The sequence below is a fragment of the Eubalaena glacialis genome, chromosome 15 (assembly GCF_028564815.1).
Source record: "Eubalaena glacialis isolate mEubGla1 chromosome 15, mEubGla1.1.hap2.+ XY, whole genome shotgun sequence".
Classification (NCBI taxonomy): domain Eukaryota; kingdom Metazoa; phylum Chordata; class Mammalia; order Artiodactyla; family Balaenidae; genus Eubalaena; species Eubalaena glacialis.
Window position 1 is genome coordinate 43,046,297 of NC_083730.1, and position 72,089 is coordinate 43,118,385.

Here is a 72,089-nt window from a genome sequence, read left to right on the forward strand (position 1 = left end):
GTGGGATAGGGAGGGTGGGAGGGAGATGCAAGAAGGAGGAGATATGGGGATATATGTATATGTATAGCTGATTCAATTTGTTATAAAGTATAAACTAACACACCATTGTAAAGCAATTATACTCCAATAAAGATGTTAAAAAAAAAATTCACAGAACAACAAAAATAATATATCCAGCACCTAATAAGGTAAAATCCACAATGTCTCAGAAACAAAGGTCACCAGGTAATGAAAAGAAGCAGGAAACTATAATTCACAATAAGGACAATAATCTATCAATTGAAACCAATCCAGAACAGACTGTTGTTAGAATAAGCAGACAAAGATATTAAGACGATTAAAATTGTTTGTATATATTCAAAAACTTAAATAGAAGTATGAGATATATTGATATTTTTTAAAAGACCTAAATCAAACTTCTAGAATAAAAATTATGAAGTATGAAATGAAAAATTCACTGGATGGTATTAACGGCAGGTTAGATTTGACAGAAGAAAAGAAGAAAAAAAAAGACCCTCAGTGAACAGTGGGGCAATTTCAAGCAACCTAACATATATATTAATGGAGTCTTCACAGCAGAGAAGAGAATGGAAGGTCAAAAAGGCATTTAACTAAATCATGGCTGAAACTTTTTCTAATGTTTTGCAAACTATAAATCCAAAGATCCAAGGAACTCAATGAATCCCAAGCTTTAAAAAAAAAAAAAAAGAAGAAGAAGAAAACTACACAAGTCACAAAATATTAGGAAAAAATAAAAAACAGTGATGAGAAAATCTTAAAGGTAGCTGGGGCAGGAGGTGGGGGGATGTTAATGTACATAGAGACAGAGATAAGAACCACAGAATTCTCATTGGAAACAACATAAGCAAGAAGACATGGAGCAATATCTTTAAAGTACTGAAAGGAGAAACTGTTGACCTTAAATTCTACACCCAATGAAAAAGTATCTTTCAAAAAATGAAGGGAAAATATAAATATTTTTAGACATACAAAAGCTGAAAGAATTCATCATCATCAGACGTGCACTGTAAAAAAATGTTAAAGGACATCCTTCAGGCAGAAGAAAAAATGATGTCAGAGGTAAATCTGGATCTACACAAAGGAATTAAGGCACCAGAAATGGTAACTACATGGGTAATTATATAAGATTTTTTCTTATTATTTAAATTTCTTTAAAAAACAATTGACAGCTTAACAAAAGTAATAACATTGTATTGTGGGGTTTATAACAGATGTATAAAATGAATGACATAAATGCTAGGAAGAGAGAAACATAAGTAAAGTATTGTATGTGAAGTGATATAATATCACTTGAAGATAGATTGTAATAAGTTAAAGATATACAATATAAACCCTAAAGCAACTACTCAGATATTAGAAAAGAAATGATTCATGAATTTGAAGATATACCAGTAGAAACTATCCAATATATATATATAAAACACAGAGAAAAAAGACAAAATAAATGAAGAGAGCATCGGTGAACTGTGGGATAACTTCAAGTGGTCAAATATACACACAACTGGAGTCTCTGAAGAAGAGGGGATAGAGAGGATTGGCAGGGAAAAAAATCTGTAAAAATAATGGCCAAAAACTTTCTAAAAGTGATGAAAATTATAGGCCTACAGAACTAAGAAACTCAATAAAACCCAAGCACACAAAAAAATAAGTTACACCAAGGCACATCATAATTAAATTTCTCAAAATCCATGATAAAGAGAAAATCTTAAAAATAGCTAGCAGCGGGAAGAAGACACATTACATCGAGACAAAGAACGACAGCAGATTTCCCATTGGAAAAAAATCAAGATAGAAAACAATGTAGCAACACTTTCAAGTATTGGGGCGAATCCATCAACCTAAAATTCTTTACTCAACAAAAACACCTTTCAGAAAAGAAGGCAAAATAAAGCCTTTTTCAGACAAACAAAACCTGAAAGAATCTATCACCTCTGATCTGTACTAAAGAAATATTTAAAGAAGTCCTTCAGGCAGAAGGACAAAGATACCAGATGGAAACTGAATTTATTCAAAGGAATGAAGAACATCAGAAACAGTGACTGTATGGGTAAATATAAAAAACTTTTTCATCCTTTAAATCACATTATAAGATAATTGACTGCTTAAGCAAAAATAATAACCATATATTGTGAAGTTTAGAAGTAAAATATATGACAACAATAGCACAAAGGCTGGAGGAAAGATATGGCAGTATATTGTTGTAAGGTTCCTATAACATGTATGAATTAGTATAATATCACCTGATACATTAAAATGTATACTATAAACCCTATAGCAAGCACTAAAATAACATGACAAAGAGTTATACTTAGTAAGGCAACAAACGAGATAAGATGGAATCATAAAAAAAAAAAATCCTCATTCAATCCCAAAGAAGGCAGAATAAGAGGAAAAAGGAACAAAGAACGAATGGGACAAATAGAAAACAAATATCAAGATGAGAGACTTAAACATAACCATACCAATAATCACATAAAATGGAAATGCTCAGATTGTCAGTTTGCATAAAAAAGCAAGACCCAACCATATGCTGCTTATAAGAAATGGAATTATATTAGAAATCAATTAGAGAAAGATCTCGGGAAAACCCCAAATATTTAGAAACTAAATAACACACTCCTAAATGACCCATGAATCAAAAAGAAGTCAAACAGAAAATTAGAAAGTATTTTGAAGAGAATGAAAATGAAAGCATAACATATAATTTGTGGGATGCTGCAATAGGAGTAATTAAAAGCACTCTGTTTCTCTGAGTTTGATTTTTTTAGATTCCACATATAAGTGATACCATCCAGTATTTGTCTTACTCTGTCTGATTTATTTCACTTAGCACAGTGCATTCAAGGTTCATCCAAATTGCCAAAATGGGGCTTCCTTGGTGGCGCAGTGGTTGGGAGTCTGCCTGCCAATGCGGGGGACACGGGTTCGGGCCCTGGTCCGGGAGGATCCCACATGCCGCGGAGCGGCTGGGCCCGTGCGCCACAGCTACTGAGCCCGCGGGCCACAACTGCTGGGGCCCGCGTGCCTGGAGCCTGTGCTCCGCAACGGGAGAGGCCACCGCAGTGAGAAGTCCGTGCACCACGGCGGAGACTAGCCCCCGCTCGCCGCAACTAGAGAGAGCCCACGCCCAGCAACGAAGACCCAACACAGCCAAAAATAAATAAATAAAATAAATAAATTTACAAATTGCCAAAATGGCAGGGTTTTCTTCTTTCTTATAGCTGAAAATATTCCATTGTAACTTTTTTTGGTCACTGCTTAATATAAGACTTTATTTTTCCATCTCCGTGTTTAATATGGGAATAAAAATAAAATCAGATGAAAAAATATCAGTTCATCCATTGATGGACACTTAGGATGCTTCCGTATCTTGGCTATTGTGAATAATGCTGCAATGAACATGGAAGAGCAGATATCTCTACAAGATCTTTATTTCAATTCCTTTGGATATATACCCAAAAGTGGAATTGCTGGATCATATGTGGAAACTCCATACTGTTTTCCATAGTGGCTGCACCAATTTGCATTTTTACTAACAGTGCACCAGGGTTCCCTTTTCTTCACACCTTCTTCTACACTTGTTACCTCTTGTCACCTCTTGTCTTTTTGACAATAGCCATTCTAGGCATGAGGTGATATCTCATTGTGGTTTTTTTAAAAATATTTATTTATTTATTTATTTGGCCACCCCGGGAATTAGTTGCGGCATGTGGGATCTAGTTCCCTGACCAGGGATCAAACCTGGGCACCCTGCATTGGGAGCTCAGAGTCTTAGCCACTGGACCAACAAGGAAGTCCCTAATTGTGGTTTTGATTTGCATTTTCCTGATATTTATCATGCCGAGCACCTAGAGGAATCTTAAAGGAAATAGATAAAAACAAAAAATTCCAAGAGATGCAAATGAAAGAGAATGGACTAGAAAAGTAAGAGTTTAGTCCAGTAGGTCAAATTATAGGATCCTCAAAGCAAGTGCCATTGATGTAATTAAAATATACATAAAAGAACACCATAGTTTTTAAAGATTAATGAATTATGCAAGTATGTACACCAAACATATCAGAGTTGGACTCTGGGTTGGCGGGCAAATGGGAGTGGCACTCAGAGGTGAGGAATACACAGTTAAAGCAAAACAGAGCTCACGTGGACTGATTAAGACAGTATGGGTTTATAAGGAGTATCTCTGACCTTCTGAAGACAGAAAGGGAAAGGTAGGACTAAAAGGAATGTGGTGCTTAAAAAATGAGAAAATAATTCAAAAGGTCAGCCATGTGGAAACAACTTTGAAAAGGAACTTGTTTATTTTCTCTTCCCTCCCTGCTTTACTGTCTCACTCTGGCTCCAGAGGAACAAATCAAAGGGGAAATAAGATTCATTGCAATTGGATTATTTTAAAATGGTAATTTAATGTTTCCTCTCAGGGGAGTAAAAGTATAGTGCAGGCTGAAGCTGGCACTTATCTAAATTTCATTTCACTCACAGTAAAGTAGCGAGAGACAGCATGATTTATACCTATACCAGGGAATTGTGAGAAAGACTTTTAGCAGTATTCTACCAAGAAACAAGGCAAGGATGCCATAAAAACACCTTCAGTATTTCCCATCACCTGTAGGATGAGATCATTCACCATCCTGCTCCTACTGACTATTTCCAGGCTCAACTTCTATCCCAACCCTAGTAATTGTTGCCCAACTTCACCCAAACAGACTGACTCATTGTTCCACCAACAGACCTTAAGATTTCCTGACCACCTGCCTAGGAAACATCCTTTGTCAATGCCTCTTTAGTGGCCTGCTCAATCCTTACCCATCTTCTGTAATCCTGTCATCTTTCTCTTGTCCTAAGTTAATGTCCCATTTATGAACTGCTAGAGCATTTGTTTTCTACACCATCCTTTGGCAGATATTTTTTTTTAGCATTTTGAAGATATCATTCCATTGTCTTCCAGATTCCACTGTTTCTGTTTAGAAGTCAGCTATAAATATATAGTTTAATATCTTTCATCAATTTTTGAAAATTCTCAACTATTAAGTTTTCAAATACTACTCTGTTCCCCTCATCCTCTCCCCTCCTTACGAGACTCCTTTCTGTAACTTCTTTGTCTCTTACCTTCACTTCTCAATACTGTATTCTGGATATTGTCTTCCAAGCCATTAAAAATTCATTACTTCTCTCTTCAGCTCTCTATTCCACTGTTAAACCCATTCACTGACTTACTAATTTGATTGTTGTACCTACAGTTCTAGAATTTCTCTTTTTCTTTTTGAAGATGCTCAGTAAATGTTTATCAAATGAGTTGAATGAAGATAACTACTTAAACTCCACAATGCCTCAGATTAAAAGCGTGTAGAAAAACACCCACAAATGAACATTTACAATGTCTTTTACACATACTTCTTTCACTAATATACTTGATGTTTTGTAACCTTTATATTTGTTTTCATTTATTTTCTAACAGCTTTGGCACTTTTATGGAATAAAATGGATTTCCCAAAACTTTATAAAAGTACACATACAAGGGTATGACCTCTAATGGTTTAACTTGTGATTTTTTTCCTGGGAACCAGTCAGGTCCAAGATCAGAGACCCTGCACATAGAGATGAACCTGGAATACTGGACAACAAAACACTCTCTCTTTTTTTTTTTTTACACTTTATATTTCTCTGTCAAAATACTCAGTTTCACCTTTCATCTCTTAATGAACACAGCAAGCATAATTATTTTCAAGTCTGAGTTTTATAACTTCATTCTCTAGATCTTCTGTGGGTCTCTGGTTTCTGTTGGTTGTTTTGTTCCCTTGTATGCCTGGTTAGTTGGTTTTTGTTTTTGTTTTTGTTTTGTTTTGTTCTTTTCAGGTGAAATTCACATAACAGGGACTTCCCTGGTGGTGCAGTGGTTAAGAATCCGCCTGCCAATGCAGGGAACATGGGTTCGAGCCCTGGTCGGGAAAGATCCCACATGCCGTGGAGCAACTAAGCCCATGTGCCACAACTACTGAGCCTGCGCTCTAGAGCCCGCGAGCCACAACTATGGAAGCCCATGTGCAGCAACGAAGACCCAATGCAGCCATAAATAAATAAATAAATTACCAAAAAAAAAAATTCACATAATATCAAAATAACCACTTTAATGTGTGCAATTCAGTGGCATTTAGTGCATTCACAATGTTGTGCAATCACTTCCTCTATTTAGTTCCAAAATGTTTTCATCACCCCAACAGAAAACCCTGGACCTATTAAGCAGTTGCTTCTCATTTCCCCTCCCCCCCACCCTGGCAACTACCAATTTGCTTTCTGTCTCTATTTATGTCCTTATATTAAATGGATTTCTTATAGGCACCATGCAGTTGGGTCTTGCTATGCTTGGGTCCCTTTCCCGGTACTGTCACCTGAAAATTCTCAAAGCAATAAGCTGGGGCAATCATTTGTTTCCTTTACCTCAGGGATCACTGTCCTCTGTTGCCTGATGTCTAGGCTCTTGAAAACCATTGTTTCATATATTTCATCCATTTTTTTTCTTTTTTCTTTTTCTTTTTTTTTGGTTGTTTCAGGTAGGAGGGTAAACACAGTCTCTGCTACTCCACCTTGGCCAGGAGCAGAATTCTGCTACCTTTTAAAAACATAATTTATGTGCTTTGGTTTAGCAGTTAAATTCATTCTACTCAATTTTAATTTTAATTAATTAATTCAATTTTAATTTTGTTCTTTTGAGGCATGATGTCATTTAATCACATTTTAACCAATCCTGACATTCACCATCCTGAAGTCCTTCCCTGGTAGCTTGTATTGTTATAAAATACGCCCATTTCTTCCAAGTTAACCTCCCTTGCCTGCAACCTGCAAATGCCAGTCTCCACACCCTTTTTTCCCTGGGAGCTGGAACAAACAGCATGGGTTTATGCACTGCTGAAAGTATCCCTAGTCATCAGATACACTCTGACTTTAGCTGGTCTCTCTCCTAAAATTGGGATCATCACCCCCACCAACGCTTGGATGTCCATAAACCCCGTGGGCTCTAGGCAAGCCTCTTAGAGCTCTGGGAAGGTTTGATACTCGTTTTTAAATCCAACATAGTTAACTTTCAGGTGTTGGTAGATTTTTAAAAATAATTTCCATTTACACACAGATTTTTCTGAGTTTTCTTTCTCCTCTTTCCTCATCCTTGAACTTTTCCCCCCATCAGCCTGTAGTGCTTCTAAATAATCCAGATGCTGTCCAATCCCACCCACACTGTCCCTGGGTGGAACTTCATGTCAGAGCCATGGTGCTGTAATATACATGCGATCAGTTGCCATCACGGTCTTGTCAGAGGCAGACCTCCATGAGCGTCCCTACTTACAGGCTGACTAGATAATCACATCGGCTTTAACATGCTCCCACCAAGGAGCATTTAAACAAAAAGCAGGCTCTTTGTCATGCTCAAACCTCGCCCATCATAAAAACACCTTCCCTGCTGTTATTGCCCCATCTCTCCCCGCCCTTTCTTAGCCAAAGTTCTTGAAAGAACTGTCTGAATTTGCTCCTTCCATTTCCTCACGCCTGACCCAGCTGTCATCCACCATCTACACCACACCCCTGCCCTCCCCTGCCTTCCTGAGCGTCTCTCACCAGCTCCTGCAACCACCCTTCAGGTCTCGTCCTGCTTGCACCTGCACACCACACCCTCCTCTTCCCCTGCTGTCTGCCACCCCTCCACTCTTTCTGCCCCTCCCTTCATTCCCTCCCTGTTTTGTTGATGGGCCTGGGGGCTTATTCCCCAACGCTTCTCTCCTTCCTGGAGAATCCATGGGGTCCTGCAGCTTTGATGACCCCACTCCTGGTGGAGGGCTAGGGATGAAGAATAAAGACTTTGTAGACCAGGGGAGTGTGCCAGCCACTGATCTAGGCCCCGGTCAGCTCAGGCTGTGTGTGTGTGTGTGTGTGTGTGTGTGTGTGCGTGTGCGTGTGCGTGTGCGTGCGTGTGTGTGTGTAAGGACCAGAGCTTAATAACTGGATATCACACTGCAGCATTCCAGTCATTCCAAACATCCAAGTCCATTTCTAATCCATTTCTCTTCCCTTGAAGCTGAGCTCATGCCCTGAAGACTTTACCACTCATGATTCTCCTTGTGGCCAACTTCCACTCACCTCACTCTGCAGCAGCTGCAGCACCTGACTGACTGACCTGGTCCTCTTACTGTTGCAGGAAGGGGGGCCGCTTCCAGGGCCTGAGAGTGGGCTCTTGTCTAACACTCGGAAATGAATTGTCCGAGGAGACACACGTGCTGACAAAGCAAGAGACTTTACTGGGAAGGGGCACCCGGGTGGAGAGCAGGAGGGTAAGGGAACCCAGGAGAACTGCTCTGCCACGTGGCTCGCAGTCTCTGGTTTTCTGGTAATGGGGTTAGTTTCCGGGTTGTCTCTGGCCAATCATTCTGACTCAGAGTCCTTCCTGGTGGTGCACGCATCACTCAGCCAAGATGGATTCCAGCGAGGAAGATTCTGGGAGGTTGGTAGGACATATGGACTGGCGTCTCCTTTTGACCTTTCCGGAATTCTCCTGGTTGGTGGTGGCTTGTTAGTTCCATGTTCCTTACCAGGACCTCCTGTTGTAAAATAACTCATGCAGATGGTTACTGTGGTGCCTGGCCAGGGTGGGCGGTTTCAGTCAGTGTTTCCCCTAACATTACCTGTCCCTTGTCAATTCCCTACAATGGATGAACCACCACACTCTGGTTTCTCAGTCCTTCACCATCTCTACAGTCATCCTCTCCTTACACCTCAGCACCCACAGCCTAAGCCCAGATCTTATTTTCACAAGTAGATGCCCCACTTCAGAAGCTTGCTGGGGAGCCTGCTGTCCTGGCACCTCCAGCTCCTGTGGCCCCCACTCTCTACAGATCCCAGCTCCAACACCTGGACCCACGGGGCACGGTCTGCAGTGCCGGTGTCTCCCTTTCTTCCTCATCCGGCCCAGACTACCTGTGGTCCAGCATGTCACCACCTGCCGTCTAATGCCCTTCTTGCAGCCTTTCTCTACACGGGGGTGAAACCCCAGTGCTCGTTAACCTTAATCATCCAGCCATCGGACCCAAGAAGCAGGTATCAAAGGGACAGAGATGTCACAAAGCTCAAATGAGCAGCAGCCCCACCAACCAGGGTCTCTGCACTCCTCGGTCACAGTCACATCCACTCCCTCTGAATAGTCTATTTCACACCCTCCCTTCTCCTCTACCCCCCATCCTATCCAGCTCAGCAGAGATCCCCTGCTTCTGCGAGATGTGAAAAGCCCTCTGCTCGTCTTGGGGCTCAGCATCCTGCACTAGAATAAAGCAGACAGCCACTGTCACTCCTTATGGCCACTCCATTGAACTCCTAACTCTGGTGTGGATTGCCAGCCTAGCCTCTATAAGAAGCAAACGGGCTTCATGGAGATGGGCTCAGACAGCATCATTCATTTCCCCTGAGGTGGGGCTAGTTCTCCCCTGCCCCGAGGAGAACAGCTCCAGCAGCTCTGAAGATTTTTCTGGTAACTTTTGAGTAACCAAAGATCCTCTAGTCACTTCAAGGCTACCAATTAAAGTATGGTGTCAATAATAATAATAATAATAATAATAATAATAATAATAATAATAATAATAAAACTAAATTTCATGTTTGGGCTGGGTTTCCCATCACACCTGCAGCGGAAAAGGTCCTGATACTTTTCTCTTTTCTTGTCAACCTTTATGACTTTTGCCCCACCCTTTGCTGTGGTTTCTGACCCCACCCAGGGTGGAGGTGAAGGTGGGGCAGGGAGTCCTCGTACAACTTGGAATTCCGTGTTGCTCTGGCATCAGCTCTCTCCACGAAGCAAGCACTTTCCTCCCTGAAGTACTTTTGTGGGTTTTTTGAACACCTAGTCTCTGGGGATCTCTTTCCAGGTCTGTCACTTAAGACTCCTTCCTCAGCCTTTAGGTGTCTGATGGAGCCTCTGAACTTACTCTGCTGTGGGGTTCTGCTCATCAGGCAGCCTCCTTGGTTGGGATATAAGTTGACCCCAGGCCAGCTTTCTCATTTGAGTGGCCTGAGCCTGGTCCTTGGGAAACACTCCTGCCTTCCCTCTGTCACTTGGGAAAGCAGCACCTGTCATTCAGCCTGAACTGGGCTGACGCAAGCCCCGCTTCTCAATCCTGCCACGCTTGATTGCACGTGCAATGTGTGAAGAGTTTACTCATGGCTGCTGTTGTTCTAAAGCAGGAAGACAGCAAAATGCCAGGAAACAGAAATGTCTTAAGGGGAATGGACAATCTGACCAGTCTGACACATCAGTGAAGGTTCAGCCTCCCCTCAGGCCCGGAAACACTGTCCCATTGCAGGCTGTGTGAGATTTTGTTCCAGAATAGAAATGAAAACATTTATATACGCCAGGTGGTTTGTCATGGCAACCAATACGGTGTCCTTTGACCCATATTCATATCTAGAAACCAGATTATGAGCAGAGATGGTGATGACTCCTCTGGTTTGTCCTGTGGATGCCACTTGCCTGGAGCTGACTCCCCGGATGGTGAAGCCACTGCAACCAGAACTGAAACCACTCGCTCTTTCGAACAGCGAGGAATTTAGCGCAAAGAGCTGTTGACTGAGGTGTCCCAGGGCTGGGGCGGCATGGGGGTTACCGGAGGAGACAAACAGAGGAGGGAAGCTATGAGGATTGAGCCGCAAAACCCGTGCAGCATGTATGGCGAGTCATATTTGACAAACTCAGAGGAAAGAGCTTGAAGGAGCCTCTTGGAGATCATTCAGTCTGCCCTTGGCAATCCCACCTGAGTGTCACAGATGAAGAAATAATAATAATAGCTACATTTTTTAGCACTTCCTTTTAGTGTAAAGGATTTCCTAGATGCTTAGGAAACACTACCTCATTTATTGTTACCTCATTTACTTCTCAGGACAATCCTATGAGGTAATTGCTCTCATTGGCTTCATTTTACAGGTGAGGAAACTGAGACTCCCAGAGTACCTTCATTTGCCCAAGTACCCTGGCCGGGAAGGTCAGCACCAGGAGGTGGGCCTGTGCATCGTGACCCCTGTGATTTCCATCACACCGTCACACCACACGACAGACAAGCTCACTTGGAACCAGGTTTAGGATCTGAAAGGGCGGTGCAGAACTTTCTCATGTTTCAAGTTCAGAGTCCATAAGCAGTGCTACTGCTTTGGAAATATCAGATTGAAATGTCGAGGATACAGCGTGAACACCTGGCCACAAAAGGAAAAGCAGAGGTGTGAAAAGAGCGTCAGCCATATTCACCGGAGCCCCAGGGGTCCTGAGGGTCAGTCCCTTTCCAGCCCTCCAGAAAGGGATCTGACTGGGCGACAGATGTGAGACCAGGGGGAAGAAGGACAGCAATCCTGGTGTTGGGGAGGAAGGTCCAGGAGAGGAGAAGAGGCCTAGAGACCAGGGAGCAAACCCTCAGATAAGTGGAGAAAGCCTGAAAGAATAAGAGGAAATGGCCCTGGATAAGGAAAGGCCTCTGAGGAAAGGGTGAAGCGCACCTGAAGAAGGTCATGGGGGTGGGGCAGGGCGGGCAGGGGTGGTGTCTGTGTGAAAGTCATGGGCCCTTAAGGGAACAGAGCAGACTGCAAGGGACAGAGAAGGGAGAACAGACCTCAGAAACTGCCCAGTGTTTGCAGGCAGACTGTTGGTTAAGAAACCTTCGCCTCTTTCGTCATGGCCCCGAGTCTGCTGGTGAAGAATTTCCTGCATTCCCACAGCAGTCCTGGGCCCTCAGTGCTCCCACAGTTGATCTCTCCATGTTCAGTCTATTCCATCGCTCTGCCTCATCCAGTGCATCACCCCCAACCATGCCAACCTCTCGGAAGGAACACCCCAACTCATTATCTGTGGGACTCCTTGGGCCCGTAGCACGCCCTCCAAATGTATTATTTTTGTTCCCTCTGGGACCCCACTAGATTGTGAGTGCTTAAATCATGACTTCTTCATCTGGGTATCCCTTCAACAGCTCCTGGACCTCAAAGACAGTTGTTTAGATGTTAACAATAGTAGTTTGTTAACTCTACGAAAATGGAAGTAAGTGGTAGTCCGTGGTCACAGTCGAAGGCCCTGGCTGAAACAATGGACTTGACAATCTTATTCACCTTGCGCCCTCTTGTGGAGAATAAGGCAAAGAACACTGTATTACTACCTTGGAAGATGCGGATTTAGTTCTTTCCCTACCACCACCTCCTCCTCCTCCTCTAATTATACTGGTAATACAATATTAATAAATTAAAATATATTTAACTACAAATATACCTTTCAATATTTAATTATTTAATATATAAATATATAATTATATATTTATATTTATAATTTATATATATAATTATAATTTATAATTTATAATTATATATAATTATATAAATATATTATAATTATAATATAATTATATAATTATATATAATTTAATTTAATATTAGTCTATTATATATTTATATATAATTATTCTAAATATAGTTATAATAGGATATTAATAAATCATCTTTACCATATTATGATTTATGATTTTGTAAGTATTATTCACAGATGAACCAGAAAGTATTATATCATTATATTTTCCTCCTGGTAATATCCTTGTATGTTTTTGCTCCTTGAAGATCATTACATTGCTTCAATTTTTTATTTGCTTAGTCTTCTATGTATTGTCAAAATTAATGTCCAAACTCTCTGATGAAGCTGTAAGGTCCTCTCAATATTGTTAAACAAATCTGGAACCTTCAAAAATACTATTAAAAATTACTGAAACTGAGTAAGATGTTGGGGGGAAATAGGTGAAGGGGATTAAGAGGCACAAACCTCCAGTTATAAAATAAATAAGTTATGGGATATAATATACAGCGTAAGGAATATGGTCAATAATATTGTAGTAGCTTTGTATGGAGACAGATGGTTACTAGATATATTGTGGTAACCATTTCATAACGTATACAAAAGTCAAATCACTATGTAGTATACCTAAAACTAACATAATATGATACATTAACCATATTTCAATAAAAAGTTAAAAATACATTAAAAATTTAAATTTTTTATTGAAGTATACTTGATTTATAATATCGTGTTAGTTTCAGGTGTACAGCATAGTGATTCAGTATTTTTGCAGATTATATTCCATTATAGGTTATCACAAGATAATGGGTATAATGGGTATAACCTATGCTATACAGTATATACTTTAAATTAAATTTTTTAAAAATAAAAATGACTGGAGCTATCTTCAGTGCTACCACTTAAAATGAGACTAGTTATTTACCCCCTCATTTGGTGCACAGCTAAAATCCTGAGATCCCACACTTGCTTGCCTTTTCAATCTTTTGATGAATAGAAGTTCTGAATTTTAATAAGACAAATCTGTCATTTTTTCCTTTTTTGGTTAGTGCTTTTAATGTCCTATTTTTAAAATCTCTCTCATCCCAATACCTTGAAGATGTTTTCCTACGTTATATTCCAAAATCTTTATTGTTTTGCTTTGCACATTTAGGCCTAAAATTGACTTGGAAATTATTTTTGTGTATGGTGTGAGGTAGGGATACAATTTTACTTTACTTTTTCTACATAGATAATTAATTGATCCAACATCATTTATTGAAAAGACCACCTTTCACCCACTATTCTGCAGTGTTACTTGTGTCACTCATCAACTAACCATGTATGTGTGAATCTATTCCTGGTACCTTTAATCTCTTCCATTGGTATGTTTATTTATTCTTACATTAATAACACATTTTTTAGCTACTGCAGAGTTTTAATATATCTTTATAGCCAACAGAGCAAGTCCCACCACCTCATTCTTCTCCTTTAAGAGTGTCTTGGCTCTTCTTCATACAACTCAACTTCAAAAAACCAAACAACCCAATTAAAAACTGGGCACAAGACCTGAACAGACATTTTTCCAAAGAGGACATTCAGATGGCCAACAGGCACATAAAAAGATGCTCAACATTGCTAATCATCAAGGAAATGCAAATCAAAACCACAATGAGATATCACCTCATACCTATGAGGATGACTATCATCAAAAAGAACACAAATAACATATGTTGAGCAGGATGTGGAGAAAACGGAACCCTCATACACACTGTTGGTGGGAATGTAAATTGGTGCAGCCACTGTGGAAAATAGTATGGAGGTTTCTCAAAAAACTAAAAATAGAACTACCATGTGACCCAGCAATTCCACTCCTGGGTATACATCTGAAAAAAAAAAAAACCCACTAATTCGAAAAGATGCATGCATCCCGATGTTCATAGCAGCATTATTTACAACTGCCAAGATACAGAAGCAACCTAAGTGTCCATCAACAATTGAATGGATAAAGAAGATGTGGTATATACATATACAATGGAATACTATTCAGCCATAAACAAGAATGAAATTTTGACATTTGCAACAACATGGATGGACTTGGAGGATATTATGCTAAGTTAAATAAGTCAGACAGAGAAAGACAAATACTGTATGATATTTATATGTGGAATCTAAAAAATACAACAAACTAGTGGATATAACAAGAAAGAAACAGACTCACAGATATAGAGAACAAACTAGTGGTTACCAGATGGGAGAGGGAAGGGGAGAGGGGCAATATAGGGGTTAGGGATTAAGAAGTACAAACTATTAAGTATCAAACAGACTACAAGGATATATTGTACAACATGGGGAAAATAGCCAATATTTTATAATAACTATAAAAGGAATATAATCTTTAAAAATTATGAATCACTATATTGTACACCTGTAACTTATATAGTATTGTACATCAACTACACTTCAATTGAAAAAAAGAAGAGTGTCTTGGCTCTTCTTAAGTCTTTGCATTTCCATATAAATGTTAGTATCAGTTTTTTAATTTACAGAAAAAGTGTTGAAATTTTTATTGGGATTGCATGAAATCTACAGATAATTTTAGAAAGAACTGTCATTTTTACAATGTCAGGTCTTCTAATCCATGAACACAGATGTCACTCCATTTATTTCAGTCTTTAATTTCTCTCAATAATTTTTCCATTGGTTCCTGAACAATCTCATCTATAAATTTCATTTTATGGACTCTGTTAGATTTTTTAAATTGCTGTAAAAGATACACAACAAAATTTACCATCTTAACCATTTTTAAGTGTACTGTTCAGTAGTGTTAAGTATACTCATGTTACTATGCAACCCATCTCCAGAACTCTTTCCATATTGTAAAACTGAAACTTTGTATCAAACAACTACTCCCCATACCCCTTCCCCCAGCCCCTGGAAACCACCATTCTACTTTCTGTCTCTATGAATTTGACTACTCTATTGATTACACTCATATAAGTGGAATCATACAGTAGCTGTCTTTTTGTGACTGGCTTATTTCACTTAGCATTATATCCTCAAGATCATCCATGTTGGGCTTCCCTGGTGGCGCAGTGGTTGGGGGTCCGCCTGCCAGTGCAGGGGACACAGGTTCAAGCCCTGGTCCAGGAGGATCCCATATGCCGTGGAGCAGCTGGGCCCGTGCGCCACAACTACTGAGCCTGTGCTCTGGAGCCGCGAGCCACAACTACTGAAGCCCGCGTGCCACAGCTACTGAAGCCTGTGCGCCTAGAGCCTGTGCTCCGCAACGGCAGAGGCCACCGCAATGAGAAGCCTGTGCACCTCAACAAAGAGTAGCCCCCGCTCGCCACAACTGGAGAGAGTCCGCGCACAGCGGCGAAGACCCAACGCAGCCAAAAATAAATAAATTAAATTAAAAAAAAAAAAAAATGATTCATCCATGTTGTAGCATGTGTCAGAATTCCCTTCCTTTTTAAGGCTGACTAACATTCCATTGTATGTTTATGCCACAGTTTGCTTATCTATTCATCTGTTGATGGACGCTTGTTGGCTTCCATCTTCTGTGAATAAGGCTGCTATAAACATGGATGTACAAATATCTTTTTAAGACTCTGTTTTCAATTCTTTGGGGTATATACCCAGAAGTGGAATTGCTGTATCATATAGTAATTTTATTTTTTAATTTTTTTGGAACTACAGTATGTCATTTTAATTCTTATATAATTATTTTTAAGTAGTGGGGGAAAGTCATATTATGATACAATGTACTAACCCAGAATAAAATATTTTACATAAATCCCTGTTCTATATCAAGCAAAACTTGATGAATTTTAAAAAATTTCCAAGTAATTTTGAGTAAGTTTGACATATTAATGTCAAAGGCGATCTCTAGGCAGATTAGGTTGGGAAACACTGTATTAGCTGAAACAGTAAATTTGGAGCAAGAAGCAGACAATCAGTGCAGCAAGCAAGGGCAGTTAATTAAGAGATATTCATTGCGTGTGTATTCATGTGTGTATTTTTGGTGGATGATGCAAAAAAGGAATGAGACGTTGTCCTAAAAGAGCTTAGGATCAAATGGACTGGGGCTGGTGGAGGAGCAGTGTAATGCACCAAATAATGAGAGGAAAATTATATTCAGAGTACAACTAGATGCTAAATGTGCGATATAGTCAAGTTCTTCAGGGTCATGAGAAGAAAAAAATCACTACAGAATAGGGAAATTGGAAGAAACTTCATGGTGATACAAGCTGTGTCTCAAATTGGAGAGGACAAGAAGAGACACTTAAAGGTTCAAAGAATAGCTGGAGCAGTATCACAGCAATACAAGTGAGGAGAGAGAGCCCTCTGGCTCTTCAGCTTCCATGTGCAGCCTTCTACACAGCTTTGAACTTCTGTACATCAATAAAACACCTCTAATTTTTCCCGTAACAAAATACAACTTTCTGTATTAACAGTAAAGTTCTCACCTCTTCTTCAAAATGTAGAGGCACACAGTTCCAACAGGCACCATATCCATCAATGGTTATATTAATCACTCCTCAAATTCAGGTGGAGTTCCACTGAATATTCTGTTCCTAAAGAATAAATTGTAAAGTTAATTTTCAACTACATGTATGTAACATAAAAATAGAAAGGAGATAGAAGAAGAAAATGTTTAGTATATTCAATAAACACACATATATGTAATGAGAATATATACAAAGCTACTACTGCCATTATTTCTGTGCTTTGTTATGAGGCTGTCAATGGTACCCATCTCTTCCTTCTTCCACTGCCCAGTCCACATCACATTTTCCCCATGTTTCAGACATAGTCCTCCTTGCCTGCACTGTGTAGTAGCAGCCCAAGTTCAAGTACCTCATTTAGAGTAACCCCCCCCCTTTTTTTTCTGGCCAGTTGGTGAATAGTATAAGAGGTCCAAAATGTCCAGGAGGCATTCTCACTTTCCAATTCAATTGAACCATTGTGTCTGCTGGTGGAAACATTCCTCCCCTGGGGATTATGACTTCCAAACCAGCATTGCTCAAAGTTTCTGGGGAAGGAAGAACATTTCTTCTTAGTGAGTTTAAGAGTGAAAGGAGCCACTCCCACTTCCTCCCCTTGATGCCCAGATCCATGTGTTCTGGCTACAGGAGAGAGAACATCATATAACAGTCACTGATTCAAAGCCTATACTCTACCCTGTAAGACAGAATCCCATTGTTCTGGGGGGTTGTCTCCCAACTGGCACCACAACTGAATCGTCCATTCCAACTTTCAATTAGGCCAACGGCTCCAGGTGATGGAGTATGTGGTAGGACCAGTTGATTCCACGGGCATAAGCCGATTGTTCTATTTCCTTTGCTGTGAAATGAGCTCTTTGATGAGAAGCAGTGCTGCGCAGAATACCAAGATGATGGATAAAGCATTCCATAAGTACACAGATGGTGGGGCTGAAGTGTTATGTTCAGGGAAGGCAAATCCATGTTCAGAGTCATGAATATTCCAGTGAGGATGAATCTCTGCCTCCTCTATGAAGAAAGAGGTCCAATGTAATCAATCTACCCCAGGTGGCTGGTTGGTCCCCATGGGGAGAGGTGCCATTTGAGAGGTTTAGCTTTGGCCTCTGCTGTTGACAGATTAGACACTCAGCAGTAATGCTCGTCAGGTCAGTCTTGGGTAGGTAAAGTCCGTGTTCTTAGCCCACGCATAGCCTCCATCCCTGCCACTGTGGCCACTTTGTTTATGGCCCATGGAGCAAGCACTGGGGTGACTGGGGTAAGGGACTGACTTACATATACCGAGTCTGTCATTTTGTTTACTTGATTAGGAGCCTCCTCTGCAGTGCAGTCATGGCTCACTGGATAGAAAGGAGTCACTGTTGTGCCATGGTAGTGGATCTTGCTGGAAGTCTTCCCTCTAGAGGGCAAGGGAGTATCTCACTAGAGGCAGTGTGCTACGAAACTGCCTGAGAGGATGCAGGAGAAAACTACTGCAGGGAGAGCTGCTGCTGGATCCTGGAGAGCCACAAGCTGAGCCAGCACACCAGAACGGGGAAGGGAAACCTCTTCCTCCCGCAACGTTTCTCCAGCGCCCCCTACTGACAAATCGTAACATCATGTTTGTGGGTAAAGGGAAAATATTTAGGAGGTCAATTTCAGGTTTACAGAGCAGGCAAAGAAGGGTGAATTGCAATAAACTGCTAAAAGGCAAAGGCACACTGAACTGGGTTGAATAGTGTCCTCCCAAAATTCATGTCCACCTGAAAGCTCAGAATGTGATGTTATTTAGAAATGGACATTTTTTGCAGATGTAATTAGTTAAGATGAGGTCATACTGGATTAGGGTGGGCCCTAAATCCAATGAATCCTTTAAAAGGAGATGAGACAAGAAGCCACACTTAGACACAGAAGGAAGAAGGCCATATGACGACAGAGGCAGAGATCGGAGTGATGCAGGATTGCCAGCAAGCATCAGAAATTAGGAAGAGGCAAAGGCCCTTCAGAGGGAGTATGGCCCCGCCAACACCTTGATTTCAGACTTCTAGCCTCCAGAACCACGAGATAAATTCTTGTTGTCTGAAGGCACCGTTTGTGGTAATTTGTTATGGCAGCTCTAAGAAACTAATACAGCACAAAATGTTTAGTTGCAGTTTGTAGAGAACCAACTCATAAATGAACATCTGGAGCCCCATGCTTCGGGAGAGAGGCAAGAAGCAAGACTCCACATAGACAGTTGTGCTAAACACCCAAGGTTACAGCAGACTGTGAAACTCTACCTTTTATCTCCCTCTCATTGGGTTTTACTGTCTTCCGAGACATGGATGTTCAGTACTGTATGAAATGTATTCTCTTCATCTCTTCACATTAAACTGTCATGAAGCCATTATGCTTTTATTGCAATGTATGTACCTGCAGCAGCTCTCTGACCCACTGCACTCTCCTCCTTGTGGATTATCTGTCTTCTCTGGTAACTATGCCTTTAAATCCATCTGAACACTCTTTGCTAAATTTCAGATTTAACATTTTGACTTCGTCCTTCATCACCTCAGACCTTACCCTGGACTCCCACTACCAGTATACATCAAATTTCATATCGTTTCCAGTCCACTCCCATAATCCCATTGCTAGTGGGAAACTGACCCTTTTATCAATTTGATCCTCTTCTTTTTTATTCCTGCATTTATGGAGCATGAATTAAGTAGAGATCAATGTGCCAGCCACCATAAAGGGAATAAAGGACACAGAGAGCCCAAGGATGAACGGGACACAGACACTGCCTGACATGTACATGAGTGAAAAAGACTTATCTGGAAGATTCCAGATTTCTACTGGGGGGAATGAGTGGATGGTGGTGCTAGTTCAAGAGATAAGGAGGAAAAAGAGGTGAGTGTGGGAGAAGTGAGGAGTAACTCATGTATAGTTTAAGGTGTCTGTAAAACAAACAAGTGGTAATGCTTTTTTTTGTTTTTTGTTTTAAAAAAATTTTTTTTTAACTCTTTATTTTATATTGGCGTATAGCCGATTAACAATGTTGTGATAGTTTCAGGTACACAGCAATGGGATTCAGCCATACATATACATGTATCCATTCTCCCCCAAACTCCCCTCCCATCCAGGCTGCCACATAGCATTGAACAGAGTTCCCTGTGCTATACAGTAGGTCCTTGTTGGTTGTCCATTTAAAATATAGCAGTGTGTACATGTCGATCCCAAACTCCCTAACTATCCCTGGCCCTCCTCCTTCCCCCCCTGTAACCATAAGTTCGTTCTCTAAGTCTGTGAGTCTGTTTCTGTTTTGTAAATAAGTTCATTTATATCATTTCTTTTTAGATTCCACGTATAAGGGATATCACATGGTTTTTCTCTTTCTCTGTCTGACTTAACAAGTGGTAATGTCTGATAAGCACTCAGCTCTGTGGGGAGGAGGCTCAAGGAAAAGATCAAGCTCAAGATGTAAATTGGAACTGATTAGTTTAGAGATGGTTGGTGAAGGCTTACAGGTGGAAATAGATGAGCTGGCCCACAGAGAGCCTACAACATGAAAAGTGCAGGAACCAAGGGCAGAACAATGGGGAACACTCAATATGTGGGATTGCAGAGCAAGAGGAACCACTGTAAAGAGTGTTCAGAAGAAGGAAGAGAACCTGAAGACAGAGGAGTGGTGAAAATGAAGGACAAAGAGTTCAAAGTGGAAGAAGTACCGTAGTTAATAATGTGAAATTCTGAGAAGATGAGAACTAAAACAAGTGAATTAGATTTGGCAACAGGGAAGACTAGTAAGGGGGTGAGGGTGGAAGCCTCAATACAGAAGGCTTAAAGGGGATGGGAGGTGCAATGATAGTTTATTCTCTGTAACTGATGTCATAATACATATAATTGAAAAGTCAAATTGGTCTACAAGACCTAGAATGGACAAGGGCAGTCCCTTCCCCAACCCCTGCTCCCCAGGACTGCATCTACCTTCAACTCTTATAGCTGTTTCTATGGGGATTTACTTACATTTTAAAAATAACTTGTTAATACAGCTATTTCTTCTTGATATTTCACTTTAACTATCATTGACTAAGCTCATAGTATGGAAGATAAGGACTTAGCTCTCATAAATCCACAGGCACCTTCATCACACAGGATTCTCCTCCCCACAACCTCAATCCTCCCAATATACTTCTAACATATTTTGGTTAGATCAGAATTCAGTGTTTACATTATTATGACTATATAAATATTATCCATAGCTAAGCCTTCTGATATAATTAAATTTCTTATATACCATTTTGTTTACCTGGATCTAATGATAAATGATAACACTGTTTTCCCCCTTTATTTAGTCTTCTATCCATCTACCACTAATTTTTCCACTGACTTTCAGCCAGAGTATAAATCTCCTCTCAACACTGGAACATAACAAAACAAACACACCCAGTACTCCACTGCACCATTGTTTTTCCGCTTGAAGTCATGTTCCTTGAGCTCTCCATCCCTCTGCTGCTTAACTCCGACTGCCACCTGGGACCTCCTTTCATCACCCTCTTGGGAATTTCCTTAATTATCTCCTGTGTTGAATCCTCTATTCATATCTTCTTACTTGGTTTACTCTCTTTTTGGTAGACATCCAATAGTCTCCTGAAAAAGGCTGCACGGAAGGTAACTTTTTTTTAATACTTAGCATGCCTGAAAATGTCCTTTTTCTCGCTTTGCATAATAATCCAGCAGGGTTTTATTTTTTATTTTATTTTTTTATTTTTTAATTAATTAATTTATTTTTCTGGCCATGCCGCACGACTTGCGGGATCTTAGTTCCCCGACTAGGGACTGAACCTGGCCACAGCAGTGAAAGCGCTAAGTCCTGACCACTGGACCACCAGGGAACTTCCCAGCAGGATTTTAATTGGAAATAATTTTTCTCAAGATTTTGATGGCACTGTTTATCACCTTCTAGACTGAGAAGTCTAATACCATCTTGTTTTTCAATTTTTAGTTTGTGGCCTGTTAGATTCTGGAAGCTTTTAGGATCTTAAATCTCTCCCAAATTTTGAGAAATTCCATAATGATATAGGTCTTCATCCCATGTGTTGAGTACACAAAGGGCTGGCCCTTTTGATCTGTGAATTCTTGTCTTTCAGTCCTGGGACATTTTCTTGAAAAACCTTTACTCAAAGCTCAACCTTTATTCAGCCTCAGAGCATACACACTGGGGACAAGTCCTATCCCTCTAATTGATCATCAAAGAATCCACACTGGGGAGATGTGCATCATTTTCAGGTTGTTTGATCATCTTCAGATTTTTTTTTTTTTTTTTGGCCGCGCCTTGAGGCTTGAGGGATCTTAGTTTTCCCAACCAGCGATCCAACCCAGGCCCTCAGCAGTGAAAGCGCTGAGTCCTAACCACTGGACCGCCAGGGAATCCCCTCTTCAGATGTTTTGGTAAAATGATTTATGTTAAGTATATTGGCAGCCTTTACCTCAAAAACAGTTGCTGAGTGGGCAATTAAAAATATCTCCACCCATATCTGTGAATAATTAAACTGGATTTCAACTGGTACAAATTCACTATTAAATACCAAAGAAGCCATTTTAAAGATGGGGGAAGAAGCCTCATTTACCAATTGTTCAGTACTGCTACTAGTGCTGTGACTTCTCCAATATTCAGAACATGTCTCTGGCAGCTTGAATTTGGCTCTCCACTAAGTTATTCTATTGATAGAAAATAGATTCTAGATTCCATCAGAGCCTTGCTATTCAAACATTACCATCACCTGGGAATGTATCAGAAATGCAGAAATTCGGGTCCCACCTCAAACTTACTGAATCAGAATCTGCATTTCAGCAAGATCCTCAAGTGATCTGTATGTATTGATACATTCAAGTTTGAGAAGCGATAATCTTGGACATCTTTGAGAATCAGAAGATGAAGATCAGAAGTCTCAAACTCCACTAACCTGTAGGGACTAGACTAGTGATAGAAATGGCAGGGGGCAGGTGGGGACATTGGCAACTGGGGAAAGCATGATCTGTCTAAAGCAGGTAGCAGATACTTTGTCCAGGAAATGTTTGCTCTGAGGGAATGCGGGATCAGTATTCCTAGACTTTTCAGTTTTTCAAAAGAAGTAGTGTGATTTTTTTTTTTAAACTGTATTGAATCAAAATGTCCATGTTAGGAACCGATTCAATTTTAAAACAGTGAGCCAATAAAACACATCAACAGGCTGGTCTTTGTCAGTGCTGGTAACTTGTGTCTTCTGTTAGACCCTGTCCCCAGACAAATGAACATATGCATCTAGAAACATATTTCAGGGGTGAGAGATGATGTCCATTAAAGCTTTCTGCGATTGTGGAAATGTTCTGTATTTGTGCTGTCCAATATGGTAGCCCATGAGCCACATGAGGCTACGAGCATTTGAAACTGGCAAATGTGACCAAGAAATTGGATTTCTAATTTTATTTAATTTTAATTAGTTTAAATGTAAACTTAACTAGCCACATGTATTTAGTGGTTACCACATTGGGCACACAGATAGAGAGCCCATAGACCATGGGTTAGAACTCTCCTCTTAACTGCTTGTTTTTCCAAAGCCTTCCTTTTGAGGCAGTTCCTTATCTACCTAATATAGAGATTCTCAACCTTGTCTGTTGTGGTATACCCCCAAAAAATGGTCCCCAAAGATATCAGATCCTAATTCCTGGAACCTGTAAATGTTACCTCATTTGGAAAAGGTGTCTTTGCAGGGGTGATTAAATTAAGAATCTTGAGATAGGGAAATTATCCTTGATTTTTTGGGTAGGTAGACCCTAAATGCAATCACATCCAACCTTACAAGAGAGAGGAAGAGGGAGACTTGAAGATACTGGCCTTGAAAATTGAAGTGATGCAGCCACATGCCAAGGAATGCTGGCAGCCACCAGAAGCTGGAAGACGAAAGAAATGGATTTTCCCCTAGAGCTTCCAGAGGCAGTGCTGCCCTGCTGACGCCTTGATTTCAGCCCGGTGAAACTGATTTTGGATGTCTGGCCTCCAGAACTGTGAGGGAATAAATTTCTGTTGTTTTAAGGCACCAATTCTGTGGTACTTTGTTTCAGAAGCCCCAGGAAACTGATACAGCTGTCCACTGGAATCACCTGTGGAACTTTACCTACGTACATTATCTTATTTAATCTTCAGCCAATGAGACGACTACTATGATCCCTATTTTATAAATGAGGAAATGAGGAGTAGAGAATTGCAGGAACTTGCCCACAGCTAGCTTGTGGCAGAGTCAGGGAATGAACCAGGTCCCTCTGCTGACTTCTGGACCCACTGGGTGTAGTAGAATGAGGGAGAGGGAAAAGTCCAAGATGAATTCTAAGATTTTTGCCTGGAACATGGAGTTAACAGTAGTTTTCACTATCAAAGCAAGGAATTGGGGGAGCGGGGCCAGTTGAGGGTATAAGGGGAAGAACATGAACTCAGTTTGGGATGCCTCCTTAGTTGTTTTCCTAACTTGGTACTTCATTCGTATCTTCCACAAAGGGACACATCCAAACTCTCATAGCCATTCAATGTGCATCCACACTTGGACGTGCTACACACACTCTACCCACCACTCTCTGGAAACCATAGTTCCATTGCAGGCAAATTGCTTTTTATTTCTAAAGCTAAATTTCTTGACTTTCTAACCTATTATCCTTATAGAAATACGGCAGCTTGTCTCGAATACATCTGCTTCACACACCCTGGGCAAGGAAAAAAATGGTTATATGCACAGATGGAAACAGAGCCAGACCACTAAAAGCCTTTAACTAGGTGGAAAGCAAATATGCTGGGATGAAGGAATGTCGTGATGAAGGTGAATACAAAGTTGAGGAGTGAATGTCTCTATAATGTCATTATGGCAATCAGAGAAGAAAAAGAAATACAAATTGGAAAAGAAGAAGTAAAACTGTCACTGTTTGCAGATGACATGATACTATACATAGAGAATCCTAAAGATGCCACCAGAAAACTACTAGAGCTAATCAATGAATTTGGTAAAGTTGCAGGATACAAAATTAATGCACAGAAATCTCTTGCATTCCTATACACTAATGATGAAAAATCTGAAAGAGAAATTAAGGAAACACTCCCATTTACCATTGCAACAAAAAGAATAAAATACCTAGGAATAAACCTACCTAGGGAGACAAAAGACCTGTATGCAGAAAACTATAAGACACTGATGAAAGAAATTAAAGATGATACCAACAGATGGAGAGATATACCATGTTCTTGGATTGGAAGAATCAATATTGTGAAAATGACTATACTATCCAAAGCAATCTACAGATTCAATGCAATCCCTATCAAATTACCAATGGCATTTTTTCTATAACTAGAACAAAAAATCTTAAAATTTGTATGGAGACACAAAAGACCCCGAATAGCCAAAGCAGTCTTGAGGGAAAAAAATGGAGCTGGAGGAATCAGACTCCCTGACTTCAGACTATACTACAAAGCTACAGTAATCCAGACAATATGGTACTGGCACAAAAACAGAAACGTAGATCAATGGAACAAGATAGAAAGCCCAGAGATAAACCCACGCACCTATGGTCAACTAATCTATGGCAAAGGAGGCAAGGATAAACAATGGAGAAAAGACAGTCTCTTCAATAAGTGGTGCTGGGAAAACTGGACAGCTACATGTAAAAGAATGAAATTAGAACACTCCCTAACACCACACACAAAAATAAACTCAAAATGGATTAGAGATCTAAATGTAAGACTGGACACTATAAAACTCTTAGAGGAAACCATAGGAAGAACACTCTTTGACATAAATCACAGCAAGATCTTTTTTGATCCACCTCCTACAGTAATGGAAATAAAAACAAAAATAAACAAATGGGACCTAATGAAACTTCAAAGCTTTTGCACAGCAAAGGAAACCATAAACAAGACGAAAAGACACCCCTCAGAATGGGAGAAAATATTTGCAAACGAATCAACGGACAAAGGATTAATCTCCAAAATATACAAACAGCTCATGCAGCTCAATATTAAAAAAACAAACAACCCAATCCAAAAATGGGCAGAAGACCTAAATAGACATTTCTCCAAAGAAGGTATACAGATGGCCAAGAAGCCCATGAAAAGCTGCTCAACATCACTAATTATTAGAGAAACGCAAATCAAAACTACAATGAGGTATCACCTCACACCAGTTAGAATAGGCATCATCAGAAAATCTACAAACAAGAAGTGCTGGAGAGGGTGTGGAGAAAAGGGAACCCTCTTGCACTGTTGGTGGGAATGTAAATTGATACAGCCACTATGGAGAACAGTACGGAGGTTCCTTAAAAAACTAAAAATTGAATTACCATATGATCCAGCAATCCCACTATTGGGCATATACCCAGAGAAAACCATAATTCAAAAAGACACATGCACCCCAATGTTCATTGCAGCACTATTTACAATAGCCAGGTCATGGAAGCAACCTAAATGCCCATTGACAGACGAATGGATGAAGAAGTTGTGATACATATATACAATGGAATATTACTCAGCCATAAAAAGGAATGAAATTGGGTCATTTGTAGAGACGTGGATGCATCTAGAGACTGTCATACAGAGTGAAGTAAGTCAGAAAGAGAAAAACAAATATTGTATATTAACACATATATTTAGAACCTAGAAAAATGGTACAGATGAACCAGTTTGCAGGGCAGAAATTGAGACACAGATGTAGAGAACAAACGTATGGACACCAACGGGGGAAAGCGGTGGAGGGTGGTGGTGTGATGAATTGGGTGATTGGGATTGACATGTATACACTGATGTGTATAAAACTGATGACTAATAAGGACCTGCTGTATAAAAAAATAAATAAAATAAAATTCAGAAATTAAAAATAAATAAATAAATAAAGTGATTGCCCTCTTCCTTCACTGTGTTTATAAGTAGCTTATAAAATTTACAGGGAGGGAATTCCCTGGCAGTCCAGTGGTTAGGACTCCAAGCTTTCACTGAACCACGCCAAGGGCGTGGGTTCAATCCCTGGTTAGGGAACTAAGATCCCGCAAGCTGCGCCACGCAGGGGGAAAAAAAAAAAAAAGAAGAAATTTACAAGGAGTTTAATATACAGGAGAAGCATTCAGATATAGAGCACATTTGATATTTACTTTCACATAATCTCACAAAGTGTCCAATTTTGTGTTGTGTGATTGTATGGTATTGATTAAAGCATCTCATTCAGCCTCAGATTCAGGCTACCAAAAACTCCCCTCAAAAGTCCACATAAGCCACTGTCAAACCTACTCATACTGTTTTTTTTTAAACTTTAATGACGCACTATCCACCCAATGGTCAGCCTACCATCCAACAAACACCAGCCTCCCAAATATTTCCTGAATCTGCCTCCATCCTCTCCCCCCTGTGCACTAGTTCAGACCTCCATCAGTTGCAGCCTGGAACCTTGCAGTAGCTTCAGAGCTGGTCACCCTACCTTCAGTTTGGTCTCCACTCAAACCCATCTTTCACATTGCCATCAGAATTCTATCTGAATTGCAGATATGCTTGAGCCACTCGCTCAAGACCCTGCTTAAAATTTTCGTTCACAGCCTTTTACTTGACCTGCCAAATCTTTCAAAACTAGACCCCTGCTTACTTCTTCACCTTCATCCGCAGCCACTCATGTTTTGACATCCTTCAATCCAACAAATCTAAACTTTCTGCTCTGGTCCCTCAGTCTGAAATGTATCAACACTCAGCTCTCCCCAACACCTCCCTTTCTTTGTGCTTTTGTAGCATCCTGTAGGTAGCTCCATCAGAACATCTGCCACTTTGTTTGGAATAGTCAGTTTATATACTCTTCTCCTTAATTAGTCTATCAGTTCCTAAAGAGCAAGAATCTGTATCTCAGGACTTCCCTGGCGGTCCAGTGGTTAAGAATCCACCTTCCAATGCAGGGGACGCGGGTTCGATCCCTGGTCAGGGAACTAAGATCCTACATGCCGCGGGGCAACTAACCTGGAGCACCACAACTACTGAGCCCGCATGCTCTGGAGCCTGCAAGCCACAACTAGAGAGAAGCCTGCATGCCGCAACGAAGATCCCGCATGCTTGCAACTAAGACCCGATGCAGCCAAATAAATAAATAAATTTTTTTTAAAAAAAGCATCTGTCTCTCACATCTGAATTCCCAGTGTTTACCATGCATCTGGTATACAGCTAGATGCTTGCTCTACTAGGAGTTTGTTCCTGTTAATTTTCCACCCAAACATTAAAAAAATAAAAACAAACAAAAACCTGCCCTTTATCAAGCTTACTGTGAACTATTTATTACAAGCAATCTTTTACATTTGTTCCCTTTTTTTTTCTTTTCTTTGTTTTTGGCTGCGTTGGGTCTTTGTTGCTGCACGCGCACTTTCTCTAATTGCGGCGAGCAGGCGCTACTCTTCATTGCGGTGCGTGGGCTTCTCACTGTGGTGGTTTCCTCACTGTGGTGGTTTCTCTTGTTGCAGAGCTCTAGGAGTGCGGGCTTCAGTAGTTGTGGCACACAGGCTCAGTAGTTGTGGCTCGTGGGCTTAGTTGCTCCGCAGCACGTGGGATCTTCCTGCACCAGGGCTTGAACCCATGTCCCCTGCATTGGCAGGCGGATTCTTAACCACTGCGCCACCAGGGAAGCCTCCCTTTTTTAAAAGAAACTTTAGGTTCTTGGGTCCAGCTATTCGGTAGAATCCTAGCTGATGAACTCACCTCTGACTTCCTGCCAAATCACATGGCTTTTCACAGTTCCTTATTCTCCTTGCAGCTTTTGACTGCTGTCCATTTTCTCCTTAAACCACCTTCTATGACTTCACACCACTGCCAAGATTGCCCTTGAGGATCTGTTTCAGATTCCTCATTGCCTTGAGTCATTTAACCCACCCATCATAACCATAAATACATTCCCTTGTACACTTTTGGGTTGTCTTGCTATTTGTGTTAGCAATTAACTCAGCAAAAAATTTTATCCCATGAAATACCGCTGTAGGAGCAAGAATTTCTTAAAAAAATTAATTCTTCAAATTTAATATCATTGTAGGTTAATTAAGATGCAAGTTTCTCCACTAATCCCCTAGGTCTGGCATAGACTGAGTAAACCAGCCTTTTCTCTCATCACTTCAGACTCCATTACTAATATACCTTTCTTTGTTGTTTGTTTGCTCATACCAAAAGGGTTTTTTTCTTCTTATTGTCGTTTATTAATTTTCAAGCATTGCTGTCCTCTCCCTGATTCCCTACTTCCCGCTACAAGTATATTTCCAAGAGTCCCTAGGGAAAGTGGGTGGAGGAGGGAGCCAATATGTGGGGCTGTGGCCTTGTAGCTCATTTAGCCTCAAATTTATTTTTAAATTTACTCAAGATTATCTGAGGACATATATATGTATATATTGGTGCCAAAATATGTGCGTGCGCGGGTTCACACCTTTTCAAGGGCCATTAGGTTCTCTTGTGAAAACATGGGGTGAGGATGGGAGGGTCAAACCCATTTCTTACGACGATACTCGGAGCGTAGCCAACCTCAGGAGCGCAGACGGCATTACAGAAAGTTGTGCGTAGCGGTAGAAAGCCCGGGAGTCTCCTCCGTGACCTTGGCCAAGTCACAGAAACTTTGGGTTTATTCCCTGTAAAATGGGGATAACCGTACTGGGTTACGAAAGAGTAAACGAAATAATGTAAGTAAAAGTACTCTGAGAAAAATAATGCTGGTTTCTTTGAACGGGGATCCCGAGCAGCTGGATTCCCATCCGTCGGTATTTCGCTCTTCCCCGCAGTCCAAGAGCTACCTCTCTGGAAGCCTGAGGCGCGGGCCTCGGCTCGTCTCCATGGCAACCGCTCAGGCATCCTGAGCCCCGCCCCCTCCCCGCCGCGAGGACCGGAAGCAGCGGCCCGTTGGGCGCTTCCCCGGCTTCTCCCCCAAAACGCGGGGTCGTCCTTCCTAGGCCGGAGGTGAGAGTTGAGGTCTCTTCGCTCTGCTAGGCCTCCGGGAGAAGCGACCGTCACCCGGGGGGATGGGGAAGGGATGGCCGCGGGCCTGGGGCCACCTCACGGTAGCCCCACCACCACTCCCAACACGCGCCCGCGCACCCCCTCTTCATACCCCTCCCCGCCCCCACCCCGGCTACCTCTTCCTCACGCCCCCGGCGCTTCCCGGCGGCCTCCACCTCGTCCCCGCACCTCCTGGCCTCTCACAGCGCGTGCGTGCACCCCCTTTCCTTGTCCGGGTACCCCGTGGCGCCTGACCCCCGCCCCCCAAGCCGACCTCCTCCCATCACCCTCCGCGCGCTTACCTGACCTCCCGCGCACCCTCCCCCCGCGCCCAGTCTCCTCGTGTGGTCTCGCGGAGTCGGGTTTCCGTCCGGGAGCGGCGCCGTGTGGTGGAGGAAGGTGTCCCGGGACCGTCGGGATCAGGCTCAGCAGAGGAGGTATTTCCAAGGGAGAGTCGGTCCCCTCGGGAAAGACTCCCGGATCTGGGACTCTGGGCGAAACCTCCCCTCCAGGGACCGGGTTCGTTACGGACCCTCGCGCGGTGTTGGGGGTTTGGTCTCTTGGGTGGAACTGAGAGCAGTTGTGGACCCGGCACAGACTCCGCTCCTGGTGCGGGAGACGCAAAGTGCGTCCCGGTGGCCACTCCTGCGACTTCCAGAGGATGCTTTAGCTTAGGGGCCCTCTGTGTAACTCCCCTAGACGGCTCCAGACACGTGGCCTCAAACCCCACCTGTCGCTCCGGTCTCGATCCCAGATTCGGTTCCGGCTCAGGATCATATGGGTCTGCTGCTCCTTCTTTGCGCTGGCACCCCGGCCACCGGCTCTGGACCGCGCAGCACCGTAGGAAGTGTGGATGGCCTGAACTCAGACCCCAGCTCTGCTCCTTTGCCTTTGGTCTCGTTACCTGAGCTTGCCCTGGCGGGTTCCTCAACATGGGGATGAAAAGAACCTTACAGGGCTTTTGTGGGGATTTAAATGAGTTTATATTTATTAAGATCCCTAGACGAGTGCTTAGCATATAGTAAATTCTCTGCGTTTCAATTGTGGAGCACTGTATAAAGTTGTGTCATTTATTTGGTAACCTTGTCTTTCCCGGGCTAGAATATAAGCTTTATGCAGCCGCAGGCTTTGTTCGGGTCACCGCCATATCTTCAGTGCCTAGAAGAGTTCTCGGTGAAGTGGGGAAAAAAATGGTAAAGAGGAAAAATAGGGGCACATATAACAGTTTAAATTAGTTATCAGTTACTAGTGATACATATACTAAAATGCTACTAAGGAAAGTGTCTTCCCACCCCCATCCTGCTAACAAGCTAGTGATACTTGGAGAAATTGTTGCCCCCATACATCACTATGTTGCTGGTGACACTGTGATTTGATACAGCGTTTTCTATAATCTGTTTGATAATACATAGCAAGATATTTGTCCCTTTTCCTTTGACCCCAGTAAGTCAAGTCCTTGGGACATCTTTGAAGGAAATAATTTGAAAGGAGAAAAATAGTATATTTTCTGAAAATGTGCTTCCCAGCATTGTTTATAATAGTAAAAATTAGAAACAGCCTAAATATTCTACAATAAAGAGATAATTAAGTAAATAATATGGATGTCACAGATGAGCAGTAGACATGTACATGAAAAAATGGAAATACGTTAAGATGGAGGAATATGCTTTTTTCTTTTGAATGGTCCCTTTAATGCCAAAGTAATATTGTTTTAAAAATTAGTAAGCATCGAAAAAAAAAATCTATGCAAAAGTACTTCTCTCGTGAGACTATTCCTTAGAGCTCCTTGCGGCAGTCTAGAAAAAATTAACTGGCTCTTCGAGGCTGACCCAGAGTCATAACTTTCCTCAGCCTTCCCTTATTTCTGTTCTCCAGGAGCTCCTCTGCAACCCTGGCTGATCTCTTATTGTGATATTTAGTCAGCCTCATGTGCATGATTTTCAGAATAAATTGCAAATTACTCATGTATATAAATTAATACCTCTGAGCTCTTTGATTCTCTTAAAGAAGGAAGTGTTCTTTGAAAGCATGGTTTATGTTAAGATTAAGGGCAGCACTTTCTGTACAGTCTTATGTTTCTAATCTTAGTTGTATCGTTCTAAGAAGCATTTGTCTTTGTCTTGTTTCCACTTGTCTCTTTAATCATATTTAGGAGTGTCCATAAGGAGAGTTTCACCTTCTTGAAGATTAAAGCCTAGCAGTTCTGAGCTATTCCCAGTCCAAATGTCTGCAAAATTGAGAGAGACATCAAAACTCCTTACACAAACTTCAGGAGACCCTGACTGCATTCTGGTAATGAAGGTGGAAGAGGGAGGGCAGGCCTGTAATATGGTCTCCAGCCGCCACTGGAGCAGCTACTACAGCTCAGAGACCTACCGCCAGCGGTTCAGGCAGTTTGACTACCAGGAGTCACCTGGGCCCCGGGAGGCTCTGAGCCGGCTCCGCGAGCTTTGCTGTCAGTGGCTGAGGCCAGAGGTGCACAGCAAGGAGCAGATCCTGGAGCTGCTGGTGCTGGAGCAGTTCCTGGCCATGTTGCCTGAGGAGCTGCAGGCTTGGTTTCAAGAGAACCGACCAGAGAGTGGAGAGGAAGCCGTGGTGATGCTGGAGGAGCTGGAGAAAGAACATGACAGGGCGGCTGAACAGGTGAGACGGGGCTGTGGGGATGAGGGACAAGGCTGAGTCAGGAGCTCTGGCACATCACTGGGGTGAGAGCTCCCAAATTGTACTCCCACTCAGCACAACTAAATGTAGAGTGTGGTGAGTGGACTCCCAGCTGTGCCAGAAAACAGAACGCGCCTCTGCCTTTTTCCTCCCTTTTCCTGTGTCCCAGGATAGTTTCTTCTCTGTTATTTTATCTTCAAGTCCCAACCTGATTCCCTTCTTCAGCCTCAGTTAGTACCAAACTGTTTCTAGGTCTTTCTTGGACGAAATGAGGACATGCTTGCAAAGAAGCTACCAACTTGTGAAATCACTCAGGAGACACCACGTAGCCAGCTTAAGCCCACAAAAAAGCAACTGCAGTGGGCATCGAAGGAGCTTCACACCTTAAGACAAAATGGTGAGGGGCAGGGTTCAGTTCATGGTCGGGGGGTGGGAAGGTGGCCTCTCAGCCCACCCATCACATACATCTAGGCTGCTTTCTGTAAGAGGTCTCCAATCTCCCCTCCTGCCTCCTGTTCCTGTGGGAACTTCCACCATTATATATCCTGCCAATGCACCTTCTCAGTATTTTGTCCTTATTTCCTTCTCAAAGATTCTTATAATATTGTTCAGATTTTTGAATCCTTGACATCATCTCCATCTGGATTTTCAAACCTTTTTTTAAGCAGCATGACCCTCTTCTCAATGAAATTTTATGCGGAGTTGCAATATATTAAACAGATGAAAACACAGCTACTCTGACTAAAGCAGGAACAAGCAGTCTCAGCCCACCTCTTCCACCGTCAGGCAGTCCGTGAGGCCCTTTTGAGGGACCCCAAGGTCATGGTCTAAAGACTGATTCATTTATTTTTATAACTTTTGTTTATTGATACTCCTGTACTAAATCTTGCTTATTGCTACCCACTACCACATTTAATTCCTCTCCTTCAGTTGCTCCTCTGCTTCTCCAATAATTCCTCATCTTTTAGGCCCTTTCTTTTCTTCCAGACTTTCCTCAGTTTCTAATGTATCTTTTTACCTCTACTCACCATTCTACCTTTTGCACAGAGCTTTTCATCTTTATAGTTGCCCGCCTCATCAGTATATAAACCTTCTCTTTCACCTTTTGATCTTCTCAGTGTTTTCTGCCTTACCCTCTCCATCCTCCACATCGTGATGCTATATTTCAAACATGCCAGCTAAAAAATAGTCTATATGTATTTCATTTGGATCATTCTATTTCGTTTTCCTTCCTTCTGAACAGAGAACTGGTTACATTTGCTTTTCCATGTATTCTTTCAGATAGAGACACCGGAACTATAAATGTGAAATCAGCTTCAAGGCGAAAGACTTCTTCAGGCAAAGAACTGCATTACAAAGTTTCTAACACTCTTCAGATGAATGCTTCCCAGAGTTTCACATTTAGAGGAACCTGTGAACAAGATAGAAAGTTTGAAAGAAGACAGGGAAACCGTCCTCGAAAAAAACAACACAAGTGTGATGAATGTGGGAAAGTCTTTAGTCAGAGCTCAGCCCTTAATCTACATCAGAGGATCCACAGTGGAGAGAAACCTTATACATGTGACGTGTGTGCAAAGGCTTTCAGCCGAAGTGCAATCCTGATTCAACATCGAAGAACCCACACTGGGGAGAAACCCTTCAAATGTCATGAATGTGGGAAAGCCTTTAGTCAGAGCTCGAATCTTTTCAGACATAGGAAAAAACATGCTGGAGAAAAAGTCCCATCAGTGCTGTGAGGGAGTCAAAGCATTTACTGAGAACTTTTTCAACGGGGGAGCAGACACAAGGCACCAATACTCCTTTAGTATAAATCGGTAGTTTCAGTGGGCACCAATTTCCTTTCAAAGGTTGTAAAAGCCACAGGAGAGAATGTAGAATATTTTCTGTCAGCACTGTTTGCTTTTCTGCTTTTCAGTACAGTGTCAGTTCAGATGATTGAGATTCTAAAGCTTAAATTGGATTTCCATCCCTAGTGCAACTCTTGAAAAGATACTCTCAGACATGTTCTACTGTTTCCATTATTAACACAAATAATGAACTAGTATGTTCCTTTTTAGACAAGTACATTTTCCCTGTTGAGAAGGAATGTGTGAGTTAGTATATAAGTGGGTATTGTCCATTTCATTACTTGCACATTGGAGTTATTAGACCAAAGATTAAATCAGTTTTTAAAAAAAATTTCCTGGGAATTCTCTGGCAGTCCAGTGGTTAGGACTCCACGCTTTCACTGCTTCAGGCCTGGGTTCAATCCCTGATCAGGGAACTAATATCCTCCAAGTCACGTGGCATGGCCAAAAATAATAATAATAAAATAAATTTCCTGTTTTATTTTCTGTTACCAGATTCAAAATATGAGAATAGGATTGAGGAGACCCAAAAGAATATGAACCTCAAGACCTATGCTGAAATGTCCAGGGTCATTGTTAGGAAGCAGATGAGTAAAGGGACTTCACTCATCTCTTACGAAAACCTGAGAACCTACATACTGTTTTGTTTCAATTTTTAAAATTGAGGTATAGTTGATGTATAATATCATCTATATATACTGTTGATGATACTAAGTAATTTCCTGTGTAGGAAAAAAGAATTATCTCCTTTACAATTTATATTGGAAATATCTCAGTGAAAGCATTAAGATTTGCTCTACATGTCTTCAGGAAGTGGCCTAAATATGATGAGTGTTCTAATAATGAAAAGTTATCTGTGGGTGCTTATATAAAGTTGATGATCACCTTAACATAAAGAAACAAGGAAGATGAAGAAAAGACTGTCCAAACAAGACTGATATTACCTGGTAAGTGCAGCACATAATGGAGAAGCGTACTTACCTGGAAATGGAAACCCTTAACAGCTGATGACTATCCTTCAGAGTTCTTCATGGCCTCTGTTCTGGCATAAATCAGCTGTGAACATGTTTCAGGCATCACAGGACAACCTTTTCAGGGTCTTATGCATTCTTAGTAAATGAGTTTCTAGACAATTTATCATGATGTTAAGACCTTGGATTTTGATACTCTTGTACAAATGAGAGAATCACTAAAGTTCAATTTAAAGAGTCCATTGAGTTTAACCCACATTTAATTCAATCAGATTCTCTTGTTTAAAAAGTAAATGACTGGTATTTTTTTTTAAGTATTCTGACAATATATAACATAATGCCCCTTTTCCAGGGATTCTTAATAAAACTCTGTATGTATTACAAGAATACATGGATTGTCGTGTCTCCCATGGTGCCACCGTTACCCAATATGGAGGCAACCATGAGAAATGAAAGTCCTTAGAAGGAGAAGGGAAGATAGGCCTCATGGTGAACTTATTTGTTCCTCATGAAGTGTAAACATTTCATTATCAGAAAATCCAGTCATATCTAGTGCTTGGAGTAACTCCTGAGACAAATGTGGGATTACATGCTCTGCTTAGTTAGAATATTGATAAATATTAGATTAGTAAGGGGAGAGGAGAATACAAATTTTAATTTTAGAATTTTCTGATAGTGATTATACTCTGTAGCTCTAGTAAATATGAATAAGTATTGAGTTTTGTACATTTTCATTTATTAAAAATGTAGGAGTCTTTTTATTTGGGTCTCATTCTTTTTGTAATTAAAGAGAGGAACAAGCCATCTATTAAAGCAGCAAATGCCTCAAAAGATACATGTATTGTGAATTACTGCTTAATCATGGAAAGAGTTTTTTGGATACTATGTGAATAAAATGACAGAATCTAAATCAAATATTCTGAGGCAAGCGTCTTTCTTCACTTGCTTCTGCCATAAACTTTGCAAGATTACATTGTCTTCAGTGTGAATAATCTGAACTTCTCCACCAGACAGTGATGTGAATCATATCATCTTAGAATAACGAATCTTTAAAGGGTGTCGCTGAGTACTCTTAAGTTATCTTGCACTTACATAGGTCTCCTAATAAGTAGAAGGTGCTAGTTTATCTAACTGGAGAATTAATATGACTTGGTGTAACCTTGATAAAATTAGCATATTAGCACCCCATCAAATTGATTAATTTCCACAGTAAATACTCCAAAATGAAATTGGTGTTTTTTAAATGAATTTCACTCCATCTGAGCCTTTATTATTATCTATAATCCTATGTTCCCTCTTTTTCTCTCCCATTCTCTTCAGAGACCAGGTCAGATGTTTGTCACTGTCCTTGAAACTTCGTGTATCAGGAATGCTTCTGGATACAAAATCCACCTTTGGTGGCTTAAACAAATTAAACTTTGCAACCAGAAATCTGGAGGCGAGTTGCTGCTGTCTGTCAATCAGCAGCTGAACAATGACTTGTCTGGCTGCTGTCTCTGCACTTCTTTGGGCCTTTCCTTTATACTTATTTTCTCAGATATGCAAGAGAGCTGTCCCAGCTCTGGGAATGACATCTGGGGTCAAGTCAGAGAGGAAGAGGGACTCCAGCCATGGCCATGTCCTTTACTAGGAAAAGGGAAAGCTTTCCAAGAAACCCCAGCAAAATTCTGCTTATGTTTCCTTGTTGGAAGTGTGTCTAGTAAAGCAAGTGTTTTCAACTCCTAGACGGAAAGCAGCAGGGCAGATGGGGATTGGGAACCACACTGAGTCAGCCAACAGTGTTTGCCATACTCCTTCTTGGCCACTTTCCTTTTCATGAGCATATGGCTATGATTTTGCCTCCTTCATTATCAAAAAAAAAAAAAGATGAGAACTCTACCAAGTTTGTCAACTTATCTACATCTCACCCATCATTTCCTCTCCCCTTCCTTTCAGAATGAAAGAGAGGTCTCTCTTCTCTGGTCCCTCAGCATTCCTTCCCACCTCTGAAGGATGTTGGCTGCCATCAGTTATTCTCTCTCTTTTTTATTCATCCTTTTGCCTTCCTTCAGGATCCATCCCTTCAAAATTCAAATACGCTGATGTGACTTTTCTAGCATATTCTTAAAAATTCAAGATGGTGGCTAATCCCTGAGTCGGGGGGAGCAAAATGGCCCTGAGTTTTGCCTCCTTCATATGCATCCATCTCTTTCAACCACAGTGGTCTTTCTAAAGCATAAATTTGATTATGTACCCTCCTTGCTTAAAACACAAGCCACCCATTGCCTTTTTTTCCCCCCTTTGGCCAAGCCACGCAGCCTGCGGGATCTTAGTTCCCCGACCAGGGATTGAACCTGGGCCCTCAGCAGTGAAAGCATGGAGTCCTAACCACTGGACTGCCAGGGATTTCCCCCCATTGCTTTTAATATAAAGCCAGAACTCCTAAACAAGGTTTTTGAGGCTCTTCATGATGTGACCACAGCTTACCATCTCAGCTTTCTCTTTTGTTACTGCGTCCGTAATACTCTATGCCAAAGACATTCTGAATTAGAAGTCCTTCTCCTGCCTCTGGGCCTTTGTATGTGTTCCTTTTAAACTCTTTTCCAGCTTCTGCACTTTATCTAATTCCTGTGTATTCTTCAGGTTTTAGCTTAAATGCCACTTCTTCCAGGAAGCCTACTGTTAACATCCTAAGAGTAGGTTGGGACCACCTCCACACCTTTCTATTGATTCCATAGCAATCTGTTCTCACCCTGGCATTACATTTATCACATGAAATACGATATTTTTAAAATATCAAACTACAATCGGCCATAAAAAAGAACAAAATAATGCCATTTGCAGCAACATGGATGGACCTGGAGATTGTCATACTGAGTGAAGTAAGTCAGACAGAGAAAGGCAAATATATGATGCTGTTTATATGTGGAATCTAAAAAAAAAATGGTACAGTTGAACTTATTTACAGAACAGAAATAGAGTCACAGATGTAGAACTTATGGTTACCAGGGGGGAAGTGTCAGGGGAGGGATAAATTGGGAGATTGGGACTGACATATACACACTACTATATATAAAATAGATAACTAATAAGGACTTACTGTATAGCACAGGAGGGATAAATTGGGAGATTGGGACTGACATATACACACTACTATATATAAAATAGATAACTAATAAGGACTTACTGTATAGCACAGGGAACTCTACTCAGGACTCTGTAATGACCTATATGGGAAAAGAATCTAAAAAAGAGTAGATATATGTATATGTATAACTGATTCACTTTGCTGTACAGCTGAAACTAACAGCATTGTAAATCAACTATACTCCAATAATTTTTAAAAGATAAAATATCAAACTGCAAATATGGCCCAAGGAAGAGGAGGAATGATACTTTGAGAAGAAAGAAGTCACGAAATAGTAAAAGAAAAAAAATAAAAGCCCTCCTGATCCTGGGAATGGTGAGACAAAGAGAAGGTCAGACACAGGTGACGTTTCACCTCTGCAGAAATGCTGGAGGGGGTTGGGAGAGAACTTGAAAGGGGAGAAAGCTGGGCTTACTTGTCATTGAGTGCATTGGGAAAACAATTGCTGAACAGTCTTCCCGTGCTCCAACGCTGGACTATTGTAAAAATGGCAATACAGAGTTAGTAAAGAGTCTACCAGCTACCGTGTGACTTAGAAGATATGTAGCCATTCCCCCTGCCCGATGGGGACCTTGGAAAGTAGCTGATTGAACCACCTGGAGAGTTGGGATCACTGGACAAAGTAACTCTGTGGAACTTGTAGCCAGAACTGTGAGTCTCAGCTACACCTTAGAGGGGTGGCTAGAACCAAGGTGGAGGCAAATCATGAAGGAAGGGATACTGGCCTCCTGCCTCACCCGAAGAACAGATCACTTGCTGCTGCAGGTTTGGTGAGCAAGCACCACAGCAGACTAGCTGCCCAGAATAGAAACCAGAGAGGATCAGGAGGATAGCAAGGCCATCGGAGACCCAATCCACAGCACCACCTCACCACAGGGAATGTAAACTCTCTTCCCAGGCATCCAGATGGCAGAGAAGGGCAGAGGGAGAAATAGCCATGATAAGGAGTTGAACTTAAAATGGACCGAATAATTTAATTCAACTCTTTCATCACCACCACTCCCCACTCAATGGGGTGGGAATTCAAGAAGCAAAACATCAGTTATAAAAAATAAGCTCCACTTTTCAATGTGATAGCTTTTTATCCACTAAATGGATACTATATCTACTCCTGTATTGACCTCACTATGCTATGTTTCTTGAGAGCATGAGCTGCTTCATTCACGTGTTTCTCAAGCATCAGGCACAGTACATGCCCATAATAGGCACTCAAATATTTGTGAAATGAAAATATTTGCAAATCTTATATGTGATAAAGGGTTAATATCCAGAATATGTAAAGAACTCCTACAATTCAACAGGAAAAACAAAAACAAAACTCAAACAACCCATTTCAAAAATGGGCAAAAGACATGAATAGACATTTCTCCAAAGAAGATATATAAATGGCCAGTAAGTACAGGAAAAGATGTTCAACATCACTAATCATTTGGGAAATGCAAATCAAAACCTCAGTGAGATACCACCTCACACCCATCATAATGGCTGATTAAAAATACAAAAAATAACAAGTGTTGGCAAGGATGTGGAGGAACTGGAACCCTTGTGCACTGCTGATGGGAATGTAAAATGGTACAGCCACTGTGGAAAGCAGTTTGGTGGTTCCTCAAAAAGCTAAACATAGAATTACCACATGGTATGGCAATTCCACTCCTGGTATATACCCCAAAGAATTGAAAGCATGGACTCAAACCAGTACTTGTACACTCATGTTCATAGCAGCATTATTTACAACAGCCAAAAGGTGGGAGCAACCCAAGTGTTCATCAATAAATCAATGGATAAGCAAAAATATGGTATACACATACAATTGGAATATTATTTAACCTTAAAAAGCAATGAAATTCTGATACGGGTATCCCCCGCTTTTCAAAAGTTCACTTTACACCACTTTGCTTTTACAAAAGACCTACATTAGTACAGGTTTTTCCCCACTATCTGAAAGTAGAGTGTTCCTATGAAATTTTCATAAGCCGAAATGGTGTAAAGCAAAGAAGCAATTACCGTAGACACAGTTCTAAGCTATGGCGGTTTCATGCTGAGGTGCTGAGCTCCTCCAGGAAGGAGCTTGGCGGTGCCACTCTAGCTGCTTGGGCTGCTTGCTGCCTCTATAACAACTTGCCGCCAAAACAAATGCTGAATGCTATCATTGCTTTTTGCCTTTTTCCTTAAAAGTGAAAATCCTCCTCAGATTTATTTCAGTTTGTGAAAACATGTACAGGTATCCTCTGCTTTCTGAAAGTTTGCTTTCCATCACTTCACTTTTATGAAAGACCTACATTAGTACCTATTTAACCCTCCGTAATAGAGACAGCATGCTCCACAAACGGCAAGACTGGCACAGCCAAGCTCCTTCCCTGGAACTACACCAAGCATCTCAGCATCAAGCTGCCATAGCTTTGAACTGTGTCTGTGAGTATATGTGCTTTATCTTGATTTATTTCACGTATCCGTTAGCAAGATGTGTCGTAAAGTAATCGATTCTTTGCTTTACACCATTTCGGCTTCTGAAAGGTTTCATAGAAACTCCCTGCTATGGGATAGCAGAGGAAACTTGTACATGCTACAACATGAATGAACCTTGAAAACATGCTAAGTGAAATAAGCCAGACAAAAAAGGATGAATATTGTATGATTCTACTTACACGAGGTATCTACAATAGGCAGATTCATAGAGACAAAGTAGAATAGTGGTTACCAGGGCCGGGGGGAGAGAGGAATGGGACTTCCCTGGTGGCACAGTGGTTAGGAGTCCGCCTGCCAATGCAGGGGACACGGGTTCGATCCCTGGTCCAGGAAGATCCCACATGCTGAGAGGCAACTAGGCCCGTGCGCCACAACTGCTGAGCCTGTGCTCTATAGCCCGTGAACCACAACTACTGAGGCCCTCACGCCTGGAGCCCTTGCTCTGCAACAAGAGAGGCAGCTGCAATGAGAAGCCCGCGCACCACAATGAAGAGTGGCCCCCGCTCACTGCAACTAGAGAGAGCCTGCGCACAGCACCAAAGACCCAACGCAGCCAAAAATAAATTACTTAAAGAAAAAAAAAAAGAAGTCAGGGAAAAAACAAAAGAGCAATTTAAAACTAAAGTAAGCCAAAGGGGGAAAATGATCAAAATAAAAACAGAGGCTCTGGTTCTAGGCAAGATGGAGTCAGTACACTCCAACCTGTCTCTCTCTAAAGAGAGATTCCCATAGAATCCTGGACAGAAAGCATGGAACAGCTCCCTGAGGACTCCTCAATGTAAATGATAGCAAGCAGACTGGGGAAGAAGACTAGAATTTCAAGTTCCACTGAATTTACCCTTTTTCCCTTTTGGTATCACCTGGCCTGGACTCAAAGGGAGCCTAAAACCCTGAAGTGCACACAGAGAAGAACTCCAAGAGAAGCGTTCTGTGTCTGGCCCCAGGGATGGGAAAGGGGCTTCTAAGGGTCCAGAGAATAGGGGAAATCCCGCATCTTTTTTTTTTTTCATTCAACTTCTCTCCCTATGGCAGTGGCAGTGGCAGCAGCAGCAGCACAGCAATGGCAGGGGTCACAGGGAAGGCACCTTAAACTAAGAGAGAGGGGAACCCTTCGCTCTGATCAGAGGAGCTTTGGTCCCAAGAGCATGGTGCCAATCCCCATTACTTTTATTCTCTTGGTGTCCTATCACTCCTTTGACCAGGATGCAGATGTAGTTGAGAGAAGTAAATATCAGAGCAGGGAAAATAAAACCCCAGCTTTCTAGCTGGAAGATTAGTAAGGGAGGCCTCAAGGAGTGAGAAAGTGTTGCATTTGTTGCAGAGACTAGAGAGATCAAGAGTGATCCCCACAAGTAGTGTATGAACTCCTCTGCTCACCTCTAAACTATGCATGCATGGATCTGACCCTAAACATCAGAGCACAGGCATTGAGAACTGAGCTACAGGGCAGACTACCGCCCAGAATCCAGACTGGCCACTGAGTGGCATATACATAGGACTAGAAATGTTTGGAAACTGAACTGACTTTGGAAAGCCCAAACAATGCAGATCAGACCTTGTAACCTGACCCTAACAAGGGCAGCTCCTTGCTAAAACAAACAAACAAGTCAACCTTCAACTTAGGGTTTAAATGATACCCAGAATCTGATAACATAATATTCAAAATGTGCAGTTACAATGCAAAATTACTAAGCATAGGAAGAACCAGACTATCTCAATTTGCAAAGAGAAAGAAAATCAAATTATATCAAGGCCTAGATGACATAGATTTTAGAGTTATCAGGAAAAGACTTTAATCAGATATTATAACCCTTCTTAGGAAGTAAGGGTGAATGAATGGAAAGACAGGAAACATCAGCAAAGAAATAGAAGGTATAAAGAAGACCCAAACGGAAATTTTAGTGCTGAAAAATACAACCAAAATAAAATAGTCACTTGATGAGCTTAATGGAAGAATGTAGATGACAGAGGAAATAGCTATAGATCAGTAGAAATCATCCAATTTAAACAACACAGAGAATAAAAGATTGAAAAACAGAAAAAAAACAGACAGTACAAAAAAAGAAAACTACAATCCAAAATCCTTAAGGAACAGAGGCACAAAATTCCTCAACAAAATATTATCAAACTGAATCCAGCAATGTGTAAAAAGAATAAAACACCTGGACCAAGTGGGGTTTATCCCAGGACTATAAGGTTGACTCAGTATTCAAAATCAAAGAAACACAACAGATTAGTAGTTTCAAAGAGAAAACACCACATGGTCATATCGATTAATGCAGAAACAGTGTTTGACAAAATTCACCACTCACTGATAAGAAAAAATAGGAACTTCCTCAAACTAATAAAGGGCATCTATTTAAAAGCTAGAGTTCACTACAAACCTATTAGAATGGCCAAAACCTGGAACACCAACAACACCAAATGCTGATGAGGCTATGGAGCAACAGGAACTCTCACTCACTGGTGGTGGGAATGCAAAATTGTACAGATACATTGGAAGACAGTTCGGTAGTTTCTTACAGAACTAAACATACTCTCTTGCAAATGATATGACCGATAAGGGGTAAATATCCAAAATACATAAACAACTCATACAACTCAACATCAAAAAAACAAACAACCCATTTTAAAAATGGGCAGAAGACCTGAACAGACATTTTTCCAAAGAGGACATTCAGATGGTCAACAGGCACATGAAAAAATGCTCAATATCGTTAATCATCAGGGAAATGCAAATTAAAACCACAATGAGATATCACCTCACACCTGTCAGAATGGTTATCATCAAAAAGAACACAAATAACAAATGTTGGCCAGGAGGTGGATAAAAGGGAACCCTTGTACACTATTGATGGGAGTGTAAATTGGTACAGCCACTGTGGAAAACAGTATGGAGATTTCTCAAAACACTAAAAATAGAACTACCATATGACCCAGCAATTCCAGTCGTGGGTATGTATCCAAAAAAACGAAAACATTAATTTGAAAAGATAATTGCAGTATATCCAGACAATGGAATACTATTCAGTGCTAAAAAAGAGATGAGCTATCAAGACATGAAAAGGCATGGAGAAATGTTAAATGCATATTACTAAGTGAAAGAAGCCAACCTGAAAAGACTATATACAGTATGGTTCCAACTGTATGACATTCTGGAAAAGGCAAAACTATGGAGACAGTAAAAAGTGGCCAGGGGTGGGGGAGAGTAGAGAGATGAATAGCTGGAGCACAGAGGATTTCAGGGCAATGAAAATACTCTTTATGATATTATAATGATGGATATATGTCATTATACATTTGTCCAAACCCATAGAATGTACAACACCAAGCGTGAACCCTAAAGTAGACTATGGACTTTGGGAGATTATGATGTGTCAATGTAGGTTCATCCTTGGTTTAAAAAAAAAAAAAAAAAAAAAAAAATATATATATATATATATATATATATATATATATACCATTCTGGTGAGTGATGTTGATAATGAGAGAGGCTATGCATGTGTAGGGGCAGGGGATATCGTCTTCTCAATTTTGTTGTAAACCTAAAACTGCTCCAAAAAAAGTCTTACATAAAGCAAAAAAACCAAAACAAACAAACAGAAACCGCTAGAGTTAAGATCATACTTAATTGTGAAAGACTGAATACTTTTTCCCCTAAGAGATATCTACTCTTTCCTCTCCTACTCAATATTGAATTGGAAGTCCTAGCCAGTACAATAAGGCAAAGAAAAAGAAATCAAAATAATACAGATTGGAAATTAAATAAATTTTCCCTATTCACAGATAACATGATTATCTCCATAGAAAATTTCACTGACTCTATAAAAAAATCTTCAAAATACTAATGATGGAGTTATGATGGCTAATTTTATGTGTCAACTTGATTCAGCTAAGGGATGCCCAGATACCTGGTAAAACCTTATTTCTGGGTGTTCCTGTGAAGGTATTTCCAGAAGAGATTAGCATTTGAATCAGTAGATTAAGTAAAGAAGTTCACCCTTGTATTGGGAGTTTGGGATTAGCAGAGGCAAACTGTTAAATATAGAATGGATAAACAACAAGGTCCTACTGTATAGCACAGGGAAATATTCAAAATCCTGTGATAAACCATAATGGCAAAGAATATGAAAAAGGAGGTACCTATGTAATTGAATCACTTTGTTGTACAACAGAAATTAACACAACATTGTAAGTCAACTACACTTCAATTAAAAAAAAAAAAAAAGTTCACCTTCACCAATATAGGTGGGCATCCTCCAATCTCTTGAGGACCTGAAAAGGCAAAGGATGGGCGTATTTGCTCTCTCTGCTTGAACTGAGATATCCATTTTTTCCTGCCTCTCAGACATCAGCCAGAATGAATTACATCTCCAACTTTCCTGATTCCCCAGCTTACAGATAGAAGATTGTGGGACTTCTTAGCCTTCGTAACTGTAAGCCAACTTCTAGAACATATCTTAGATAGATAGATACAGATATATGGATGTATATCCTATTGGTTCTGTTTCTCTGGAGAACCTTGACTAATACAGGAATTTATCAAGGTTGTAGGATACAAGTCAATAAACAAAAATCAATTATATTTATAAATACAGCTGTGAACAACTGGATACTTTAAAATATCATTTTAAATAGCTCCAAAAATCAGTTAATGCTCAGAAATAAATTGAATAAAACATGGGCAGGATCTACACACTGAAATATACAAAATGCTGATGAATAAAATCAAAGAAAATTTAAATGGAAAGATATAATGTGTATCCATGGATTGGTAGACTCAATATGATTAACATGCCAGTTGTCCATAAAATTGATCAATAGATTTAATGCAATTCTGACAGAATTCAGTAGGATATTTTGTGTAGATATAGGCAAGCTAATTCTAAAAGTTTTATGGAATGCTAAATGAACTATATATACCTAAAATAATTTTGAAAAGAAAAACAAAGTTGGAGGACTCACGCTACCAGATTTTAAACAATTATTATAAAGCTATAGTAATCAAAGATGTGGTATTGAGATAGACACAGAGATCAAAGTAACATATTAGAGAGTTCAGAAAAAGATCCACACAAATATGGCTAACTGATTTTTTTTATAGAGATGGAAGGCTTCCCTGGTGGTGCAGTGGTTAAGAATCCACTGCCAATGCAGGGGACACGGGTTCAAGCCCTGGTCCGGGAAGATTCCACATGCCGTGGAGCAACTGAGCCCGTGCGCCACAACTACTGAGCCTGCCTTCTAGAGCCCTCGAGCCACAACTACTGAGCCCGCGTGCCACAACTACTGAAGTCTGCACGCCTAGAGCCCGTGCTCCACAACAAGAGAAGCCACCACAATGAGAAGCCTGCGCACCACAATGAAGAGTAGCCCCTGCTCGCCGCAACTAGTGAAAGCCCGTGCACAGCAACGAAAACCCAATGCAGCCAAAAAAAAAAAAAAAAAAAAAAGATTGAAATGCAATGCAATAAAAACAAAACAAACTTTTTATCAAATAGAACAATTGGACATCTATATGGAAACACACATATACACAAACTCTCAACCTATAATTCATACCTTATATAAAAATTAATGTAATATAAATCATACATCTAATATTAAATGTAAAAATATAAAACTTTTAGAAGAAAACATGAGAGAATCTTCAGGTCCTGGTGTTAGGAATTCTTAGCTATGACACCAAAAGGACTAGCCATAAAATTTAAAACTGGATAAACTGGAGTTCATCGAAATTAAACATTTTTCTCTGTGAAACACACTATTAAAAGAATATAGAGATAGATATAATTTTTAATAGTGCTTTTCCAGATTCATACTCTATGTACCAAATATTGATTTTGGCTCAATATTTCTTTTTTTCACTTTTTAAAATTCAATTTATTCAAACTAAAAAAAGCAAAAATCATATATATTAGTCAGCTCCAGCTGCTATAACAAAATACTATACACTGGGTGACTTAAATAACAGGAATTTAGTTCTTACAGTTCTGGAGGTTGGGAAATCCAAGGTCAAGGTGCCAGCTGATTTGGTTCCCAGGTGAGGGCTCTCTTCCTGTCTTGCAGATGGCCATCTTCTTGCCTTGTCTTCACATGGTGGAGAGAGAGAGGAAGCAAGCTCTCTACGTCTCTTTTTACAAGGGAACTAATCCCATCATGGAGGCCCCACTCTCATGACCATATCTAACCTAATTACCTCCCAAAGGGCCCATCTTCAAATACCATCACACTGTGGGTTAGGGCTTCAACGTGTGAGTTTGGGAGGCAGGCACAAATATTCAGTCCATAATACTATATGACCCAGCAATTCCACTTCTAGATATTTACTCTAGAGAGGTAAAAACTTATGGTCACACAAAAGCATGTCCATTAATATTTATAGTAGCTCTATTCAAAATCGCCCAAATCTGGAATCAACCCAAAAGTCCTTCAATGGATGAATGGATAAACAAACTGATACCTACAGTAAAATACTATTCAGCAATAAAATGAAATGCACTATTAAGACATGCAACAACATAGATGAAACTCAAAGGTAGTATGTTTAATGGAAGTTATGTAAAAGGTTAAATACTTTATGATTCCATTTGTATTACATTGTGTAAAAGTCATTGATGGATTATAAATCAGTGGTTGCCATGGGTTAGGGAGTAGGAAAGTTGTGAGTACATCTTGAGGGAGTTTTGTGGAATGATAGAACTATCCTGTATCATGATTTTGGTGGTAGTTTTACAATCATGTTTTAAAACTCCTAGAGCTATCTGCTAAAACAGAACTAATTTTACCGCATATTAATTTCTTTTAAAAGGAGCAGAACTCCATGAAATAGAAAACAAAAGTAATAGAGCAAATAAACGAACCCAAAAGTTGTTACTTTGAAAGATTAATAAAATTGATAAACTTCAAGAAAAACTGATAAAGAAAAAGAAACAAGAGTACCAATTTCAGGAACGAAAAATGGGACATCTCTACTGATCCTGTAGACAGGATATTAAGGAAATATTACGAACAACTTTATGCTAATACATCTGACAACTTACATGAGTTAGATAAATTTCTTGAAATACACAAACTACTGCCCCTTACATCTCATTGACCAGAACAGAATCATTTGGCCATTCCTAGCCGTTAGGGAGGCAAAGTGAATACATGGCAAAGAGAAACAGAGAAGTCATGGATGGCTTAGCTCAATCACAACTTATTACCTATGGGCTGGGCACAGTGTTGGCCCCCAAAATCAAAAAAATGAGGGGTGTATTAGAAGTAAGGGGGAGTGCTTTATGTAGGAAGCTAACAATGCCTGCCACAGTTACCTTTTTAGTCACTTGCAATGAAAAGATTCCTGGTGCAGTGCATTTATTAGCTAAAATGGAATATTTAACCAGTGTATTTTAAGTGCCCAGAGGGAGATACTTTTGTGCTGAGGAGAAGGTATGAGAGCTCCAAAATAACTGTTAGAGAAAATCCTAGAAAAGATAATTTTTGGATGAAATATGATAACACCAAATCTGAAGGTCTGTGTTTTTGTTCAGTGTGAAAACTTTTCTTACTTCACTTCCTTCATCTCGGGGTGCCTCCGTTCCCCTTCAGCATACTAATTCATTTAGGTGCCCCTGCTGGTATTCTTTTTTTTTTTTTTCCTGCTGGTATTCTTAAGCCCTTTTACTGTAGCACTTCTACATTGTCTTGTAAATACTTGTTTTCTATGTCTATCTCCTGAACAAGATGGTAATGTTAAAAGAGGGAATCATGACTTCATTTTAATCATTTCTAGGTCTCTGGAACTTAGCCAGGTAGCATCTGTCTGTTTTTGTTTGTTTGTTTGCTTTTAATTTTTACCATTAATTAATGGATGAGATGCTTTCAAGGCAAGGTTAAAAGATTTGGCTGGTAAAGAAACAACAAGCCGTTTTTAGATTTAGACAGATTATTACTTACAGAGACAAAGCAAGAGTAGCCAAAGGTGTCAGCTCCCCATGAGCTTTTGTCTCACACACCAAAAGGATGACACCAAAACAAAAGGAGTTGGGTGACTGCAACCTGAGATGTGGGACCCCTTGTTGCTGAGGGGCTAATGCCACACTGCATATCTAAACATTTATATAATCTGCAGCTGTACTCTAGGCTGGTGAGGCAGAAAGCCTCATCACAACCTGGGAAGTCTGGAGAAACTTCTCTGACAGCCTCCTGGAAGTACAGGGAGCTGAGTGGCAAATGGCCTATAGCAGCTCCTCACGAGCCTCTCATGTTCCAGGAGGATCACAAGGTGTTCTGCCAAGACTCAGATCAGCTGCAGCACAAGCCTCGTCTCTGTGGCCTCTGTAGATATGTGCAAGGTCGTCAGGCACTGGCACGGAGCTATTCCCTACACTCAGGTTGCCCAGAGGATCATGACGCTCTATCTTTTTTGATTTAAATAAATTTATTTATTTTTGGCTGCATTGGGTCTTCATTGCTGCGCATGGTCTTTTCTCTAGTTGTTGAGAGTGGTGGCTTCTCTTGTGGAGCACGGGCTCTAGGTACACGGGCTTCAGTAGTTGTGGCTCTAGGGCTCTAGAGCACAGGCTCAGTAGTCGTGGTGCACGGGATCAGTTGCTTGGTGGCATGTGGGATCTTCCCAGACCAGGGCTTGAACCCGTGTCCCCTGCATTGGCAGGCGGATTCTTAACCACTGCACCATCAGGGAAGTCCATGATGCTCTCTCTTGACTAGATCTTTAAGATAGCAACAGGGTCCACCATTCAGGGAAGAGCTCACATAGTGGGGCTCAGAAGGATGGTGTTTCACAACCGGGGTTGGTAGTCCCTGCCCTCAGACGACTAAATTAGAGAGGAAAACTTCATCGTGGTTTCCATTCATTCGCTCAGAATTAGGAATGATAGAACGAATCCCAGGCAAAGGGTTTTGTAAAATTTTGCAACATTTTTAATCTCCCCAAGTATTTCTGTTTGATGTGTATCTTTTTAGTTTTCCAACATTAATTAGATGTAAAAAAAAAGAACTCTTAAAGCAAAACAAAAAACAAAAATGCCTTGAGCTAGCTTTTAGAGTCACAGAAGAGAGAAAGGTTGGGAAGAGCAGACAAGTAGGTTGGTGGCAGTAGGCAAGCAGGAGAGAAAAAAGTCTGGATTTCGGAAACCTCCTAAATGAAGAAAGAGAGAAGAGGCAACAAAAGTCGCAGGGGTTCTGGGGAGGCAAAGCTCTAGTCAGAGAGTAGAGTAGTGCTATACCATCAGCTTCTAACTCACTTGCTCTCTCATTCACGAATCCAGCAGAGACTTGAGGGCTCTTTGCAAAGGGCACTTTCCTGAAAGAGGCAGAAAGCTGAAGCCTGAGGATCTTGGAATGCTTCTGGAAGGCTGGACCTGCACTTCTAACACAGACCTTAAACAACAGGGCTCTTTTATGTGGTTTCTGAGGCCTGACATGTGACCTAGCAAAGGCAGCAATCTGAGCAGCCCACACTTCATTCATTTATTCAATAAATGTTTATTGAGTTCTCTATGTACCAGGCAGTCAGCATCCTGGGACTACTAGGTGGGGATACTGTGGTGAACAAGACAGGCAAGGTCCCTGTCCTTAGGGGACTTACAGAGAAAAACAAAACAAAACAAAAAACAGAGAAATGAATAAGTGGGCTCACTTCTACCCGGTGCTTGAGAGTGGGGAGGCTTCTGGGAGGAAAGGTGGTCAGGGAGGCTGAGGATCCTGGGCCACAATGAGCCTAAGAGCTGGGGAGTGGGGTGGGGTGGAGATGGGATTGGGGGCAAGGAACAGATTACAGGGGGCCTTACAGACAAATATCAGGAGGTTTTATGTCATAATTAAGGCAGTAGGGATCCACTGAAGGCCTTTAAATAGGGGATGAAATGATCTGATTTATGTTTTTAAACGATCACTTTGGCAGCTGTTTTGTAGTATAAAATGTCAAGCCTGAAGTCAGAAGGTGACCACGCATTCTGCAAATTCAATGTGCGATCATTGCCAAAGCTCTTGGTTAAGAGTCTCATTTTGTTTCCCTGACACATAAATTGGTCATACTAAAGCTCTGTAGCATAGCAAGTGGGAGGCAAAGGTTAGAGTCATGCCTTGGTTTTAAATTTGGCTTCCCACTTACTAGTTATGAGCTCTCGGCAAGCTATTTACTTGTGCCGCGATTATCTCAGCTGTGAAATGGGGATAATAAAAGTTCTTACCATCTTAGGGTTGTTGTGAAAATTAAATTACAATACATGTAAAGCATGGTGACAGTGCCTGGTACGATTTAGTTAGCATTCATAAACATTAGCTTTTGTTACTTCTGTCAGAGGATTACTGTGAGGATCACATGAGATAATGCATGTGAAAAGGCTTATGAAACCGTAAGACTATCTTAGTGGCAGAATTCTTTCTTTTCCTTGTCTTTTAAGCGGAACACAGAAGGCTGGGCTATCCGGAGGAAAGAGGCGCGAGGCCAAGCGTAGCCTCAAAGCAGTCATTGTCGTCGGACAGCCCTTCCCCCCGCCCGGAGCGCATCTCCATGGTAACGCGGTGCTTCACCTCCCCCCGCCTCCTGGGGCCCGCAGACCGGAAGCAGTCCGCGCCGGGGGCTGCTGGGAAACCGCTTGTGAGTGGCGTTTGTGCGTCCGCCGTGCACAGCGAAGCGGCTGCGGTTCCCGAGCCCGAGGTTTGCGCGAGAGTGGGGGGAAGGGCGTGAGGGGGACTCTGGGCTACGGGCTGCGGACAGCTTTGGCAAGAGTCAGCGGAGAAGCCTGGCGGGGACCTTTCTCGGCTTCCCGGGAGGCGCGGGGGGGCAGGCCGCGATCTCCGTGCCCGGCAGTTGGGGGACGGCGAGGGGTAGACGGATAGCCAGATTGGGCTTTCAGCACCTTCAGAGACTCCTCCACCCCTTGTGTCTTCCGCGACCCTTGCCTTCCCCTCCCCCATCGGCCGGTTTTGTTCTATTTCGAGGCCCTGGCATCTCGCGGAGAGTTCTGGGATTCTTTTCGGGCGGAGGTGGGAGTGGGCGGACCTCGCGCGGAGCCTGCCGGGACTTGTAGTTCAGCCGGCCGCGGGCGGAAGTACCGTGGCGTCGACGCTGTTGTGGCAGGGTGGCTCTTGGTCTAACGAAAGCCGCCGCCGCGAGTGCGGGGAAGAAGGGCTGGAATCGCTGGGGTGGGGGCGGGGTTCGCAGCGGCACTCTGCAGGAGTGAGTGGGGAGGTCACTTGGAACGGGGCTCCCCGCCCACGCACCGTCGGGACCGCGAGCCTGCTCTCCCTGCACCTCCTCACGTCCCACGGGCAGGGTGCTGTATGAGAACGTAAAAGGAAGAGAAATTTATTTTTTGTAGACTGTTTCAGCCGTCGATAAGGTAGGGTCTTGGAATAGGAACAAACGAATCTGTAGGCCAAAGCTACGTGTTTGTAAGGCCGCCACACTCCAGAGTATTTAATTACACCTGTGTGTGTATTACCTAATAAGATCTTTTCCGATTCCTAGTCTCATGGGGTTACGGGAAGTTTTTTGGAAATTACTGGCTTTCACATTCCGGGTCCTGAATAGGTACATTGAGTAGCTGCATGGCTCATTCCTAATGGGTATTGTAAACAATGGCATGGGCATGACTGTGCAAATACTAAGGAAAGGATCAGAAATAGCACAAGGTTTCCCTGAAGGTAGAAGCCAGGGAGCCTGTGAGTCACCCAGTGTAAGGACAAGAGTCTGCACCGGTGCACGAAGTTACGGTGTTATGAGAGTGCCTTTTCTTCGAAGAATTTTACTGTGATTAATGCCTGTCATTACAAATGTAAAGATACTTACGGTGCGGTGGGTGACTGAATAATACTTAAGTTTTATAACACATAGTGGTTAATTTTTATCGACATTATGTATCTGTTACTGAGCAAGTGAATGTTTTTTTCACGTATAATTTAACTCCAGGGAGTTCTTAAACATTTTGAAAATATTTCTTAGCCCTTAAAAAACATTTGTCAAAAGAAATTTTTTAAGCAGATAATGAAAAAGCAGTCCCTGCTTTTGAGGTGACCTAAGTGTGTCAGGGAACACCAGTTATGAATTGCAAATAATATGTTCAAGGGTCAGATGCATTTAAATAACACTGAAGTGGTCTGGTGCTTACTTGGATTCTTTCGATTGTTGAAATAGGTTTTGTAGGTCATAGATAGGCAAACTTTTTCTCTAAAGGGCCAGAGTAAATACTAGGTTTTTCATGCCCTATAGTGTCTATTGCAACTACTCAATTCTGCTGTTGTAGCGTGAACAAATAAATAAAATTTATGGAGACAATTTCATATCATTTTCACATGTCATGGAGTGTTCTTTTGATTTCTTTCAACCATGTCAAAATGTGAAAACTCTTCTTAGTACAAGCATTGTACAAAAATGGGCACCAGGCTAGATTTGGCCATGAGCTGTAGTTTGCCAACTTCTGATTTAGGTTATTGATTGGAATTTTTAACCTAGTAAAAGAATACATTTTTATTTCCTTTAATCAGTATATGTCCAAATTCTTAGAATATTTGGTCATTTATATATTTTTCATTTCTTGTGCCTCAGGAGTGCCTGTGAAGAAAACGGGGTATTTCCCTGAGGCCTGTATCCTACCTTGATTGTCTTTTCTTTAAGTATTATAAATCAGGATGTCTGCACAGTCAGTGGAAGAGGATTCAATACTTATCATCCCAACTCCAGATGAAGAGGAAAAAATTCTGAGAGTGAAGTTGGAGGAGGATCCTGATGGCGAAGAGGGGTCAAGTATCCCCTGGAACCATCTCCCTGACCCGGAGGTTTTCCGGCAGCGATTCAGGCAGTTTGGATACCAGGATTCACCTGGGCCCCGTGAAGCTGTGAGCCAGCTTCGGGAACTTTGCCGTCTATGGCTCAGGCCAGAGACACACACAAAAGAACAAATCTTGGAGCTGGTAGTACTGGAGCAGTTTGTTGCCATCCTACCCAAGGAGCTACAGACTTGGGTTCGAGAGCATCATCCAGAGAATGGAGAGGAGGCAGTGACGGTGCTGGAGGATTTAGAGAGTGAACTGGATGACCCTGGACAGCCGGTAAGCCTGCTGTGTCACGTTCCTGGGTCAGGAGCATTGGCATGGCAGTAGGCGCAGCTGCTGAATTAATTCCACTCAACTAAGTTAAAATTATGTTTCTGTGTCGCTCCCCCGCAACCCCCCCCCGGCCATTATCTATGCTTCTTTGCCATCTAGGCCTCTGCAGCATATGTTCTGTATGGTTTCTTTTGTGTGCGTTTAGTTTTGATTCTCATCACGTTCGTTCTCAACTGAACCAAACCCTATCATTTCCAGGTTTCTCTTCGACGACGAAAACGAGAAGTGTTAGTAGAGGAGATGGTATCTCAAGAAGAAGCTCAGGGATTACCAAGTTCTGAGCTCGATGCCGTGGAAAACCAGCTCAAGTGGGCATCCTGGGAGCTCCATTCCCTAAGGCACTGTGGTGAGGACCCCATGTGGGCAGGAGGGTGAAAGAGGGTGTGGGCCTTTTGTCCGGAACTCTTTGCTTGTTTTTACTGTGAGGGAGGGGGTGGTAATCACCTTAACTTGATTGCTTAGACATAGACACACTGTAGGATTTCGATTCTTTTCTAATAACAGTTGGTTTGCTAACCTCAGGTCTTTTATTCCTCGACATTAACATCATCAGCCTTTTCTTCTCTTTTACTTCTTTCTTTGAAGGCCTGTCCATTTCAGGCTGGCATTTGCCTTACTCTGAGCCAGCACCCACCTGTAGACCAGGTCCCTCTGTTTCGCATGCAGTATTGCTTATTTGCCATCTGTTTCACATCCTTTTAGTCTCCTGCCTACTCTCCTGGTACAATAAGCTTACCTGATACCTCTTCAAATCTAGTTTTTTTGTTTATAGTTTATTACTGAAGCATTTTCTGAATTTTTAGCATTTTTTGTGTGTTTTTTTCTTCAAACATCCTACCTAAAGTCATTTTTGTTTCCTAAGAAGCTTCTTTTGTAGAAATGGTATTTAGAGAAAATTCTTCACCTTTTCTAAGTATTTATGCAAAAATATGGCCACTAGCTATGATAAATATAAGTACAGAAAAATTAAGTAGAAAGCTCATAATTCACTAAGGCTATTCTTTCCCAGTATCTTGGCAGTTAAAGCCACATACTTACTTATTTTGATACAACCCCGTATATTCCTAAAACCACTACATTTCTTTTTCATATTTATATGAATTAAAATGAAATTTTGTTCGAGACTGCTTTGGGAATCATTCCTTGAGGTAGTTAGAGGTAATGCTAGTGTAATGAGCTCTGAGCAGGCTTCCCCTCTGAGTTATGGGGCATTCTTTTAAAGTTTGAGAACCACTGTCTTTGGTTGTTGGAGGTGGCATCTTCCTAGGAACTTCTCCCCTGCCTGAACTTTAGGATAATTCTCGCCTCTTTTTAAGTAGCCTCATTTTAGCAGTCTGGTCTCTACCACACTTGGGAGCTCAATTCTTTGTGTGCCATTTGTCACCTTCACACTCACTTCTCTGTTCTTCAACTCTCCAGACCTCACTGATCCCCTCTAACTCTTCAGCCTCTCTTTGTCAGCCTTCTTTTCTGACTATCCCTTTCTTAATCATTTGTTACAGATTTGCTCACTGTTTACAACTTTTTTGAGCAGTGCTGTTCACCCTTTAGTAACTGTGTTTATTCTTTAAGGCTTGAAGTTTCAGGAAGGTCTTAAAGGAGACTCGCTCATAATCACTGCCTGCCTACAGGTGGGTGATGGTACCTCATGTTGGTAATTTGGGCCGTTCTTTCACTGAACACATCTAACTGAGGCCTGGAAGTAACAACTCATCTAAATACCATGACAAATACCAAATACATGAGGCTGCTTTTAAAGGAAAACTTTCAGTTATTAAAGGTGCATTGAATTTGTAAGTGTCATGTCCCAAGTTAACACAGGATACTCTCAGCTTACCTTCAGCTTCTTGTCAGGACTCCTATATTCTCCTTTTAGTCTGATCTTGGCTGTGACCTGCCTTGTCCTGCTCATTTTAGAAATAGTCACTTTCTGGCAGATTGGTGGTTATTTACACATTGTATTTTGATATAATTTCTCCCTTTTTCAAAGCAAAAGAATATTAAAATGATTTCTAATGGCCAATTTTATTTTATTTTTCTCCAGACCTAGCTGTATCACTTTGACTGTCTCTAACAAACTTAGACTCTCTAAAAAAATCTGCCATTTTTCTGCCCTTTGGTTTTTGACTACTATTGTATAATCCATTCCCTTATGTTACCACTTTTATTAGGATACAACCTTTTAATTTTTCACATGTTACCATGCTCTCACTTCATTAACCTCATAATCAGTCGTTTCATTTTTTTTCTTTTTTGAGAGTAGGTAACCTTATCACCAGTTTTCATAGTGCTGTTTATAGACGTATGCAAGCTATTTACTTTTAGTTCATTTTTAAAAAAAATTTTTCTTCATGTTTCTTTCCTCTCAGAATAGGAAATGAGTGATATTTACATTTTCTGTTTATTTCAGATGATGATGCTAGGACTGAAAATGGAGCGCTAGCTCCAAAGCAGGAGATTCCTTCAGCAGTAGAATCTCATGAAGTTCCTGGCACTCTCAATATAGGTGTTCCTCAAATTTTTAAATATGGAGAAACCTGTTTCCCCAAGGGCAGGTTTGAAAGAAAGAGAAATCCCTCCCGAAAGAAACAACATATATGTGATGAATGTGGAAAACACTTCAGTCAGGGCTCAGCCCTTATTCTTCATCAAAGAATCCACAGTGGGGAGAAACCCTATGGATGTGTTGAGTGTGGGAAAGCATTCAGCAGGAGTTCCATCCTTGTGCAACACCAGAGAGTCCATACTGGAGAAAAACCTTACAAATGTCTCGAATGTGGAAAAGCCTTTAGCCAGAATTCTGGGCTTATTAATCATCAGAGAATCCATACTGGGGAGAAACCTTATGAATGCGTTCAGTGTGGGAAATCCTATAGTCAAAGCTCAAATCTTTTTAGACATCAGCGAAGACACAATGCAGAGAAACTTCTCAATGTTGTGAAAGTTTAAGAAATGAAAAAAAAAAAAAAATCAGCACTCAGGTCTTTTTCTTCTGAAATGAAGACAAAATTAAAAACATGAAATGATACATAATAGTTTTCCTATAGACTTAGAAAATCCACTGGGAAATGTAGAAAATCTTCACCCACTATTATTATCTTATCTTGAAAGAAATGGTGTCATACCTGCCTAGAAACTGAAATTTTAAACTTAATTCAGGTGTTAATGCCTAAATCTTCCATGTGATGTTTATATTCTTATTATTTTTCCAAATGATGAACTACCTGATTCTTTGTCCCTTTGTTAAAACTTTCCTTCTTAGACAGATATGTTATTTGTGTTGATCATTGAAATGTTCTTTACAAGGATACATTCCTTTCTACATTGAAAAGCAATGTAGGAATTGTAAAATCTGAAAACTGAAACCATTTTTCGAAATTTACCAGTTTTCTTTTACCTAATTTGAATATGCATTTCAGAAAATAGAAGATAAAGGATGACCAAAAACCTCAAAGTGAAATGAGCCTTAAAACTCAGATAAGAAGTGATGGTGATGAAACATCAAAAAGTGAATGGGACACCTAGATTGGGGAAGATTGACAAATACTTTGATCTAAGAATTGAAGTATATCAAGAATTTATCTAGGTGTAGTTAGTTTCCTGCCTGCAGGAAAACTCAAAAATAGCTCATCTTACCTGTAATTGGGAAGCATCCCACTAATGAAAATAATGTCCTTTCATGTATCATTAGAAAGTGGACAGTCTAAACAATAAACAGTTGTAAAACTATGAAGGTAGAAATTATAACACTAGGGAAAGATTTGTAGTGAATGGCAGTGTTGAAGGGCAAATGTAAACAAGAGTGATGGTCTGTCTTGGCTTTTAGAAAACAAAAGACTTGAAGATCTAAGTCGTTATTATTTTTCCTTCATTTTTGTTAAGGACAGAAAAATCCCTGACAGGTGGGCAACAAGTATCAGGTTTGCGATTTTATTCCTTTGATACAAAAGAATTGAACACCAGGCTAACAAAGCAGCCATGCATTTATTAAATTTTCTACCGACAAGGCACTGTGCTAGGTACTGTAACCCTGCCATAATTAGGTAGGTATTTCTTCCACTGTAAATCATTGGGGGTTGGTACAAAGCTGTTGCATGTGAGTTAGCCTCTTCCCCCACCTCTGAGATTCCTAGAGCCATAGTTGTCTTACCAGGGCGTTGTATTTGGGTAAAGGAAGACTCGGCTCAAAGAGCTAGCCAGCTCTTCAACAATCTTCAGAGGTGAGTCCGAGATAACTATCACAGTTTGGAGGTTTGTGGGTCTTTTATAAAAAAAAAAAAAAAAAGCTAATCTCTAGTAGCATTGAGGTTATACTTACATGTTAAGTTGAATGGGTTCTATTTAAAAAAAAAAAAGAACTAGGTTATAACAACTAGTTTATTAACTGTCAGAGTTGGTGGAACTTTTTTTTTTCATTTTAAGTCTTAACACATTTTTTTAATGTATAAAAATAATACACATTGTAGTAGTAGGATCATATACTCCTTGTCTGAGAATCCCAAGTACTGTGGTTCTGTTTAGTGGAAAACTCTGAAAGTTAAAATATAGATATGAGGAAAGGCTTTTTTATAGTGGGCATAATTGTGTGGAAAATGACCCATGTGAATAAAAATATTTCATAGTTCCAGAGGTTTTGGTTACATCTGGTACTTGGATCAAATTAAAAAATGGAAGGTGAGATTTGCATGAGCCTGTTAAAAAGCATACTAATGCGAGGCCAGCTGGTGGAGAAGTGAGGCAGAATGGAGCTTGTTTATAGATTTTCTGATAACAATTATAAGAAATGTGCTTTATAGATTAAGATTTATTGAAGTATAAATATGTAGTAATGATATAATGTATTTTAAGTTATACAAGAATATGTAGGGACTTTTGTTTGGGTCTTCTCTTTGTGGCTGAGAGGAAACAAGTCAATGTCCAATAAAGCTATAAATTCCTCCACTCTAAGATAAAACGGTCTTGGGTTGATTGATTTATTTATTTATAACTGGTTTCTTTCCAAGTAGGTTTTGAGGTGGCATATTTGGAATACTGCTGGGATGACAGAATTCTTTTATCAGAGTAGGTAAGAAGGGAATAACCTCTTGGTGGCTAGAATTTCATGTTTTTTTTAGATCTTATTTTTCCTATATACAAAGAAGCTTCCCTGTGGTACATTTTTCATAAATGCCAAAGATGTTTGGTATAATGTGAGAGCTTAGAGAAAGTATTTGAGTTGGCAAATATGAGGTTGTCTTGCCATCTCCGATACCTGTACGTTGTTTAGAAAGGATTCTGAAACTAAGGCAAGGCTCTGGGGGGAAAATGGGTTGGACCCAAAAAAACTGTGTGACAATACACATGAAAAGGAAGTGATGGTCTGTGTACTCGCCATCTCTGGTTAGTCTAAGTTCCTGCTAGACAAATTGATTTTAAATAACTATTTGGTGATTTATGATTTCATCCAGACATTCATTTACGTTAACACAGATAATCATATTGGCGATTCTGGGGGGATGCCCAGCCTCTGATGAAGTGGTGATCTGGCAGTTGCCAAGCAGTGGCATCTGTTGGGTTATCAAATGAGCAGTCATTGTTAACGGCATGCAGACTGCTGATGCCTGTCCGGTAGCCACTGAGCATTTATTTGCTCATTACTGCTAAATTTTCTTTTGGTTTTCTTGGAGGTTGAACTCCCCACATTCACACCCAGTTGGCACTTGATCATTTAGCAATATGTCTAATACATTTGTGTAAGTTCAAGGGAGAGTTCTGTGTACTGAAGTAATCTGCATGCCAGACATTGGATTAGACACTTTACCTATCTCACTTAGATTTGTAGACTAGGAAAGCAAGATTTAGAGATTGTGTGACTTGCATGTGGCCAATTAGAGCTGAAACTCAAATCTAGTTCTGTGAATTCCAGGGATGTATATTTTTTCACAGTGCAATGAATGATGGCTATTAAACCTTGATTGATAAATTTTATGCTTTTATCTTATGGTTAACAAATGTAAAAGCTATTAAAACATGCTCGTTTGAGTTTTCTACAGTACAGAAATGTAAAATGAAAAAGGACATTCCTTTTCACGGTCTTAACACAGAAGTAATAATTATTTGGTTTGCTGTTCTTCCAGACTTAGACATATACATAATTAAGCAAAAATGTGTTAATAGCTGACACGTCACTGTATACAGGCACTGTTGGAAGTGCTTTACCATGGATTAACTCTTAATCCTCACAGCGATCATATGAGTGTGGTAGGTACATATCCCTATTTTACATGAACTGCACTGAAACTTGCCTCCTCTCCCTCCCACTTTGATGTAGACATTGTTTTTTTATGGCTACATACTAATCCATTGCATCAATACACTGTAACTTATTTAGCCAACCCCTATTGGTAGGTAATTTGGTTATTTCTGATTCTTTATTATAGGTAAAGGTAGAGTTAACATCCGTATATATTTTGCTGCCTGTGTGGGTATTTCTGTGGGATAAATAGCTAGAAGTGGAATTATTGCGTCAGAAAACATGCACATTTAACATTTTGAGAAATACCATCAAAAAGATTGTACCACTTTACAACTTCATCAGTAGTCAGAGTGCCTCTTTGCCTACACTCCCACCAACCCTGAATCCTTCAATATTTTTGCCACTCTGATAGGCAAAAATTTATTTCTTTTCTTTGTTAATAAGAAGGAACATCTTTTCATATGTTTATTGGCCATTTTCATTTCCTATTGTGAATTGCATTTCCCCATTTTTTTTAAATTATGGAAGTATAAATGACTACCATCTCAGTGTACTTAACTTTTACACAAGACTGAAGAGAGACCCTTTTCTGCAGCGTTTCCTATCACATTCCACTGCCCAGAGTTTAGTATACATTCTTCTGGTCTCCTTTCCATAATTTTCATGTGAATATACATACACATATAAATGCTGTTTTTACATAAATAGGATCATATATATGTATTCTGCAGCTTGCTTTTTTTTTTTTTTTGTCTCAAACAGATCCTGAGGTCTTTAAATTTCTTTAATGGTTGAATAGTATTCAATACTATGAAAATACCATTATTTAACTATTCCCTTATTTTTTTCTTTTGCTATTACATTGCCGAAGTAAAGATCTCTTTCATATCTCTTTGTGCATGTGTGTGAATATGTCTTTAGAATGGAGTATAAGGTAGATTGTTGGGACAAAGGGTGTGCTCTGGTAGACCCACCTTAGCCTTCCCAAAGGCCCTCATAACTTTCTATTTTCACCAACTGTATAGAAAGTGCTCATTTCCCCATATAGCCTTACCTACACTTGATAATTTTTATCTGATGGGCAAAAAAAAAAAAGGATCATTTTGCATTTCCCTGGTTAATGGTGAGGTTGAGGTTATTTACATATATTTATTGGCCATTTATAGTTTCATCATGGATTGTTTGTATCCTTTACCTGCTTTTCTGTTGGGTTATGTGTGGATATATGTTGTTTTTGTTCAGCATCTCTTTCCCCATCTTGTGATAACAGAATCCTTATTTATTGTGGGGAACCCATTCCCTGTGGCTTAGGTGAGTACGTAACCAGGCCTGGCCCTCCCGAGTCCCACAGCTCCTTAGCCACAGTGATTAAAGAATGGGCATGTAATTCAAGCCAGGCTAAAGAAAGCCCTCAACAGAACTTCTGCTGGAACTCTTGGAAAGAACGCTCGACAGAGATCTCACGAACTAAGGACTGTGTAAGCCTGAAAATTTGTACCATGTGGAAAGAGTCTGAGGGGAAACTCAGAGGCTAGCAGAAAGGAATGAGAACTAAGTTCTGATGTCAATTTTCTGGAGGCCCTAGATCCAGCTGTGCCTAAAGCCTGCCCTACCTCTGGACTTTAACGTTTTGTGAGCCAATAAAGTCCCTTTCTTGTTTAAGATAATTAAATTGGATTTCTGTCCTGATTAATATAGGTTATTTGTATTTTCTTATCAATTTTTAGAAAACCTTTGTAATTTTAAATTCTAGACTTAATGCACTACATAGGTTAATAAAATTAGCATGGTGTTCCATGATTTGGCCTCTGTCAACCTCTGCCATTTGTTACTCTACTCTCTACACCACACACATATACTTTAAATTCCAACAATAACTGAACATTGGTGTTGGCAGTGTCTATAGATGAAAAACTTCACACAATCAGGTCTTTGGCATTTCTCTTCCGTCCTTCCTACAGATTCATTAACTTGGGACTCAGACGGGATTACACTGCTGAGTCTATGCTGTACCCACCTCCAACCATTGCTCTTGGGGTGTTTCCCTGAAGCATCCCCTGTATGTGACCCTTGGACTTCCTCCCCATGGCCTCCACTCCCCTGCCTCCCCCCAACAAGGTTCTCTGGAGTCCTCTTAAAATTTTCAGGCCTGTGGATTTGAAGTTGCTCAGGTCCAAGAGTGTTGGGGGGTTTACATCTATTGATTTTGGAAACTACTTATGGCAGTGGAAAAAAAGGAAAGCATATTGTTTGACGTGATGAATGGTAAGGAGAAAATATATTGGGAAAGAAAGGATCACAAAACATCAAGGAGGAAAAGTATTGCAATTTAGATAGGTTGTCCAGGGAAGATTTCACTGATAGTGAAATTTGAGAAAAGATACGAATGAGTATAAGGAAGTCCACGAGACTCTTGAGGAAAGATGTTCTAGGCATGGGAACAGCAAGTGCGAAGAACTTGATGTAGGAGCAATGCCTGATTTGTTCAAGAGACAGCAAGGAGGCCGGTGTGGCTGCAGCAGAATGAAAAGGGGGAAAGTAGTGGATGAAGCCAGAGAAATGAGTTAAGGGTGGCGGGTAGGGCCAGATCATGGAAGACCTGGTTAGCCATTGGTGAGGACTATGACTTTTACTTTGAATGAGATGGGAAACTATTAGAGGCTTTGGGCAAAGGAGTGTAATGAGTAGGTGCTGAGAATAGAACAAAGCAGTGTCCAGCTATCTCGTTTCTTTAAATTCTTTAAAAATATATATAATTCTATAATATACTATTAATATATAAACTAATATAGGAAAAGTTTAGAAATAGAAAGCACCCCAAAAGTCACCCATGAGTCCACATAGTAACAGCCCATTAACATTTTTATGTTCTCTCTACACCTATATTATTCTCTATATACCTATCCCCATCTATACCTATTATACCATGTTTAAAACAGAAAGAAAAATCTAGAAAACAGTAAACAAAATGTCCATATCTTGGTTTGTTAATCTTAGTGCCTCTTTCCTCTTAACTTTGGATCAACTGTGCTTCTGGCTGAGGCTAGCATCTTCATTGGATCTAAGCCACCCTCTCACACCTACTCAAAGGCATACCCCAATAATCCTCACCTCTTGCATTATCAAATTTTTCTCTCCTGAATTTTTTAATTAGCATGCAAATATACTTTTTAAAAGTCACTCACATAGCCTTCAGACCAAGATGACTAACCTGCCTGAACAAGTACAATACCAGACAAAATATATCAAACAGAAGCAAAGGATGGGAGAGACGTGATTCCTGAAATGGGAAACATGAAGCAAACTTGGGTTCCCTCAGTATACTGCCTGGAGAGAGTTTCTAGGCTACAGCACAGGGAGGGAGAACTCAAGCAGAGATTGACCGTCTCCCGAAGTTGAGATGATGGAGCAAGGGGCCCTGAGAGGCCAAGTGACTAGATTGGCAGGGCAGAGTACCAAAGAGGAGAGACCTAAACGCTGGAGATCTGCAGAGGGTCCCTCACGAGTATTCAGTTGATGAACACCTGTGTAAAGAAACTACCTGAGGTGGGGGAAAGAATCATCCAGAAGGATTAGGGGAAAAAAATCACTGGAACTCACAAAGTGCCAGTAGTAGTACCATCGGCGAGGGCAGAAAACCTCCTAAGTCACAGGACGTCAGAGCAATGGCTCTCAAACGATGGCAGTTTTATGCCCTGCCCCACCCCCGCCAGGAGACAATTGGTAGTATCTGGAGACATTTTTGGTTTTCATAACCAGAGGAGATGGGCTCTACTGGCATCTACTGGGTAGAGGCCAGAGATGCTGCTAAACATCCTACAATGAATTATCCAGCCTTAAATATCAATAGTGCTGAGGTTGAGAAACTCTGGGTTCGAATAGTAGAGTCTTGCCTGCATAGGAGAAAAAAATGAACCCTAGACTAAACACTGCCTGAAAGATACTTAATAGCAAGACCTAAGAGGATAAAACTGCCCAAGTAATTTAAACACATCCCAGAACAAAGCTCAAGAATATATATATTAAAAATATTCAGTACCCAACAACATACAATATAAAATGACTGGCATCCAATCAAAAATTGGATAACTCATAAGTCATGCAAAGAAGCAGGAAAATACAACCCATAATAAGAAAAACCACTCAATCAAATTGACCCAGAAATGACAAAGAATTAGACAAGCTCATTAAGACAATTGTTAAACTATTCCATATGATCAAGAAGCTAGTGGAAGTATTGAACATGCTCAGTAGCAACATGAAAGCTATAAAAAAGCAACCAAATTAAGCTTTTAGAGATAAAAACTACAATGTCTGAGATTTTTAAAAAATGCACAGGTGGGATTAACTGTGGATTAAACATAATAGAAGAAAAGAATAAAAAAATCATGGTAGATAAGACATAACAAAAGAAACCATCCAAAATGAAAAATGGGCAAATAAAACACTAAGAAAAATTGAACAGAGCTGTAGTACAACTTCAAGCAGCCTAATATGTGTAAGAGTAATCAGAGTTCCTGAAGGTGAGGGGAGGGAGGAGGAATAGAGAAATATTTGAAAAAAATAATCTCTGGGACGCAGCTATTACTGGTAAATTTTTAGTAATGAAATACTTATATTAGAAAAAAAAAGTCTCAATTACTTCAGCTTCCACCTTAAGAAACCAGAAAAAGAATAAATTAAACCCAAAGTAAAGAGAAGAAAAGAAATAAAGATTAGATTGGAAATCAACAAAATAGAAAACAGAAAAACAAGAGAAAAATCAATTTCTATACTCTATTTAAACCAAAAGCTAACTTTTAAAAAAGATTAATAAAATTGATAAACTTCTAGCCAGACTGATCAGGAAAAAAAAAAAAGTTGAAGATACAAATTATAACAGGAATGAGAGGTGTGACATTACTGTATATTACACAAATTCTTCTCCACATAAAGAGTGCTAATCAATGGGAATTCCCTGGCGGTCCAGTGGTTAGGACTCGGTGCTTTCACTGCCGTGGCCCAGGTTCAGTCCCTGGTTAGGGAACTGAGATCTCGCACGCAAGCTGCATGGTGTGGCCAAACAAAACAAAACAAAACAAGAGTGCTAATCAAGTTTGCTAACCTCCATATTGCTGATTTCAATATTCATTTATTGCTTATATTGCTTGAGTCATCAGCAGTATTTTGCATAATTGATGTATTTTCATTTGGCTTCAAGAAACAACATGCTTGGTTTTTCTCTACCTCGTGGGACATTTCTTTTCAGTCTCGATGCTGGTATTTCCTCACCTCTCTGGACTTCAGTATGTTGGAGTGCCTGAGGGCTCAGTGTTCATATCTCTTCTTTTTTCTACCTATGTTCACTTCCTAGGTAATCTCATCTGGTCTTAGATCTTTATTACCTAGGACTCCAAAATCTATATTTCAGCCTAGATCTCTTCTCTGAACTACAGGCTCGTATATCCCTTTGCCTACCAGACATCTCCACTTTGATACCTGCTTTATTCTGGGTTCCTAAGAAAACAGCATAAAATTAAACCTTATTGTTAATACTTTATTGGGGTGATGCAATCCCGGAACAGGATGACTGAAGGTAAATGGGCGGTGAAGCAGGGAAAAAGAGAGAACAAATACAGGTGGGTGTTACTGTCTACAGCGTAGGCACAGCTGTTTGCTTAGTCTCACTGACTATCTTCAGAGGGCAAATGGCATGAACTATGTCATCTCACCTCACAATGGGGTAGGAGGAGGGAGAAGAATTTTCTGCAGGCTCCCCTCGCTCGCCCTCTGGTCAGTTTTCACCACAGAACATCAATTCCACACTTCCAGGTGCACCATTCAGCCTCTCCAGCAGTCAGGTTCCAAGACAACGCAATAGCACAGGAGGAGTGGCAGGCCAGAGATCCAGGGGGAGTCAGTTGCTCCCTCTACCTGCAGCCTGGTGGGCCTGCAACCTCAAAGGTTGGTGCAGGCAGTCTTCTTAGAGGGTCATCGGTATCACAGAGCAGAAACTCTGGCCCTGCAAATAGGAGGAGGCTTATAAACTGGGCTTGTTACAGTGACTAATTAGGCATCTTAAACCCAACATGCCCCAATCAAATTTTTAATTTCTCCCCAAACATGTTCTTCTTGTAGTCTTCTTCATCTTAGAAAGTGGCAATTTTGTCCTCCCAGTTGGTCAGGCCATAGCCTCCCTGATTTCCTGCTTGCTCTGCTTCACTCAGTTCTCCCCACAGCATCCAGATCATGTTCAGACTGTGTCACTTCTCTGCTCAAAATCCTCTTCCTCCTCTCTCTGTTTGAATGTCAAAGGGGCACTGTGTCTGTAACTTACTCTTAAACAATTCAGGGAAAACTTAACATATCTATAGATATAGATATAGATATATCTGGGTATATAGCATAAGTAGATAGAGAATTATAAAGCAAATGTGATAAAATAATACTTGGGGAATCTGGGTGAAGCATATATAGGAATTCTTTGTTCTATTCTTGCAATTTTTCTATAAGTTTGAAATTAACTCAAAATTCAAAGTTAAAGAAAACTTAATGGCCCCGAAAGGGAGAGAGTGAATTACTAAAGGAAAATCAGGTAAGGTGCTGTTATTGAGAAAGCTTGGGGCAGGGAGAGGGAGAAGGGAATATTGAGAAAGCAGTTATAAATATCCCCTACAGCAATATTTAAAATGAAGATGAAGAGCTATATTTATGGATGTGTAAAATGTTTACGATAGGGCTTCCCTGGTGGCACATGGTTAAGAATCTGCCTGCCAATGCAGGGGACACGGGTTCGAGCCCTGGCCCGGGAAGATCCCACATGCCATGGAGCAACTAAGCCTGTGCGCCACAACTACTGAAGCCCACATGCCTAGAACCCATGCTGTGCAACGAGAGAAGCCACCGCAATGAGAAGCCCGCTCACCGCAACTAAAGGAAGCCCACACACAGCAACGAAGACCCAACACGGCCAAAAATAAAACAAATAAATAAAATTTATTTTAAAAAATGTTTATGATACAACAATGGGAAAATTTTCATTTGCCATTATCAGTATCATTTTTGGAAAAAAGTACACAAATATATATGTAGAATGGCACTCATCAAAATACTAAGTTTGCTAAGTAGGCTTCTGGAGATAAATGACTTTTATCTTTATTCTTTTACATAGTATCTTTTTTTTTTTTTTAACAGCAAGCTAGCAGCACATTTATAATCAGCAAAAAGAAAAAAAAATCAATAAAAGTTAAAAAAAATTCTCATTTAGATCATGGGTCAGCAAACATTTTCTGTAAAGGGCCAGATAGTAAATATTTTCAGCTTTGAGGGCCATACAGCTTCTGCTGCGACTATGCAACTCTGCCTTTATAGCAGAAAGCAGCCTTAGATAACTCACAAACAAATGGGTGAGGTTGTGTTCCATTAAAACAGTGGCTGGCTGGCCTTCCTGCAGTAGTTTGTAGACCCCTGATTTAGAAGAATACTTTTTCCCTAAAGCATAGCTTACAGGAAAGGAATATTCTCATTCTTCTGGAGTTTTCTATAGGGCCCCCTTGACCAACTGACAGTCTGGAAATTCCACTGGCCCCATGTAATTAGCTGTATCATTGAGTAAGCAGACTAAATAAAATTTAATGAAAGCATTTAAACAGAACCACATTTATAAACAAATAACAAACACCTTGTCTGGAGAAGTGTAGTGTAAGTGATAAATATGCATTGTATGATATTGTAGATAGTTAGATTCAGTCTGCCTGCCACTGGATCCCAAGTGTTGGAAAGAGATTCCTTTTAATGTGCCCTGGAGGCTCGGATGCAGCTCCCTGACAGCTGGAGTGATCAAAGGCCTGAAAGCCATCCTAGGGAGATGCGGAGAAATGCGTGTGCCAAAATCCTTGGGAAAGCCATGCCTCCTGGTCTAGTTCCAGGAAGGAAATCTTCTTCTGTAAGGAACATAATCCACAGCTTCCACAAAATTAGTTGGGTAGTGTATTGTCTTTTTCTTTTACCTTGAAGAGATTGTGTAAGATTGTTTTATTTCTTCCTTTAATGTCTGGAAGTATTCCCTGCTGAGATATCTGGCTTGGACTATTCTTGATGGGAAAAATTTAAGTTATAGATAATTTCCTTTTTTTTTCTTTTTGGCCACCCCGGCAGTGAAAGTGCCGCGTCCTAACCACTGGACCTCCAGGGAATTCCCAATCATTTCCTTAACAGACACAGAGCTATTTAGATTTTATATTTCTTTTCTTTTCTTTTTTTTTTTAAAGCCATTGAGCTGGACATTTTATTTATTTATTTATTTATTTAAATTAAATTAATTAATTAATTGATTAATTTAGTTTTTGGCTGTGTTGGGTTTTCGTTGCTGCGCGCGGGCTTTCTCTAGTTGCAGTGAGCAGGGGCTGCTCTTCGTTGCGGTGCATGGGCTTCTCATTGAGGTGGCTTCTCTTGTTGTGGAGCACAGGCTGTAGGAGCGTGGGCTTCAGTAGTTGGGGCTCTTGTGCTCAGTAGTTGTGGCTCGAGGGCTCTAGAGTGCAGGCTCAGTAGTTGTGGCGCACGGGCTTAGTTGCTCCATGGCATGTGGGATCTTCCCCGACCAGGGATCGAACCCGTGTCCCCTGCATTGGCAGGCGGATTCTTAACCACTGTGCCACTGGGGAAGTCCCAGATTTTATATTTCTTATTGTGTTAATTTTGGGTAAATTTTATAATTTTTTAGGTAAAATTATGAATCATATCCTTTATATTACACCTGTAGTTGCTGTAGATCTGTGCTGATGGCCACTTTTGCATTCCTTACATTGACAAACGGGACTTCTCTCTGTTTCTTGATCAGTTTTGCTGGGGGATTGTCAATTTTATTCTTTCCCAAAAATGAGCTTTTGGCTTTTCTTTTTTAAAATGTGTGCTTTCTATTTCATTAATTCATGCTCTACTATTTCCTTCCTTCTATTTTCTTTTTTTAAAGAAACTGTTGATTTTTCATCAACTTCATTTCCATTTTCTCTTTAAGGTCTATGGGAGAACAGCTTAAAGCCAATCAGTGGTCGTCCCTCCCCATTCAGTGTCCTGAGCAGTGGGAGCTGCAGACCAGTCTTCAGGAGGGAACTGCTGAATAGGCACACAGGGCACCTACACACCTGCAGACCAGTCTTCAGGAGGGAACTGCTGAATAGGCACACAGGGCACCTACACACCTGCAGACCAGTCTTCAGGTGGGAACTGCTGAATAGGCACACAGGGCACCTACACACCTGCAGACCAGTCTTCAGGTGGGAACTGCTGAATAGGCACACAGGGCACCTACACACCTGCAGACCAGTCTGGGATCTCAGGTTGAGTAGCAGTAAACTCAGGAGCTAGAGCTGTCCATTCGCACCGAAATTCCTCCTTGGTCACAGCCTTTTCAGCAGTGGCCTGCTCTTCCTTTTCAGTCTCTTCCAGGTGTGTGTGGAAGTAGAGATCAGGCATGACCTCCTGTGGGTGTCCACGGGTGATGGTGCCACACATGCGCAGAACTTCCAGGGTCAGCACCCACCACCTCGGACCCCCTGAGTGAGCTCCCTTGTTGCTGTAGGGAATGGCAATGCCTGCAGAGCACAGAGTTGAGTCTGTGTTACACAGAGCAATGGTGGGCAGGTTAACATAAGACACCTGTGTGAGAGGCTGGTGGGCAGCCCTGGGGTCAGTAACCACCAGAAGTCTCTGCTCCTGGAAGGCTGCCTGGATCTGGTGAGTAAAGCTTCCAGGAGTGACACAGTCAGCAGTAGGAGTGGCTCCAGCGGCAGCAGCAAACTTCAGCACAGCTTGCCGGCCGGTACTTCTGGAGGTTACGACACTGACATCAGTTGAGTTTTCAGTGGCATCAACGGCACAAGCTGCCAACAGAACCTTCTCCCAGATTCTCTTCAGATTTATGAGGTAGATGCCATCACTTTTCCTTTTGTAGAGGCACTGTTCCATTTGGAAGTCAAGGCTGGTGTCACCCTAAGTGGGTTCCTTCTGTAAGGAATTTGAGGACCTCCTCTTCCTTCATTTGCAGGACATCAAGGGCTCTGGACATTGTGAATATTTCTCTTTAAGTTATGATGAGAAACCAGAACAACCCTTATGGACCTCATCCTACTTTCTTTAGATTTACTTGCTATTCTTTTTCTAACTTCTTGAGATGGATACTCAAATCATTGAATTTTAGCCTTTTTCCCCCTAATAATGTCACTATTATCCAGATAAAAATATATTCTAATTTCTGTTGTGCTTTCTTCCTTTACCCATGGGTAATTTAAATCGTTTTTCTTAATTTCCAAACATTTGGGAATTTTTAAAAATGTGTGTGTTATTGATTTCTAGCTAATTTCATTGTTATGTGAAAACATATGCTAAGTCTGTGCTGTCCAATATGTAGTCACTAACCAGATGTGGCTATATAAATTAACTAGAATGAATAAAATGTAGTTCATCAGTCACACATTTTAAGTGTTCAGTAGCCACGTGTGGCTAGTGACTATTGTGTTGACTATGGTGTCTATTATATTGAACAATGCAGATAGGACCCAGAAAATTCTATTGCACAGCCCTACTCTAAATGATTTCAATCTGATGAAATTTGTTGAGGCTTGCTGCATATGCTTGCTGAATATACAAACCTGCATATGCTCGGTTTTGGAAAATATTCTCTGTGCCCCTAAAAAGAATCAAGGTTTCTGTCACTGTTGGTTGTACTGTTATCTAACATGTCCATTAGGTCATTTTGTTAATCATATTGTCCACATATACTATATTCTTAGATATTTTTTCTGCTTGCCCTCTTCTACTATGAGAGTTGTGGAAAAGTCTCCTACTAGGATTGTAGATTTATCTCTTTCTCATTTTAGTTTTGTCAATTTTAGTTTTATATACTTTGAAGCAAAATTATTAGATGTATACACTTTTAGAATATTTCTATTTTCTTGGTAAATTGACTCATCAATAGAAATGTCCCATTTTATCTCTAGTAAGACTTTTGCTTTAAAGTCTACTTGTTTGATATTGGTACAGCTATTAGCACCTTCCTTTTGGTTAGTGTTTGAATGCAGTATCTTTTTTCCATACTTGTATTTTAAATTTCCTGGATTCTGGTAGTTGTATCTCAAGTAAGTACTACATGATTAATTAAAAAAATTCTAGTCAAGAATCTTTGTCTTGTGTCCACTTGCATGTAATATAATTACTGGTGTATTTGGGCTTACATCTATCATGATCCTATTTGTTATCTATTTGTCTTGCCTATTTATGTTCTTTTTCCCTTGCCTTCTTTGAGATTAATCAACAATTTTTATTACTCCATTTTACCTTTTGTTAATTTGTTAGTTATATTCCTCTTTTACTCTAGTGATTACAACATGCACCCTTGGTTTACTAGAACCTAATGTAAATTAGTACTTCTACCATCTCTCTGAGAATGTATTTAGTTCCTAACTTTAGGCATTATTATCTTTTCTTACAGTTAATATTCATTTAGATTTACCTTCAGATTTACACTTTCCATGGCTCTTCATTTCTTCCTAAACTGTTTTTTCCTTGTGCCTGAAGAACTCCTTTTAGTATTTTTTTGTTTGAGTATGTGGGCAATGAATTCTCTCATTTTTGTTTGTCTGGAACTGTCTTCACATTGTCTTTACTTTTGAAAGTTATACTTCCAAGATATTTCATTATCTTCTGGCTTTATGTTGAGAAGTTAAACCTCAGTCTATTTGAATATAATGTTTTTTCCCCTTTTTTCGATTTTTCTCTTTTTCTTTGCTCTTGTTTGGTACTATGATGTCCCCAGGTAAACTTTTCTTTGTAGTTTTTGGTGTCTGTGGTGCTCCTTTAATGTAT

General features: G+C 40.6%; 2 protein-coding genes and 1 pseudogene across 7 annotated transcripts; 2 read left to right on the plus strand and 1 right to left on the minus strand.

Moving 5' to 3' along the window:
• The first annotated feature begins 29,701 nt into the window (after positions 1 to 29,701).
• On the plus strand, positions 29,702 to 34,502 carry LOC133075959 (zinc finger protein 396-like). 2 transcript variants are annotated; one of them, XM_061170456.1, is made up of 4 exons: positions 29,702 to 29,783; positions 31,975 to 32,465; positions 32,736 to 32,880; positions 33,765 to 34,502. In XM_061170456.1, exons 2-4 carry the CDS (start codon positions 32,046 to 32,048, stop codon positions 34,217 to 34,219), a joined length of 1,020 nt encoding a protein of 339 aa, XP_061026439.1. In that variant the 5' UTR covers positions 29,702 to 29,783; positions 31,975 to 32,045; the 3' UTR covers positions 34,220 to 34,502. The 2 variants fall into 2 exon arrangements, with proteins under 2 accessions (XP_061026439.1, XP_061026438.1); XM_061170455.1 differs by lacking the exon at positions 29,702 to 29,783 and adding an exon at positions 30,154 to 30,259.
• A 16,979-nt stretch (positions 34,503 to 51,481) lies between these two features.
• Positions 51,482 to 57,287, plus strand: ZNF24 (zinc finger protein 24). Of its 5 annotated transcripts, XM_061170454.1 has the most exons (5): positions 52,003 to 52,248; positions 53,454 to 53,956; positions 54,212 to 54,359; positions 55,586 to 55,644; positions 56,424 to 56,541. In XM_061170454.1, the coding sequence occupies exons 2-5, from the start codon at positions 53,537 to 53,539 to the stop codon at positions 56,454 to 56,456; spliced, it is 660 nt and encodes a 219-aa protein (XP_061026437.1). In that variant the 5' UTR covers positions 52,003 to 52,248; positions 53,454 to 53,536; the 3' UTR covers positions 56,457 to 56,541. The 5 variants fall into 5 exon arrangements, with proteins under 5 accessions (XP_061026435.1, XP_061026434.1, XP_061026437.1 ...); XM_061170452.1 differs by lacking the exons at positions 52,003 to 52,248; positions 55,586 to 55,644 and adding an exon at positions 51,482 to 51,563 and having other exon boundaries at positions 53,523 to 53,956; positions 56,424 to 57,287; XM_061170451.1 differs by lacking the exons at positions 52,003 to 52,248; positions 55,586 to 55,644 and adding an exon at positions 51,483 to 51,563 and having other exon boundaries at positions 56,424 to 57,287.
• An 11,973-nt stretch (positions 57,288 to 69,260) lies between these two features.
• LOC133075119 (small ribosomal subunit protein uS2-like) lies at positions 69,261 to 70,293 on the minus strand (annotated as a pseudogene).
• Between the last annotated feature and the right edge of the window lie 1,796 nt (positions 70,294 to 72,089).

Bases quoted from the DNA above. Each gene is read 5' to 3' on its own strand.
- LOC133075959 (XM_061170456.1), top strand. From the start codon at position 32,046: ATGTCTGCAAAATTGAGAGAGACATCAAAACTCCTTACACAAACTTCA. The intron at 32,466-32,735 runs GTGAGACGGGGC...AACTGTTTCTAG, and splicing joins ATGACAGGGCGGCTGAACAG to GTCTTTCTTGGACGAAATGA. The intron at 32,881-33,764 runs GTGAGGGGCAGG...GTATTCTTTCAG, and splicing joins TCACACCTTAAGACAAAATG to ATAGAGACACCGGAACTATA.
- ZNF24 (XM_061170452.1), top strand. From the start codon at position 53,537: ATGTCTGCACAGTCAGTGGAAGAGGATTCAATACTTATCATCCCAACT. The intron at 53,957-54,211 runs GTAAGCCTGCTG...TATCATTTCCAG, and splicing joins TGGATGACCCTGGACAGCCG to GTTTCTCTTCGACGACGAAA. The intron at 54,360-56,423 runs GTGAGGACCCCA...TGTTTATTTCAG, and splicing joins CCATTCCCTAAGGCACTGTG to ATGATGATGCTAGGACTGAA.